The 72,089-nt window shown below is 42.5% G+C and overlaps 1 protein-coding gene across 2 annotated transcripts; it reads right to left on the bottom strand.

Annotated features, from left to right (window-relative positions):
- Window positions 1-41,170: 41,170 nt before the first annotated feature.
- On the bottom strand, window positions 41,171-68,514 carry LOC121957233 (platelet-derived growth factor subunit A). Of its 2 annotated transcripts, XM_088069137.1 has the most exons (7): window positions 67,857-68,514; window positions 66,550-66,646; window positions 59,765-59,899; window positions 58,369-58,559; window positions 45,721-45,847; window positions 45,035-45,159; window positions 41,171-43,589 (listed from the first exon to the last, which is right to left on the bottom strand). In XM_088069137.1, the coding sequence occupies exons 1-6, from the start codon at window positions 67,917-67,919 to the stop codon at window positions 45,086-45,088; spliced, it is 687 nt and encodes a 228-aa protein (XP_087925263.1). In that variant the 5' UTR covers window positions 67,920-68,514; the 3' UTR covers window positions 41,171-43,589; window positions 45,035-45,085. The 2 variants fall into 2 exon arrangements, with proteins under 2 accessions (XP_087925263.1, XP_042361705.1); XM_042505771.2 differs by lacking the exon at window positions 45,035-45,159.
- Between the last annotated feature and the right edge of the window lie 3,575 nt (window positions 68,515-72,089).

Raw genomic sequence — 72,089 nt, 5'->3', positions numbered from 1 at the left:
TCAGCCCAACTTATGACACGTTTCAGCTTTGTCAATAGACTTCCAGTTCAACATATTTTGAGTTAGGTGTCCTTCTGCATCTGTTGTTTATGCACTGGGATGCCACTACTGTGACATCAAATGCACTTGGTGGGATGACGTGGTTTTGTTTAAGCAACAACAGCACGGATGGTTACATACAAATAGGAATCAAATATCTGACCTCTGCATCAAAATCCAGGACTCATCCAACTACCCTCTCACTCACCCTATAGACGCCCTCACAGTGCTTATATTACAATGTTAGCATAGTGTTACAACCTGACAGCATCCTGATGTGTCTTGCGCACATGGCAGATTGCGTATATTACGCAGCACATGCCAATTACAACACTGCGACTTGTTCCGTCTGTCCGCTTTCTCACCCGACACTGTCCAGTGGCATTCCATGCACATGCAAAAAGTGCCTTTTGGCGTTGCACCCTTACAGCAAAAGCGCTGACAGAGCGGCGCTGTTTTACGAAATGAATGAGAATGGGCTGGCCTTGCTTATCACCTGCTGATGAAGTGATGGGGGTTAGCACCAAAGTCAGCAAACTAAGTTAGCCTCCTAGACTCCCTAAAGGTAGACTGTTAAGATGGATCAGCTGTTCCCCTTGTAGTGACAGTCTCAGCCACTCCCAAACAGATAAAATGTGACATGTGTCTGGCTGCTGATTCTCTCCTATATTAGTGAGGCAATTACAGACCCATATCATAATTTATTTGTTTTTTTAGTAGTCCAGTGACTGTTATTTCATGTTAAATCATTATTCATAAGGTGAATTTGTTAATAATGCTTTGTAAATGGTACCCAACCTTAAGTGCATGTTTAGAGAACATGTGAGCCTCTTTGTTCAGTGACAAAAACCATCCTTCACTCCAGAGGTAACTCACTGACAGACTGCTCAGATGCAAGAAGAGAGATGGATGAAGACACTTTGTACCTTGAAGAGAGAGGGAGGGGAAATGGACTGATAGGACCAAGAGATAGCAGATAGCAGAAGAGGATATGTTGTTATCAGTAAAGCGGTAGAAAGACAGAGATAAGGGACAGCATCAGAGAAGATGGAGGACAGCAGAAAAGAAAACCCAACATAAATTTGCTCGGTTTAGGCCGGAGCAATAGGAGCTGCATCATCCTGAGACACAGCGGCATCGCGGGCAAGATTACTGTCTCCACTGTCTCTCAGCTGGACCTCCCTGACAACCAATCCCCATCCAGGAAGCTTTGTAACCCAGGCCATGAGAGGGTGGGGCAGGGTCAGGGGTTGGGAGTTTTAGGGCTGACAGACAAGAGAGATTGATGCCCGTTGACAAAACTTGAGCCCTATTCGGTCTCAGCAGCAGCCCTGCCTGCTCCCCAGGGGCCAGTGGGTGGTGGGGGGGGGGTCAGAGATACAGATACAATCCCCCATCCCCGTCTCATCCCCAGGGACACACACTTTGACTGCCCCCAACTCACACACTTAAATGCAATCCCACTTTCCTGTCCTGTCTTGTTTGATCATGTCTTAAACTGTAAGAGGAAGCAGCGAAAGGCCTCAGTAAAAGGAGAGCTCTGACATATATTTTGTTTCATCCAGCCGTGAATTCCTGCGAGGGTGCGCGCGGCATTACTGTATGTGTGTCCATTGGCTAGAATAGAGCATGGTGTTACTGGGAGACGGTGAGATCAGTGGTTTCCAAGTAGTCCAGCCACAGGATCAAGATTTGTCCTTAGTCAGTAGTTCAAGGTCCTCACATAAGATAAATTACCATATATTCAATTTTATTTTCACAAAATGTAAACAACACATGAGCTTAGAATACAATGAAAGAAAACATATTGCAAGATTCAAGTGCAGTAACTTAAAACTCAGTGGATATACAGCACTGCAACCAAAAAGAATGCATATTATTGCCTCAAGATCAGTGACATAAAAATGCTGCAACGGCACTGCATGTTAATGTGCCAAATAATACCATAAAAATGTTTCTGTACAAAAAACCCAAAAAAACCTCTCACTTTACAGCAGAAACTTCAAAATTAAAGCTCTGTGCTGGAAATTCACTGTATTTCATATTAAAGTGTGTTTTCTTTATAAACTTGATATGTTTGTGAGTTACTTGTGGTCCATTCAGAATGAGCCCATAACCCACTTTTGGACCACAACCCACCAGTTGGGAACCACTTGCAAAGATGGAGTGAGTCTCATGGGTGGAGGTGCTGTAGAGGTAAAGTAATGCAGCATTAACTGTCACAGATAGAGTTACATGGGGGACTGATTCCTTAGACCAAGCAGGTTGTTAAACTCACAACAGCCTTTCACAGATACTGTTACACACAGCCAACCAGCTCAGTGAGGGAAAAGGTGTTGGTGAAAACAAAAGGTTATACTTTGTTGTTTGTTGTGACGTTAGATTGCCGTAGCACTTCCTCTCATAAAAGAGAACGAGCAAGAAGAGCCGAACATGCAACACGGACCCCGGCTGTGAGTGCAGGTCATTGACTCTGCTTCTCGCTCATCTCTCATTTCATGAAGTCATTCATGAGGAACGTAACAGTGCTGCACGGCCCTCCGCTCTCTGCAGAGAGAATGTGAGATGCTACATGCATACTGTTTGCAGATATGTGCAAAGTAGAGGACTTGAGGAATACAGAAAACCATGTCATGCAAACTTCTCAGGAAGGGGGATAAATAATGCTCTAAAGTTAGGCTAAATTTTGGTGATGGAAAAATGGCATGGTCATTTCACAGGGGTTCCTTGACCTCGAGATATCCGAATGAAAATGGGTTCTGTGGGTACCCATGAGTCTTTCCTTTACAGATATACCCACCTTATACTAGTGCCATGCATTTAGTTTCTTTTCAAGACAAAAAAATGCTTTAAGTCGTCAAAATGGACTTCAAAACTGTTTTGTAATGCAAAAATAATGGATGTGTAATAATGTGATTGAATCTAGAGTTCATGACGTCTTTAAAAATCAGTCGTTTGACAGCTCTAGATGTGTTAAATGGTTATAACCATTAGTATGAAAGTTTGCATTTAAAAGGGCTCCTTATCTTAGCTGTCTGTGAGGGCTTCTCATGAAAAATCCTTATTGTACAAAACATTTATACTGAACAAATATAAAAAATGATATCTGATTTCTATAATACATTTATATTGATAATGAGCACATTTATTTTATTCAGCTGACAGATGATTTGGTAATTTAGAGAGTAAAACTTAGTGAGATAAAGGATACATTTTGTAGCGCTGTCAGGTTTTAACAAGCTGACCTCACTCCATCTCTGACTGCGCTCACCCCATCAGAAGAACAAGGTGAAGATTAGGTGTAAACACAGAATCGCTGGCCGTTTGAAGCCAACCGGGAGGTCATGTTCACGGCCCCGTCTACTTCCACCCTGTTTCCTCCATTGATTGGGAATGTTTATCACATCAGGGAGAGGTCAAGGGGGGGGTCAAGTCAAAGAGGGGCTAGCCGGCTTCCACCCAACAGTCTGGCTTATGATACTGTCCAGAGCCTGACCACAGACACAAAAACGTGTTGAGCAGGATTTAGAGGATTTCAAAGGGATGGAGGGAGAACATGTTTGTGTTCATTGACGCTGAAGAAAGATGGAAGGTTTGGACCAACAAGCAGATGAAGAAAAGCAAAAAGAAGTTCCTTGAATTTTCAAGTTATCCAAGGTTGTCTGTCTGCTAAACACCTATGTGCAGCTTCTTGTTAACATCTCAGGTCCACTGTTAATCTATTCACCTCCTCCTCTGTAATTTGCATCATCAGCCTGGTCTCAGACCAGCAGGACACTCATGAAGCTTTCATCTCCAGACAGAGGCCTAGTTCAGGGCCTTTCCTTGTGACTTGAGTGTTTCCTTGGCTTAGCCCGGGGCACAAAGACATCCCTCTCATGAATGACAGGGCTGGGACCTCTCCTGCCTCCCCATTTGACCCCCTTGTTGGCCTAATTGTGTGTAATGCCAGGGCCATGCCCCACCCAACCCCAGCAGGGCTTCCCGCCGCCGCAACGAGCCCCACGGGCTACAGAGGCCAATTATTTCTGTATTGTTGACACAGACAACCTGACAGTCTCCCTCCTACATAACTGCTTTCCTCCCATGTTCTCCTGTGTCTCTCTGTCTCCCTCTCTTCCCATCTTTTTCAGGACCACCTAAGTGTTTGCAGGGCCTAATGTGCACAAGGGCCTGATTTTTTTTTCATGCTGTGTGTGTAGGATCCTCTCAGTTCTGCTCACGCTCTCTGCATACCAGCAGAGAGAGCCATTAACAATGCCGCCTCAAGGCACGACCATGGCGGGAGGGTGTGAGGGGGTTAAAGGTCACCTGCTGTAGAGCCAAAGTCATTTGTTTACTTCTTGACCCAAAAGTGTTTCACCAAAAAGACTGTTATTATTATTATTATTATTATTATTATTATTATTTGATCTTAAATGAATCAAATCAAATCATCAACCACAAAGAAGCCCTAAACATCCACAAAGGGATGCAAAGCAGTTATAAATAATGTGTGTATGTCCAGCTATTAATTGATAATATTAGAATATCTAATGTTGTTTGTATGGCATTATTTATTTCTCTGAAATGTCTAACTATTATTTAAGTAGAAAATCTTATTGCCAAGAACCAGGACTTAAGATCTGAGTTTTGTACATTTTTACACATTCAGTGTAAAAACAAGTACTGCAAAGACCAAACATCACAGAGTGTTATATAAACTGTGCAGTCAAGGACAGCAAACTGTAAATTGGGGACCCTTTTCATCTTGAGCCCTGCACGGATGCCTGCCAAAGTGTGGGGAGAAGACAATGACAAGACTGTGAGTGATTGTATTCGTGTGTGTGAGTTATGATCTGCACCTTTCTGCAAGTTGTCAGGTATGGCACTGGCGGAGGGACAAAAATGAAAGAGAACATCATGATCGCACTTTGATGAGAATGAGGGGGCTTGCTTAGCACTGAAGAGCGCAGAGGGAGTGTTTGAATGTGTGTTTGTGTGAGTGTGTACACAGAATGTGTAAATGTGTGTGCACAGCTCTTTGACTACATGCAGTATATACCTGCTGTAAACTTCCCTCCCAGGTAAGCAACAGCAAGGACTCATCTGTTTTGCAGACATGGATGTTGATTTAAAGTACAACTTGACTTGTGTGCGGAGGCATACAAGCACGTGGCAATAATTCTAGTTCTAAACCTAATTGTTTCTTTTTTCTTTTTTTTGCCTTAACCTAACCAGACCATTTCACCTCATTAACCACGTCTTACAATGTGTTTCAGTTGTGCATCACAAAGATACGCGAAAGGTTGCCCTGTGCGTTGCTTTGAGACACCAAGGGGTGTGTAAAAGCGTTTGTGCTTGACGACCTGGGAATTAGAATTGCCATTCCACAGTTCTCTCCCTCTTTGCTGTGTCGTCTCTCTCCTGTAAGGTTTTGTGGCCGGGCTGGATGGTATTTGGAGCACAGTGCGTCTTAACAAAGCTGCCTTTATGTGGACCCACTCACTGTGGTTTTGACCCGTAACTACCTCTGCTGTCAGACCAAGATGGAGTGTGTGTGTGTGTGTGTGTGTGTATTTGGCATATGGTGTGGTATATCTAATTCGATGTCCTTCTGTTCTCCAGCCTAAAATGTTCACTCCACTTCACAGTGTCCACACAATATCCAGTATGTGACAGTTATTGTTCTACTGGGATACAAGTCCCACCAGGTGTGTATGATGTGTGTGACAGACTGATGATTTAGCACCACAGGTCTGTGCTTTTTAACGAGTTAGAGGAGCCTGTGCAGACGGATGGATAAGTTGGACCCATGGGAGCCATTAAGGCTCCTATAGAGAGGACCCCCGGCTGCCTGACTCCACCCCAGAGACAGTGCTGCAACAAGGGTGTTGGGCCAGGCTGGTGTGAGCTGGGACCGGTCTGTGGTGTGACGAATGGGACACCTGAGCCAAACTGTAACACCACCAGCGTGGTGGGTCCCCCTAATCACTCTGGCTGCCCAACTTCCAGCATCGGGTTTCAGATTCCGGGGGTTGTGATGGTGGAGCTCTGATTCAGTGGAGCTGAGGTGTCTGGTTTGCTTTAACAACAAACATTTACTGACTCTCCTACACATACCACTCAGTACCCTTCAATGCTCAAACCCAAAAACACACAGATGAGCAAATTAGCACATGCTTTGGCACACGCAGACATCACATGCACCTCACACCCAAGGCTCCTGAGCCTTGTAACTGTGACTGCGATGGAGTTACAGGGCCACTCACAGCCAACCTGGGTCTCAGATTGGATCAAGCTTACAATTTACAAGACTGAGTCTCATCCAGCATATGGTAGACAACTGGAAATTTGTGAAATATGATAACTTATATGTTAGATGATGACCCCCTAATAAAGTGAAATATATGGAGAGAATATACCAGCTGTTCCTCTCTACTCAAATCTCTTGCCAGGCCACTTTAAAGCCCCCCTGCAATAACAAGTTTTAGGAAGTAGTATTATTAGTCTCTTACATATACACAGTGTTCTCATGATCAAATAAACCTTGGCAGAAAATGAAATGGCCAATGAATAAACACTTCTCTAAATTTGTCATTGACAGTTAAAGTCGGCCTATTTTGTGGTTTAAAGGGGGGTTTCGGATACAGGGGGGCAGAAGTGGATGCTTGGTGACACAGCGCTCTGTTGACATGGCAAACTATCAGTTTACCATGTTAATTGAACATCTAATAGCTTGCACGGAGCAGATGGCCTGAGGTGAAACATGTCCTCCTGCCCCCTCTCTTTGGGTTTTATTTCTGGATCAGCTGGAAGAGGTGGGCTGCGAAGGAGCCAGAGGACGGTCTCTGTGCCCAGGACTAAAGCCTCCCTGTTCGGGCAAATGAGACCCACTCCTCCCCTCATCTTTTCTTACATCCACCACGTCCAAATTTAGGTAAGGGGAAAACTATGCAGGGAGATATTTCAGTAAACTGTGTGTCAATAGTGATGTGTGCCAAAGCAAACTTCATTTGCACTTGTTTCTCTCCTTAATCGCTCATCTAAACAAGCTTGAGGGTTGGTGGGAAAAGGAGGAAGAAGGGCAAGGGGGTGGGGAGGTGGAAAGGTGAGGAGGCAAGAAAAGGGGGAGTGGACGCGGGTTTGCCAAAATAAATGCATGAATGCCGTCTTTGACTGACTGGCATCTTTGAAGTGAGCTATAATTGCAGGCCTCTTGTCCAGCAGTGGAGCCTGTGGCAAGCCGGGCCCTGGCCAAGCTGAGATGTCTGGCTGCAGCACTGAGGAAACGTCATGGCTTAACAATAAACAAAGTCAAGAGGCCTCAATTCAGCGTGATACATCGTCATGCTTTGGTGGCAGCAGAGTGGAACCACACAAAAGAAAAGCATCTATTGCTTCATTCATTTGAAATTCTCAGAAATTCAGCTGTTTATGACCGCTGCAGTAACACTGCACTGATAGGAAACCAGCATAGTTCCACAGTGGGTGCACCACTCACAAAAATCCCCCGACTAAGAGATGACGGCATGTATAACGAGGTAAGTACCAAAGCACTATGAGGGCTGAAGAGGATCCTCACAAAGCTCCTTTCACAGCAGCACATATCCAGCCATTAGGTAACACTTGAGTCCCCAGCCCTCTCAGAACAGCGCTACCTGTGTGTACTGTACTCCACTGCTCTCTGAAAACGCGCTAAACGTGTGAGCATGTGTTTATGTGTACATGCATGTGTGTGGACATGGGTACATGATTCAGAGAGGGGGCTGGTGAGGGGGTCCTGAGACATGAGAGCCGGATGTGGTGGGGTAAAACTCTTTCTGACCACGGTGATGTTTTTTTCCACTCGGAGTAGGGGGGTGTGTGACAGAGTTACATGGGCTGTGATTAATACACGGCTCCTTGATGTCTTATTTAGAAAATAAACCCACCCAACCCCGTGATTATTAGACTGAACTCCCTGAAGAATACCTTTACACAATGCACCTTTCAGTTACTCTTAAACAGATTTTTTTTTTTTTTTGCCAAGGGTGTGTTGTCCGGGTTTTTTTTCTTAAATGTTCCACTGGAGCACTTGTGAAAAGGGGAAAACCCAGCTTGCTATTGCCTTACAATACCCCTCGGTGTATGCATATGTAACTTTGTACTGCTTTTTTAAAACTGGAAAAGTAAACGGAGGAGGGATCACATAGGTGTTGCATGGAGCAGAGCTGTACTTGTCGGGGCAGGGCTTAAAATGGCTGCTAGGGACTTCTTGTCCTTTGTTTCGCTTTCTAATGATGAGGATCCTCGGCAGCTCAGCTAGTGTGATGAGAAGATGGAGAGGCTGATCACCTTGAAGAAGCTATTTGATGTTTTCCTCAATTTCGGCGTCATGCCAAACTCACATTCCAGGACCCTGCAGATGAAGTGTCTCTTTAACTAGCTGGTCTTTTCACGGCCGTGAGAAACTATTTCTGTCAAACTTGGTTTGAGGAGTTTATAGTATCAACATTTTCAGTTGTATATTGTCATATTTTCTCCATAAAAAACAAGTCCCTGATTTATGAAGCATATCCTCAACAGCACAGTTTGTGCTCAACTTAAAGAAGAACACCACCTAAATTAAGAATTCCATTTCCATGGCCTAGGAGCGTTCGGTCAATATTTGTGAACATGAGCGACTCTCTCGCAAAATCTGGACCCAGAGAAGTAAGTCTGAAACTTGTGATGTCATATGGTATAAAGTCAGTTGCTGCTAGAGACGACTAGTGGCACAATTTGGGGAAGAAGGCACACTGTAAGGTGTAGAAAAAAATGACAAAACATTAACACCGGAAGAAAACGCCAGACTCCTGCAGTGTTTCAACCAAATACCATCCTGCTGGGTTTCATGCGTGTGAGGTTCCATCTGGTCATGTTCTCTAGTGATGCTGCAGGCAGATGTGGCAGGTGCCGTCTGCTGGCATGTAATAACACCATGACCAGTTCTGTCTGGCCATGTTCTTAACTGAAGCAATCCAGCAGCGTTGCATGTTCACACGAAAGTTGCCTTGTGGCATTGAGCACTTATGGCAAAAGCACTGGTAAATATGGAGAAGCTGATCATTTTAGTGCAGGGATATCTAGATCTTTACATATGCCCCACAGCCAATATTTCTCTCATTCTTAATACCACTTTTCTTGCAGTAATTTCAGTGTTAGAAACCAATGCCAAAAGCCACGTTTCTCTGCAGCATGACATGCGGACAGGCGGTCAGTTTAGAATGCAACCAAATGAAACCTGTCAAGTACGCATGATATACTGTTGGACAACATCTGGTAATGTTAGGAGTACAAAGGTTCCTATAGGGCAGGTGGAAGGGGCAGTGGATAGGTCTTACAAACCCCAGACTTTCGTGCAGGAGTTTTTCTTTCTTTCTTTCTCCCTGCCTTAGTTGCCTATTAATGTCCAAGCACTGGTTGCCATGTGTATTTGTTCCCTAAATATAATCACATGCTTTTGTAGCAAAATCCCACCATGTGCTTTGTTGACATCCAGGCAGAAGGATACTTAGAGCTTAATATGTAGACTTGGAAGTCCACTGACAAAGCAGCAATATTTGAGGATTTGGGATGAGAATGTGTTGATATTTCAGGCCTAATATACAAAAAAGCAATGCCTGGGAGAAGATCAGCTCTGCACTCAGGGTTTCAGGTGAATAGGCTATCATAACAGTCATGATTATAGTCGCTTAGCAACCTCAGATGCAACCTGACTCGAGGCTTTTGAAAATTGTAGGCACAAGAGAAGCACCCAGTGTTTTTTTATGCAGTTAAAGATGCGGCTTGTGTCCCGGTCCTTTTTCTATTGAAGTGTTCTCAGTTGTGAAATAGAAAATGTACCTTTACCTACTCAGAACACTCTCCTGTGTGCTCTCAGTGTCAGCTAGAACATCTTTCACCATGATGTCTATAGAGCAGCTTCAGATTTTAGATCCTATGACATGTATGAATTATTTTTTGAAAATGCTATTATTTTTGATGGTTATTCAATCAGTCCTGGCCATTCATGGAAGTGTCCTTGTAGTCTATTCTGTAACACTCTCTGCAGATTCCCTCTTTGCATGCAAACCCTGGTGCTGACAGGAGGAATCCAGGCCCTGGGTGGGGGCTTGGCGGGTGAACCTGGCAACTATCCAAAGGCCTACCCTCCCACCACCAGTCACACACACAGCCCCCCTTTCGTCAGAGTACACACACCTGTGCCTCAGTCTGGGCCTCTCTCGGCTGCTGGTCTGAACCCCAGGAACCCCAGCGTTGTCGTGCTGTTTGATCCAACAAAATCTGAGGTTGTCTCTAACATTCAGGTGCTGCACACAAAACATGCGCCAGCACTAAATGCAGTCATGCAGATATGTGAATACACTGTACACTAATGTAGGGGAGTCACTTACACCACAGATGGCGACTTGAATCTACAAGCTGCACTAAAGCTGCCTAAGCACTGATGTTGATCTTGATTTTGCCTCTGTAATCGACCAAATGTCAGGGATGGATGGCATTAGACGTGTCAAGTTGACACGTCTAATGCCAGTGTCAACCTGAAGTAGAATACTGATAATAGATGAAGTTGATGTTTTGTTGGTTGTAAACTGTGTTGTTAAGAAACCAAAAGCCAGTGTCTTCAACATGACTCATGTGAACATCATCTTGAAGTAGAATAACGGCATTTAGTCACAAGGTATGGAGAACAAAACCCAACAAAAGCAAAATACCTTGATATTAATATTTATATTAAGTAATTAATATTATATTATGAATATATATTAATTAATATTAATGTCCATGCAACATGAAATTTCAATGTTATAAGACATTTAAAACATTGTCAATTCGGATTTCACTCTAGTCAAAAATTAATACATCAGAAGTGTTTGACAAATCTGGTGGTTAACACTCCTGCCTTAGTTTTTTGTTGTGCTTGTGTACCCATACACATTTGTCATTGCTATCAGTCAGAAAGCCTACTTATGTCTCTAGAACTGCATGGTAAGTTGTCCCGATGCTGGTGTAACGGCCCTTGACCCTGTCTGTGCTTGCCTTGATGTCTTGTGTTGTCCTCTTTGCAGATTGCCTGCAGGCAGAGATGGGTGGAGCAATCAAGTTGATAACTTTCACCTGGGCACGCAGTGCAGTGATTTAAGCTGGCACCTCATTGTGTTTCTCTCTTTCTCACCAGCAACATCCAGCCTTTTGGTTTGGTTTTCTTATATGTTTTGCACAGCACCACAAATGCACTCCACATTACAAACACCACTGATTGAGAGCCTAAAGATTTATTTATCATCTTTTGTATACATTGGAAATAAAAGAATTGTTTAAATTACTTTAATCTTGTCTGATCTCCCTCTTTAGCTCACTGAGCATGAAGGGTGAGACTGGTCATCTGACCAAAACACCTTTTGTATATAGAATATATTGATTGTTTTTGCATTTTAAAGGTCCAGTGTGTAGGATTTAGTGGCATTCAGCAGTGAGATGCAACATTGCAACTAACTGAAGCTTCTCCCAGTTGTCCGGTGTAGGAGGACTACAGTGAATGAGGTGAAAAAAACCCTGTTGAGAGCCAGTGTTTGGTTTGTTCTGGCAAACTTTGTGGAAGAGAAGTAATTCTTTATGTAGATATAAACAGTTCATTCTAGGGTGACAAGAACACATCAAACAACACAGAAGAAAATGAAGAATGCTGGATTACTGGTTGACACGTTATTAAAGTCTGAATTAGGACATAAAACGAGACTTGCATACACACATGAACATTCACGCCAGTGCTGCATGCAGAGACAAAAACATGGACCCCCACACACTGTAGACATAAATATACTTGATGTGCTTTGCACACTCAGCACCCATTTTTCACGCCTTCTTCAATGCAAACCATGTTATGGGGTGTTGGCAGGGTGGGGTGAAATCAAGAATTAGAGAGGTGGTCTGTGGGCAGAACAAAAAGGAGTGAATGCCCCTTCTCACCTCTATCCCTCCCCTTATCACAGAACCAGGCTCACCTTCCCACTCCCGCCGGCTGACTCTGATGGAAAGGCTGAAATTTCAGCAGTGCAGGATTCAAATCTCCCTTCATTCTCCACACATGCCAGACAGAGGGGAGGAAAGAATAACAGGCTTCACTGCCTCTAGCTTGCCATTCTCTATGCTCTATGGCTCAGCCCCACCAACAGATTATCGTTACAATTCAAAAAGAGATGGAGGAAAGGAGGAAAAGGGAGTAAGAAAAAGACAAGGGGGGGTACTGCACTGAGTTGAAGGCAGGAGGACAGAAACAAGGAACTGGAGGGCAAAAAAATCAAATAATAAATAAAACCAAAAGGCGTTAAAACATTTATGGGGAAATTAGAAGAAATTAACCCATAAAAAAAGTTGTAATGGAAATGCAGCTGGATAAAAAGAATGAAGAACACCCACAACTGATTATAATCTTAAAAAGTGGGAGGTAGAGAAGGATGAAGAGAGACAGATGCAGATAGGAGCAAAAGAGGAGCCAATAAAAGTAAGATATGAGCAACAGCAGCAGAGATATGGAATAGAAATACAGGCTGTCTAACATATCAAACACAGGGAAAAAGCAGAAAATGATGACAGAAGACCTGGATCATTTCCAAGTCAAATGAAAAACATACTCTTTTAAGGCTGCATGCTGATCCCACACACCTAGTGTGTCTCTTTGGGTCTCTTTCATCTGCAGCTCTGAAGAAAGAGGCAGCACACATGAAAATTGTTCAGGTAATAAAAGTGTGGAGGGGTAGTTCCCCAAGTCATCCTCAGCTCGCAGACAGCGTGCAGACAGATATAGAGTCTGCGTGTACGGAGCAAAGATGTCATACCTGGATGTAAAGCAAGTGGAGGCAGGATGAGGGGATAATGAAAAAAAAAAGTGAAATATAGGACCCATGACAGCAGAACATATTGGGTTAGGAAAGCCTTGGGTTTGTTCAAGATTGATGAGCACACCACTCTGTCCTGATGTACAAGAAAAACAGGGTTTACTGTTTATTCTTTTTATTTTATTTATTTTTTCTTATGTGTTTATATGTCCTATGTAAAGTGTTTTTGAGGACTTTGAAAGGCACTTTCTAAGTCTACTTAGAAAGTCTTAGAACTACTAGTACTGTTAATAGGAGGCTATAACCTAAATAATAACTCCTATTAATTCAGAATATAACTCATGATAATGCATATAAACATTTAACCATGATTCCCCTCAAATTCTGACATGCCATGCTATGCCTCATCTTTTTTTTTAAGTCTTGGTAAAACAATTTAGTTTCACACTTTAGAGATGAGACATTCATATAATTCAATCAGAATATAGTTATAGTATATAGTTAAAATATAATAAAAAGTTGAATTAAAAAAAAACAAAAATAAAATAACAAATAAAATAAAAGTACAGTCATTTTAAAAAATGCAATAAAAATGTACTTGAAGTATCTGCAGTACTCATAATGACAAAAAATACCTCTGTAAGTGTGTTATACTATTAACTATACTATTGGGTTATTGCATTAGTGTGTATTTATCATTTTAGTATTTGGTTGAGGTGGAGCTAATTTTGTGCCTTTTATGTACTTTTGGGTGGTTCAATCTATAGCAGTGCATTTTATTTTATGAGTTTTTCATATATTTTTCAACATGAAGTCATTATTTATAAGTAACTTGTAACTCAAGTAAATGTAGAAAAGTATAAAGTAATTTTGGCTGTAGTGGAGTAGAATTAAAAAAGTAACATGAAGAGGAAATATTCAAGTATAAGTGCCCCAAATATGTACCAAGGTATAATACTTGAGTATATGTACTTAGTCACATTGCACCACTGGAAAATCCTGATAATTTGTCAAAACTTTTGCATCCACACTGACCACGACAATGAGTCTTTTAGGCCCTCTCTGTGTGCTGTCATCACCAAACAACATCAATCTCATTTTTGAAGTATGATGCACTACCTGCAGTCATCTACAAAAGGCTTATGTAATGTCTACAGCAGCACTTTTATAATTGTGTGATGACAGAGAGAGAAGAAGAGGGAGAGAGACAGTAACTGTGAGTGGAGAGGTGGCTGAAGGCTGTAGCGTGAGTCCAGAGATTTGTTTTTCTGATGTTATCTGTACAGCTGTAAACAATTCTAACTCAGAACACACTGGCAGAGACACTGGGACATGTTGATTGTACAACTCTGAAAGAATCTGGCAAACGCACATACGCTCTATCTGTCTTTCATATTTGCATTTATTTTGTTGATTTTCTCACTATTTCTCTTTTTTATTCCGCATCTCTTCTCTCACCCTCTTGCCTTCTTAGTCATCGTCATCTCTTTTTCTCAATTTGTTACACGCTGACTGTATGGATCTTGTCTCTGCTGTGGATGTTATCACACCTATCACATTCCCTTTTCTACTTCTTGTCTTTCTCCTTTTTTCAGCTTGTTCTTTCTGTGTTGGTCACAGTTCACTGCCACTCCATCACACGCACTCCCATCATAGCCCTGTCCCTGATGTCTTTTTGGAAATAAGAAATACAAGCTTTTGCCCCTTCTCATTCATTCTGAAAATGTCAGCAAGAAACTTTGATACTGAAACAAGACCACAGCCACAACATACACAACATGCAGTCATTGAATAGCATTTAACAGTCCTTCCAGGATTTTATAGGCTATTTTTGTGATTGTTGAGGCCTGAAATGTCTGATTTCAATGTAGCTTTTCCAGAGAATTGCATTGAAAGTTGTGCTTTTTTGGCATTCATTGCAATGAAATTGAGAGGACAAGTAAAAATCGCGAAATTAGTTCTGTATTAGTCTCTTTCTGCTCTCTCTGCATTGTCAGTACTAATATATTTCTGCTAAAGTTCAGCACAAGCAGCAACTGCCGGGGCAGAAAAATGAAAAAATGTAGCATAATTCATGGGGCACTAAACACTACTTTGTATAATATCATACGAGCTGTTGTCCTTGCATTTTTATAGGATATCATATGAATCACACCCTCACGCTCCTTACATTACATTGTTACAGGCATTCTCACGTGACGCTGCCCATTAAGTCCGGGCCCAGTTCTGTCTGGCTGCGTTCTCACCTGATGCTGTCCAGCGGTGTTTCATACAGACGCAAAAGGTGCCTTTTAGCATCACGCTCTTTTGCCAAAAGTACCATCAGCGCCAAATGTAGTGGTATTTTACAAGTTTGGAATGAGCACATACTGACTGTTCTATGAGAATACGTTGTTGGGACTCGGAACTCAACTTGGCATTTGACATGGGACTTGAGTGCAAAGACATGAGACTTACCTTTGACTTACAAAAAAAACTTGGTCCCACCTCTGCTTATCACGCTTATCACATACTGTAGTACATCTACAGCAGTCTCCTCTGTCAAAACTATCTATTCACCAGACTCCAAAGTTTGGTCTGTGAGCCTTTTGCTTCTTGATGGACTTCTGTTTCCAAAACCCCCTTTTCTACTTATTACTTATCGTCTATGATGATCCTTAAAATGTTTTAAGATGATCTTGCAAACACACACACATAAGGGATAAACACGTTTCTTCTATTAGCTGAGCCCTTGGCATGCAGTTCCCACTGTTTATGTCTGTTAGCAGACGGCTTAACCAACAACACGTCTGCACAGGTCTGCCATCTGAATTCAATCAGTGATTCAGACACAATTTATACTTCCTGCCCAGACGTTTCTAATGAGTAATTTATGGAAATGTCCTCTTCAACTCTGTATGTTTGTCAGACCCATCTGTACAGTATCTGTGCACTAACGATTGATAGGTGTTGACTAATATTTTGGAGTGTAGATACGTTAGCAGGTTTCTGCACAGTAATGACATTCCTCGGTGTATCTGTTTTCCTCCTGTGTCTTATAGCTTTGTTCAGATCAGGTCAGCATGTTTGCCTCGCTGTAGGCCTCAGCTTTTTCCACTTCCTTTTAAACTGTAACGATGAGCTACAAAAATAAACGCGGACAGGAGAGATTCTCAAATACTGAGTGCATTTGTCATTCAGAAAAGAAGGAAGAAAACACTCATATTTTGAAAACAATGACTGCAGTGTAGTGGATATATTATATTCATCAGAGTTCATGTTGAATCAACATTAGCTTTTGTTACAGAGCCTGACTGGGACCATTTTCAATAATCACAACACATGGAAATTAATGGAGAAAGGCTGAAGGCAGCATAAGGCAAAGCAACAAAGAACAAGTGAGGGAGGGAGAGAATATCATGTAATGTGACTGGTAAAGCGATAAAAGGAGGGAGTGTGGGAGGAAGCAGGGGCATGAGAAGAGAAGAGGGTGTGTGTATGGTTGTTCTGCTTGCGGATGTTGTAGACGGTAATGTTATACCTCCTCTGTGTTTTGACATTTGAAGACTAATGGAACAGTTTCATACCAACAAAAAGCCAGACGATTATTAGGCCTCTTTTCTAGACGTAAATAAAGGGCGAAGAGGCATCACTTTCCCATGATGACACTGCTGCCTTTGTACCTGATATCCCCCTACTATTTATTCACATTAATACCACAAATATTTTTATAATTGGTTCACTTCTGTTTTTTGTATCCTCATGTGGTATGAAGGTAAAAAAAAAAGAAAAAAGAAACAATTCCACTGTGCAGCGTGACAGTGATATCTTACGTATTTGGTCCAAATAAGAGACAGACAGATAGACATAAAGCCATTCCTCAGAGGAAATGCTGTCTGCATAATTTGGATGCGTAGACTGCAGAGAGAGAGAGACAGAGATGGAAGTTTGTGGGATGGGAATGAGAAAAACATATCCAACTATCCACATCATCGACAATGTGTTCTTGCTCTGAGTGTGACCCTTAGTGACCCTGAGGTGGCTCAGGTAATACCCTAATTGTTAAAACAGTTATAACTTTGGCAGAAAATTTGTGTTCATGAGGAACATTAAGGAGAAAAGTAACACCTACCCACTTTCTCCATGCCATTAAAGTTTGATCAAGACATCTTACTTGAATTGATTTTGGCCTGATCCAAGTAGCACCAAATGTCCCAATTATTTAGCACCAATTTCAAAAGTATTTGCATCTTTCTACTGCATAGACATCCTAGTATTATCAAAACGCCATCTTTCCAGCAGAGAATTATTTCTTTCATTTGGAGGACTTTGGAAAAGAGTAATTGTTGACAGTCGTTAGGAATCGGGATGAGAAGCAGCAGACGTCACAAAGATCTTCATCAGGTTAACGTAAAAATACGTTGTACTGTGATTTTTCTATTGAGGACACTCAAGTTTTCTGGCATTTTGTTGATCGAGGTTTGAATCATAATACAGCTTTCCTAAGAATTTTGTTTCATATCCTGTTTCATTTGTGGTATTCGTCTTTTCATAATGTTTTTTAGGGTTATTTGAGGTTAAGTATGAAGGTATTATTGGGGCAAAACAACTGAGCACCTGTGATGGTGGAATTTGTAGCTGTAGAGAAAAGTCACGCATGTGTATCCGTAAATTTGAAGTTACAGAGGAGAAATGTTTTAGGAGGTGTATACTTTTTTTTCTTTCCACAATCACAACTCAACAATTACAGCTTTTCAAATTCTTCGCTAAATGCAATGAATATGGTGCATAACAAACTTACAAAGCTGTATCAAAAAATCTGAAGTTTTAGTTCACTGACACATCTCCTAATTGGCATTATAATTCATGCAATGAGCTTATTACACCTGAACATTTTTTTTTCTGGGATATTTTCTAGCACAAACATAAGTCAATAACTATAACTCTTTGAATCTCCTGCTACGAGTATCAAATGCTGTTTTTTTGCTCACAAATGACAAGTTCTCTCATTGTCTGTCTCTCATCCTCAAAGCTGTCGGTACTGAATAGTCAGTCTCTCATTTTGTAGCACACAAAGATCCCTTTTATGCTCTTCCTTAAATGGGCTTTAACACCTTTACACTATCCACAAACTAGGCAGCTACAAACTCTCTGTCAAGCGTGATATCATTCATCTGGAGCTGATAATGTCTTGGAGTCCAGTGCCATCTCTCAGATATGTTTGCCGTGGTCGTTGCCTGACGACGTCTCTGTTGCAGTCATGTTTGGGAGATAAACCAGGTAGTATCTTGTTTGTATAGTCTTTAGCATAGGTGATAGAGTGTGACTTCATGGTTGAGTCGTCTTGTTATTTCGGGGTCCCGTTACAACTCACTCAGCTATTACATGGCTACTTTCTGAGCTCAGCTGCCTCTGCGTAAGGGTAATGTCAAGAATGGTTTAGCTTCATGAAATTTCATTTAACACTTTGTTTGCTTTATTCAGGTCCCAATCCTATCACCATAGTAGCGTCTACTCTTCCTGGGATCATGGGCTGAACTTTAAATGCCAGAATAGAAAGGTCTTTCCTCAGATTTACCTCTCAATTAACCTCAACACTTTCCAACCTCTTTTTCCCCTCTTTTCGTGTGACCTTCTCACCCCTCGCTCTGTTTTCGTATCCCTGCCCCCCTCTTCCAAACACAGGAAACCTGTGCTGGAAAACCCAGCTTGTGTGTCACTCCACTTTAAAGTGAGAGTATCAAGCAGGAAAATAAATACGGGATGGAGAAAGTAGCAGCAGAACAAAGTAAAACAAAATTGGCCTGGCTGCATAGCCGGGTTCTGGCTGATGTCCATGCTGATAGAGAGGCTTAGGCTGAGGCTGGCGTTTAAAAAAAAACCCGCCTCTGATGCTATCACATGCTATCTGAGTGCTATTAGACTGCCAGGGTTATGATTGTTGCTTTGATTACGCTGCACAGGGTGTTAGGCAGCACTCCTGAATTTCCTATTCCTAACTGAGTAATTGTTTGGAAAGCCCTAAAAAGACTGGACCTCATTCAAATTTCTTCTTAGAACCCACCTACGCAGTTTTTACAAAGATTCTTACATTGAGACGTTTACCAATGTTTTCTTATCTGGGTTTTGTTCTTAAGTAAAAACAGAATGCAAGTGCAAGTCTATTAAAAGAAAAAAAGTCTGCTCACTTACTCCATGCTACAAAAATTTAATCCGAACGTTTCCATCTTTTGGAAGATTTTGGGTGGTTGATAAATGCAATTTTTTTTTACACCCCATGTATCTTTTTGTGCTTTGTCATCTCCACTCATAGCACTACAAAATGTGATAGTTCGTTTAGCATTCACTTTTTGCAGAAGAACTTCAACTTTAGAACAGAAGTTTTTTTTTTTATGTTTGGAGTCTGGCTCAGACTTTCGGTTGGACGTTTTCTCACAATTTCTTTGTCTTCAGTCTCTGTCTGTGCACATGGCCCTGCAGTCTCATACAGAGATCTGCTGGGCATTTAACTACGCTAATAAGGATCTGGCACACACTTAAACTGACGAGGACAGTGGGATTCATCATTACAAGAAAACAGGTGCGAACAATTCTGCTATGTCATGAATCAAAGGCAGACTTTTTTGAAGATCTGACACAAGAACAAATTTAAGAAAAAACTTGGAAAGATATTAATGAATGAGGCCCATTGTGCCTGCCAAGGCGACAATTGTATGTTTGCCTCACTTTTCTGCCCATGTCCATTTTCCATGCTCTTTGATTTGCCTCCAAGCAACCGAGACATCCCTCTGTGTACACTGATCTCTCACCTGACTAATCCTGCAAAGCTGACAGAATAATTTGTCTGACAGAGACATGCTTATCCACAGAGCTCTCTCACTGTGTCTCCTCGTTGCCAGCCTACAAGGATAGCACCAACAGATGATCAAAAAGCACAGGCAGAATATTAATAATGTTTTAAAATCTTCTCTCACAAGTGGTGCATTGTGGGATGTTGGCTGTCTAATGTTGTACTGATTACATAAAGGTGTACATCACTCTTTTAATCACACATCAAAGACTCATCTTCGTCATGGCGACAGGCTGGCCCGTCCCATCTTGTACACTTCAAAGAGGTGGAAAAACCTTGCACACTGTCACACAAATACCTCTCACTTTGTCTCTTCACATAAAACGACACACACAGACAATGTAAGTGGCTCATATCAACAGTCCTTCAGCTGGTAAACTGATATCACTATGAACAACTTACAGCACCATACTTAGGTGGGCAAGTGTCTAGATGAAAGTGGGAGATTTCCCAACAAGTCTTCATGGCTTTGTTCTAGAAAGATCCTGAGTGAAGATTTGTCTGGAGGAATGTGTGGAGAAATAGCAGCCTGCATATTAAGCAGACTGGCAAGGGGAAAATACGATACAGAGGACAGATATGTTTAGGTGGTGGGGGGCGTTGAACATTCCTATAAAGTTGCTGTGGGGACAGGCAAGGCTGTGTTCCACGACCGTGTCCACATGTTGACAGCTTTACGCCTGTGGTCCTGTACTTTAACTGCTGCCTTGGATAAACCCAAAAGCCGTCAATGCTCACCGCTCACTGTATAAACTGAGAGAAAACCTGGCATGGACTGAAGCTCAGTTATGAAAGCTTTAGAATACTGTAGATGAGAACGGGAAGATTCAGTTTTGTTTGAACAATGATAATAAATGTCTCCATGTCTCCACCCTCAACAGGTGCTCCGTCTAAAATCAAAACAACCTCAGAGAGCAGACTTCAGATGGTCACGCTGCTTGAGTTCGGCGACCTATGAACCTCCCCTCTAACCCCTGTTAAAAAAGCACACGGCTTGTCTTTCCTCAGACCACCTCTCTCTGCCTCTTAATCATAAAAGAGGAAACATTGTTGGTTTGGGGTTCACAGAAAAATGTGTTGTGGAGTTTATAAGGTTAAAAAGTCAATTCATCCAAATGACAATAAATTTTCTCGCTTACCTCCACTGATATGAAGCCATGCAGTTACCGAGATATTGCTTTCTAAGTATATTTAATGGAACAACTCTTGATCAAACACTACTAATGAAAACAGTTAACAGTGTGCTCTTAGTAACAGGGCACTGTCGTTCCAAATTCATCAAATATTGCTGCTTTTGTAGTGCTTTGGGCGTAAGATCCCAACACCCAAAGCTAACTTTTGCATCTGCATGATATCCCACTAGACGGTGTCAGGTGAGAATGCAGCCGGACATCACCTGCCACGGCACCATGATATGCGTACAATCGTCACATAATACACTGCTGGACGGCTTCAGAGTGAAACGCCGCTGGTAACAATGTAATATAAGTGGTAAGATGGTTGGGTGGAAGGGGCGATGGATGGATCAAACAAACCTTGAAACTAGTCAACAGTTTCCAAGGTTGTTGGGTAAAAATGCACGCCTGAAAGAAAAACTCACAATTCTGGTCACAGGCAGAAACAGACTTTTTAACATTATGCAAGACACGGGTATCGACAGATTTGTGGTGGTTGGAGGAATGAAAGAGAGACGCTGTGTTTGCATGGTTAAACAAGTTGCCACCAATAGGAAAACCCTGAAAATAAACTCATTTTGATGCAGAGAAACAAAATGGCACAAGCAGCTCCAGGTGTTTAACTTTTCCACATTTGGATGTGATAAACAACATGTTTATTGAGGTATGCACAGCCGCATATAAACAGGATTAATAGTGGAATATTTATTTTCATTAGCCATGAGAACAGCCGAGTAATAATATTGTCTTTTTTACAATAAGGGCAAAAAGCAGAATATTTTGTTTATGTAAACATAGTCACTGTTATGTCCGAATCAAACTGGACGTGAAAGCAGATTTTTCACAGAATGCTACACACTTCTTGTCAGTACCCATGCTGGGCAATTAGACTGTTCACACAGGATGCTCCACAGCCGAGACCGACTGAGAATTGCAGCGAGAATTTTTATGTACATAAGTGCATATTAAACATGATATACATGACCTGATTATGATACATGATAAAATATGCATCCCATACGTCCATACGTTTTGTGTCTTAACAAAGAGCGAGAGACACATCTAGAGAGACACACAGAGGCACACAAGCAAACAGAGACAGAGCTCTAAATATGATTACAAAACAGCAAAGGTGCAGAACTGCTTGCTGACTGGTGCTGAGAAATTTACTTCTGGTGTGAACTGCCAGGCAGCAGCGCGTGAATTAACGTACAAGGGTGCTTCTGCGTCGAGTGTGAACCTGCCGTCTCTCTCTCCCAATGTTTCCTATCGTTAACTGGAGACAAAAATGCTAGAAAATATACTGTTTACAGTACTGTGTCTTTACAATCATCGTGTTGCAGCGACAAAAGTCCATTTTGCATGCTAGATACAACCATTGAGGATGTTTGTAGTAGTTTATTATGGCATATACTGCAGGTGTAAATACACTGTGGACAGATGGGCACGGAGGGCTGGCCATTAAAACACATTTGCTTCCAGGAGCTGTTTAGGGGGGCTGTTTCCCAACATGCGCTGAGCTTTCTGGTCCACACAGTCCTCAACCAACCTCTCCACACCACTCCCTCTGTCCATTACCACCTCTCATCCCACTCACACAGCGTCATAGTGAGACCATCCAGCCCCAGCAGCGGCTTTGATGACATTATTAAGTGTTTCTAAGTGTAGCTCTCATGAGTGTAGCTCCCTGTTTGCCTTGATCCTGTTGATATGCAGCAATAGTGGTGGCATTCTGCACCCCACAGGTGTTAATTTTATACATGTGAAGTCGTCGCCTTTAAACCCGATCATGGTCATGAGGTATGGATTGAAAAGCAAGCATGCACAAACCAAAGACAAATATACAAGTGCACTGAGTCTATGTTTTTCCAAGGGCCAGCTGATGAACTAATATACATTTGGTGTATATGAGCAGGCTACTTTTAGGCTGAGGAAAAAAACATTCTCAAGGTCCTCCTATATGGTGTGAATGATATTTAGTGGACTACTAACACTGTAGTTTTTTGATGAGGCTGAAGTGCTCACTTCATATAAGATGTGCCGGAATTAGCTCAAACCAGGCAAACAAATTGTCTTTCAGTCAGTTTCGACACAGTGTCTTCTCTCCCTCCCTCTCCCCCTCCGATCTTTTGACCGGAGCTTCTCCAAGCAGGAGAGCTGCACAGTGAGTGGATTTCAAAAGCGTCGGTCTGATGGGGCTCTTTATATGAAAGAAATAGCTCCAGTGTTCCCTTAAAGGATTTTTTTTCAATGAGCACTTCTCAGAATACCCTCCCTTGACTTTCCTCTCCACTTTGTGATAATGGTACATTCTGTCCTTATTACCCAGAAGTGGTTCACTCCTCTTCTGTAGGATGAATGTAATGGTGATAAAATGGCAAGTTTACAAAAGGAAGATAAGGAAAATTCTTCAAGAATCCTTGTGCTGTTATCTGAGCAAACTTTTATTTAAGAATAACAAATATTAACATTGTACCACAAATGCTTTGTGTTCTTATGCAACAAAGTGCAGAGTTTTTATCATTCTTGAGTTCCTGTAATGCTATCATGTGTAGAGATGAGTGTGTTTCCTTTTATTTTCACATAGAATAATGGTCTGGTTGCATGCTGTGCTGGTATCAGTGCAGAGCTCAGATATTTGAGTATAAATAGCGTGAAATGATGAGTTGTGCCAGACAGGAATGTCCTCCTCAAGGGCATCTGTTGCACGATGCCCAGCATGCCATGATGGGTGTTAAAATTTGCTGGAGAGCAGCCAAAAGCAAGAGGGAAAAAGGGGGGACTAAAAGAGAGAAAAGGAGTGAGAGAAATTCCTTCAAGGCGACTTTCTCTTGTTTCTTCTCCATGCTCTATTTACGAGCAAAAGAAAACAAGACAAAGAGAAGATTAAAGACTGACAGATGTATGAGGCAACAGGTTGATACAGAAATAATGGACATTGAAATTCAGAAAGAAAAAAAAAGAAGAAAATATTGTGAGTCTATAGAGTGCCCCAGGAATAAGCCCTAAAACCCGGAAATGAGTTTCAGAATTATTGTCCCAAAGTCATGGGTTGTTTTTTTTTAAATGGGTTTTTGGTTAGATGCCTGCGAGAAGGTCTGTGGTTAACACAAGTTTAAAGGCCCAGACACACCAAACCAACATCAAAGAACTAGTGGCAATGAAGCCCACTGATGCCGCCTCACATGACCTATGTCTAGGCCCAAAGAGTTGCACATTGACACACTGGAAAGGCTACAGCCGATGGCCAACCAGCACGTACCTTCTGCGCCTGCTTGTAATAATAACCCTCCATACCAGCAGACAGTGGTCATCTGTAATCAACATTCAAAAAGGGAAACACAGAAACTTTGCACATTAACAACACAATCCAGTGTTGACGGAACAAAGCAAATTTACCGTGCACCATTGAACAACAACACAATGCATCAGCAGTTTGTTTCGATCTCAACGGGCTCCGCCATCTCCAGCACCGATTCAACATGCTGAATTGGCTGAAAAATAGCCAATGAGAACCAATGGTGCTGGGCACACTGCAGCAACAAGGGTGATGACCCAACATTGACTGACAGCTTGGTGTGTTAAGACCTTAAGAGACTTTCATGTTTTGTTTTACAACAAAAAAATAAGTCAGTGATTACCCCACTTGTGAATTTTGAGTTTGTAAAGGCCTTTGCTAACAAGTGGCTAAATGATACGACGTTTAATACTTCTTTACAGCCTCGTTGTAGTTGGGATGTTAAGTTATGCAATCGTGGTGTAGTTGCTTATAGCCTAATGTTAGCTTGTCATTTCCGGTGACAAACTTTTTGGCTTGAAACATCATAATAGTTGGTGTTCATTTGGAAAGAGTTTCTTGCTGAACAAAACGCCTATGTATCATGGACTTTTCTGCAATAATCCAAGACACAGTGAAAAAATTTTGTAGGTATTTTTTGACAAGGGAACCAGGGCAACATTAACTTCCCCACTGGCCTGCAGTAACACATCAGCGTTAAGGGAGAGAGGACATCTGTTTTGTTAGAGGCAAAGAAGCAGAAGGGTACAGAAGAGGTGAGAGAAACAGAAGATGGGGAAGTTATTTCACACTTCTTGCCATCATGATACTCCTTCTTTGTGTGACCCGCCAGTTCTCTGTGAGATTTACTGACGATGATTATATGAAACAGAATGCACAAATCTGCACTCACTTCCCTTTTCTCTTTCATGACCTCATCCTGAATGTTCCCTTGCTTCATTCTCTTTTAGATTATAAACAGAAAGTTTTGTTTGACACAATGAAACAGTGGGGCAACTGGCAGCTATTCTGAGCGGCCATCACCTGGATATCGGAGACATAAATACGCCGCTCAGGAATGGAATGACCTTATAAAATAACATGCCAGAGGAGCTTTCAACAGCTCCTTGTCACTTCTCAAAGAGGAACCCTGCTATGTCACAGCAGAGCATAAAGCGATTAAGCAGGTATGTCAGGTATTATGGAGTGATTTTGTATATGTGTGTGTCAGTGAGGAAGCTATGTGTGCCAGCATAGCTGTGCACCTACAGTATATGAATCTTAGCGAGCTGTATGCAGCCACAGTCGCCATGTCGCCTTGTTTGCAGCACCAGGAGCTGCTGTCAGTCGCACAGTGACCCCACTATTTTGCAGGGGTCGGGGGTGAGAGGTCAATGAGGTGACGCTGGGATTGTTGGGAGATGTGGAGTGGAGTGCTCCCCATCACAGCCCTGACATGAAAACAAAAGGCTGTGACCTCGTCCCCTGGGAAGTTTTCAGATGCAAGTAAAGTTGCTGATTTGGATATTTAAATCAATAGTAAGAAAACACTTGAGCTATAACTCATTAAACTCCTGGGGAGCTGAGAGAGACTCTGGAGACATGCGGTCATTTTGCCACCTCGGTGAAAATCAGACCACAAAGTAGAGTCATCGGTGAATTCCAGCGCGACGGGATGTGAATCACAATGCTGACACTGTAGAGACACCCTGAAACTCCTGGTAATGATATCACAATGAAGAACAGGGAAGTTAATGAGCGCAAATGTGGAAATTTCAGGTTTGTGATTATGACAGACACCAGAGAGGTCACTGGCTGGTCGATGGTGGCGGTGCCGTCCCTGGCGCTTGAAATTTCACAGCAGCAGTGAATTCCTGGGCTCTGGCTTGTCACAGTGAGATTTGTTTCATATGGCAACACAAAGGCAGCGCTGGCTGCACACGGGCCCCGGCACCAAACAGCCAGTCTTGCTGGAAGGGCCACGCTCTCATACAATGGCACCTCTGTAACTCCAGCGCAGCCTGCAGAAGTTTGCTTTTGATTTCTCATCATGCAAAGTCACACTCTAGAAGAGAAATAATAATAACAAAAAAATCTTATATCTTCCTCGGACTATCTGGCGTCTGCTTCCTCAGTTGCTGTTTTTGATCTTGTTGTCAAGAGCTTTTTCAGAGGGGGGAAGCTTCAATTTCGATCTCCAGCCTCTGAATGCATCACTTGATCTGACGAAGAAAATGAGTAAAACTGGACTACTGTAAGAAAAAAAAGGACAGACAGAGAGAAAAAGATCTTTGTTGTCTTCCCATGCGATTAGTGATAGAGCAGGTCTACAAAGTGGCATTCAACAGTGTTGTGACCTACAACACAAACAGGTGTTCAACAACATTACTTTGACTCTCTGTCTCTGCCTCCAAAATTGTCGACCTTCTCTCCTTCAAGCCCCCATCTGTTACCTCCTTAATCCTCCAGGCTCTTTTAACTGTCGTGATTATCCCTCTTTAGATGCACATGAATCTTCATGAGAAGATTTCTAGAAAACTGATGTCTAACACAGCCACACTGACATACATGAAGTATGCATGAAATAATGTTTAAGCCAACACTTCTGATATTGGACTTATGAGATGTCCATTTCAGTTAATTGCCTGTCAACCATTAACCAGTAATTAGCCAACACGTTTAAAAAAGGAAAAAAAAAAAAAAAAAAAAAAAAAAAAAAAAAGCAAAATGGCATGAAATAGCAATGTGAAATATCAGCTTTTCAAATATTACCAAAATTTGGAAATATTTTTTGTGGATGTCCAAGTCTACATATGACACAGGTATCCTACTGTGTCTGTTGCTACACAATGTCAGTTTATGCTTGTTACATGCATTGTGTCAAAATACACAATAGCCTGTGCAAATGTACAGCTTTTGGTCAATAGATGCATATATTCTTTGTCAAAATAAACTTACAGCAATAAAACACCTTGTATTTACATTTATTTCCTTGTGCAACAAAAGCAAGTGGTTTACGTTTTTTTAAGAATATCATGGTTTTTGGCTCAACATTAACAGGAATAACAACACAGGAAGCAAACAACAGGCTCCCGAGTAAAAGTCTGGGACTTGTTGGACCCATCCACCCCGATGGCTTACCCGCCTCATCAAGACCCATCAGCTCATTATATTACGTTGTTACCGGTGGCAGTTTGCATTTCATAATGCTGCTAAAGGCCTTTGACTGTTTTAAAAATCTTCTAAAAACCCACCTTTAAAGGCAAGCCTTCCTTTAGAAATTTAATGTGTTACTGTAACTCAATTAATTAATTATTTCACTCATTTATCTTAAGAGTGTGTAGATGCGTTTGTGAATGACTTTGTAACTGCATTTTTTAAAAAGTGCTATATGAATAAAGTTTTACTTACTTAATTACTTGGCAGGATGGTTGTTTTGGAAACATTGTGGCCTTCACCCCATGTAGCCCCAGTGAGTCAGTGGTTTTATTTTGAGACACAAAACCCCTTTAGTGCTGTTAACTATGTTAGCACCACTATCCATGCAACACTGCTTACAGTGCTAAAAGAGTCGTTGACAATGTTAAAGGGGGTTTGCAGCTCAAAATTAGGTCAATTAATCAACAGGGTGACCCTAGGAGAGAATAGGGGATGGGCACCAGTAACAGATTAACACTTAATTGTTGACATCCTAATTCGGACTGAGTATTATAAGGATTTTTGCAGCTAAAACCCTAAAAAAAAAAAAAAAGTAATACAGTAAATGTATTTTTGGGGGGGTCACAAATGTATGTGACCATAAATGTCATGTAACCACTGTATTTTGCAATGGATTTTTTTTCATTCTCACAAATTCTCCCATATACCAGCATGAAATAATCAGTGCAGCGACTCCATTGTGTAGAAGCTCTGAGGTTAACCATAAGATGTGCGTGACTCATCCACACATTAGACCATGCGATGCCACCTTGTAGCACCAACCGCAGTGTACCACACTGTTCAGAAAAAGCATGCCACCCATACTTACGCCTGGCACCCACAACCAGGCGCTTGTGCCTGACCAGAGCCTGATGAGACCATTTGTTCTCAGTCCAGGAAGAAGAGATGAAAAGAGACAGAAGAACAGAAAGAAAGAACAGAATGTTGCCACCGCTGCCAGTAATTCAGGGATTTGATTTCTCATCTTTGTGTGTTATCACATGGCAGAGATCGACATGGAGAGGGAGAAAAAAGAGAGAGAGCAGTGTGGACATGTTTGCTTGTCTATCTCTCTTCTCCATCAACTCTGCAGTAACTCACCCAAGAACAGGAGGACAGCTTTCCACTGAACCAAGGCTGCTGCAAAATCTTCAAACACACACAGACATCATACATCTCACAGCACATCACTTTCTTCCCAGCTGTTTTTTTTTTAGCTTGCCTGTTTACAACAAAATTTGGGTAAAATCCTGCAGAAGCAAATTACCTCCTGCAGCTCCCCACTTTTAAGCGCATTTTCATTCTGAAGTCTTAAGGGCAGGTGGGTCGGTTCAACAAACCAAGGACTTTCATGCAAGAGTCCGGTGTTTGCTGCTAGTTTTTTTTTTCTTACCTTCTTCCCTTAATACTAACCATCCGTGCCAGCATGTGCATTTGTTGATATCCCGGCATTAGTTACCATGTGCTGCTGTTGCATAATCCCACCATGTACTTGTGTTGACATCACAGAAGTGGCATACTGGAACGTAAATAGCAGACAGAGGATACCTTAAGTGTAATATGTAGACACAGAAGTCCAATTCATAGTGACAATATGTGACGACTTGGAATGAGTACGTGTTGCCCCTTTCTGTCCTTACAACAGCCACAGATGCCAGATTTTTGTCCCCCTATTTTTGGAGAGCATTTCTTTTATTGATTGCTATAGGGATGTACAATAAATTTCAATAAATATAACAAAAAATGCTTTTAAAATACGTTGCCTACCCCAGCTTTAAATTGCATACCAGAAATACAGTAAATGCCAGCTACCAGTATCTCTACACCAGATCTCATTTTCCCTCCTGCTGCCCTCCTTTCTTTATTGACTTCTTTACCCTCTCTTTAGTTTCCTCTCCTCCACTTTCTCGCTCTCACGCTCTCTCATTTAACCTGTACCTTATTCTGCTCTCTTCTCTTCTTACATATCGTCACACATTTACATAAGAGGCTCAGTGACAAGCGCTGTCTTTTTTCTTTTTCCTTTTTTTTTTTTAAAAAAAAGGCCATTGTCCTTATTTGCTTTAAGACAAATGTCTCAAGCCTGTAATATCATCAAATTATCAGACACATTAACATTTTCCTGTTGTGGTATTGGTTTCTCCAGTGCAAACATACTATCAATGTCATCCTCTAACTTTCACGTACACACGAGCCTCTCAGCATTCAATGTCTCGGATGAACTTAGAGCTGAAATGCACACTTGCGCCACTGGCATAAGAGCAACAAAGGTCCACACAGGCCCTGTTGTCCTGGGACAGTAAGGTAGTTATCTGTGCCACAGTGGGAACATAAAGCAGTCAAACAGATGAATGCTATCTTTATATCTACTGCACCAGAGGTGATTTGAAACACTGCCACTGGACGTCATAGAGCCCCTCTCTGAAACACAGCCTTTGAAGCACTGACAGCGCCGACAGAATCAGGCCAGCTCTTTGATACGGGTGGTGGGGAAAGGAAAACTTGAGCATTAAAAGGGAGCATTATTTAGTTACAGCTCCATTTAAAACATTGAACTTTGAGAATGATAGTAAGAATAAAAAATATTGAAGTTGGACAGAAAAGTGGACAGACCCACCTGTATATGAAAATCACTTTTTAAGTAAGTAAACATGCAGTATATTATTATTTTGATTCTCTTTCATATTCTACATTTACATTTTGAACATAAAGTGGTTAAATCTTTTGAAGTGTGTAAAATAGTGAATCGCAAATTACAACCAGCTAAAACTTCTCCTAGCTAGAATTCCCAAATGACGCAGTCATTTCAAAACTTCATGTATTTTTGACGCAGTTTGGCATATGGCGCTTGCAGCTAGCTCAACACATGCTAATGTGTGCCCATCCCTTTACTCCAATAACAGAAGCTCCTGGCAATTTTCACTGGAAGCCAAATTTTCCATAAACAAACAGACCAGGTGATTTAAATCATTAGAAACACTGAATAAATCCATTTCACGTTACAAATCTGTGCAACTCTGATGCTGCTCATTGCAGTTGGGCTTCTATCTACGGTGGGTGACGTGAAAACACAAATAGCCTTATCTGTAGCCAGTGTTTGTCCGTCCTGGGCTACTGTGGAAACATGGCAGTGCAACATGGCAATCTCCACAAACTAGGACCTACTCTCTATGTAGATATAAAAGGCTCCCTCTAAGGTAATGAAAACACAAAGATTCTGATTTTCAGGTGATTATACACTCTTATACTACTATTATATTTAATTTCTGCCAGTAAATCCACCTAAATCCTACACACTGGTCCTTAAAATAAACACAATTACTGTATACAAGCACATCTTTAAAGTAATCCTAATTTGGTAACTTTGTGGTGTTATTCTTTGTTTAATCAGACAGTCTCAGCTACAATAACGTCCCTTGTTGGACTTGTTTGGCCTTGAGGGACGTTAGATATCTACCTAAAATTCTGTTTATTTTACTCCAACTTCCTTTTTTCCTATCACACATCATCTAAATGCTCTTTCTCACTTCCTGCCTGCGGGACTGCAGGTAAACCAAAACATTACGTCAGTGAGGAACTCATGTCTCGCCACTTTTGGCCCAGAGGGGTTTTTTTTCTAAGGAGAACGATAAACACAATGGCTGGCAGTGGGAGAGAGAGTTAATTACTAAAGCCGATCCACTCGCTAATGACTGTTTCACTTCTGTGGGGTGTTTTTAATGGGATTCAGGAGTCAGGCTGAGCAACAGCACAATCTGTTTTTAATGGGACTTTGAGCGGGTAAAGTTGACGCTGTTGCGCACACAGACAAAGCCGTTGCTTTAACATGTGGTGCAGAGTGATCTCATTAGAGGCATGCTAATAAAAGAATGCTGGAGTGATTAGATCAGGAGGAATAAAGAAGAAAAAAACTGAACGACATTATCAACGGTCTCACACCATGGCACACCCCGAGGCATTTCTTTCACCACAATCACACTTAATCCCTGTTGTTGTTGTGCTATTCCAACATAAACTTTCATTGCAGGTCTAATTCAGTCTTACGAAATGGAGCAAAAGAAAATATTTTGCTCGAGTTTGCAGGTACAGTAGGAGGCATTAATAAGGATGCTAACTTCCTAAAGGTTGTATTTGCTGGTATACATGGGCAGTAGCCTAAATATGAGCATGAGGTTGTGGCCAGTGAAGTGGTGATTTGGTCCAGGTGAAAGGTTTCCATTAACCCTAAAATCTGTAATAGAAACCTGCCTAGTGTGCATTTCATAAACTCTTTGAACTCTTTGCCACAGTATCCAGACGCCCTCAGACTTTTTGTGAGGACTAGGCTGAATTGTATCTTTAAAAAAGACCATCTGGTATGATAATCAATTAAGTTGTCTATATCAGTTAGCCTGTCTTTGCTTTCACTTTATTTTTCAAAGGTATTTGTGTGAAGATCTTTTAAGTGTTATTGTCATTTTGAAATTATACAAAAAATACCTCTGGTCTCTGTCACCTAAGTTTGTATGCATATTCCTAGACAGTCTGATGTCTGTCATTAAAATGGTTGTGTATTTTGTTTTCTGGGGGATTGTTTTTGCTATTTTTTCCTCCTGATTTTCTTTGCCAAGTTTTTCCCCTTTACCCATCTACATGCCTGCTCTGAATCAGCCTCGTTAGTCCCTGCCTGCTCCCACAGTTTCCCCTGCTTGTTCTCCTCTCTAATCACCTCACTCCCCAAACCTGAGCTTCTCTGCTCATCTCTCCACCTGCACCTCATCCCCTCGTCAGATCAGATTGTATTTTAACCCTGCTTTTCATCTCACTCTGATTTGCATCACTGGTTTTGTTCTGTTATGTTCAGTTTTGCCTTCCCTGCATACACTTTGAATTAAAAAGCTTTTTGTTCCTATTGCCTGCAGTCTCCTGCAGTTGGGTCCACCTGCTCCACTATTCATGATGCTTTAACTCCCAGAAAACACATTTTTTCAGATAGTACTTCACCTCCTCATTACTGTGAAATGGAGGCTCCCTTAAAAAAAAAGCAAAGGTGATTAGCAGTGTAACAATAGAGAATGATGACAAAGCATTGTGTGTTGCACTGTGTTAGTGTCCACTGCTACAATGAGACAATAAAGAGAAAAGGAGGCTCGAGTCACAGGGGTCTCACCCTGGAGTTATCGCCCCAGCCCCCTGCTGCACAGCCAGGGATTACCAAGCTCTTTATAGAGACCACTTCCCTCCATGGCCCTGCAGACCCCCTGTCATTTAGCTCTTGTTCACAGCACATGCTCTGCTAATACACACATAACCACAACCAGACAGATATATATATGTATTTAACCCAATGACATGACAACTTGTTAAAGTTGAAGAATAAATACGTTTTCCCTTTTAACCCTTTGAAACCTGAGCAAATGGCACTTCTTTTAACTTAAAAAATGCAATAAGTGTGCCAAACAGCTGGGATGAAAGTGCTTATGGATAAACAAAACAATTATACAATCCAAAGTGTAGACATGAAGCTCTGGGTTAGCTGCAGAGCAGCACCCTGGAAGAGGCGGATGTCACATAAAAAATAATGTAAAACCGAAAGCTATGAATGCAAAGGTTGGAGAGAGAGAAATGTTAATGTTTGTTTTTTGGGGGGTTTTTTTCATACTTTTACATGTTGCAATTTGAACTGATGAGTTTTCAGTTTGTGCTGACAATCTGTTTGCTGGCATGTTGGCATTACAATTTAGCTCAAAGCACTGCCATGTAGCCTCACAGAGCTGCAAGCATGGCTCTAGACTCAACCTTGTTAAGAAACACCCCCACACACACACATATACACACTAACGGCAGTACACACTCTGCATCACAACCCTGAGCAGCTACTGAACAGTCTACAAATAGTTTGATAACTGTGTGTCTGCTGTTGTGTAGATCTTAAATAAGGAAGGGGGAGTGAAAGATGAATTCCTGGACGCTGAGCACATGTTGTGTTCTCCCTCCTCTCTCCTTTTAGAGGGTCGTAGTTGTCAGTCATTTATGTTCAAATGTACGTGCACTGCTGCCTCGCGCATTGGCCCACGATGATTTACACCTCCAGCTCTGCACGACAATGAGTGTCATTTGAAATAGCAGGTGTTCACATGCTGCTTAGCTCATGGAAAGCGAGTTAAAGAGAGAACGAGGGAAAGACAGAGGGGTGTGTGTGTGTGTGTGTGTGTGTGAGGGGAAGGAGACAGGGGTACGCCTGAACCTGAATTAAACTCATAAATGGTGCAGTCAAACTGGCATGCAGGTCACTGAGTTTCCCGACCACTGCCGGGCCTGTTTCTCATCCTGGGACAATAATTTTGCCAGGCAACTTCCAGCAGCACTGGTAGCAGTTATCCTGCTGCTGTTATTAGCTATGGTGAAAGTCATGTCAGAGATATTCAGGTCAGTCTAAAACCACTGAATATAAAGCATTGGGGTTAGTGGGGAACTGTGCATGCATGTGTGCCTGCACACTCTGCAATGACATCATCTAACCGAGGAAAGAGAAATGTGAAACTGTGCGCAGATGAAAACAAACTTTGAAGATGTCAAAATACTAGAAAAGCAGCACAGAAAGGAGCAGGAGATGAGAACAAGAGTTAAACTCTTTGAGATCTGAGCAAACTGACTTGATGTAAAAAAAGTAAAAAGTACAACAAATTTACCTAAATATTAGAGGAAGTAAACAGAAGAATAAATCAAATGAAAAAAACAGGGAATTACCTGGAAAAGGTGCTTTAAAAATAATTCAGTAAAATAGTTAAAAATATATAATTAAGATAACTAGAAATGTAGGGTTTTTTATGTGTTTTCCTGGCTTCTTTACTTACTCTACTTATGTCTTGCAATTTGTAGAACAGTTTTGCCAAGTTGCTTGTTGCCCTTTTCCCCATGTTTTAAAAGAAAAAGAACCAGTTTGCACAGATTTTGAAGATTTAAATACCTGTAAAGATGTCTGAATGCAGCACGAGAAAAGTGATCTAAGTTTCAAAGGGTTTAAACAGAGATGCAGTGCAACAAAAGAGCATCATGAAGTACATAGAGAGACCCTCATGTTGCATAAAAAGAGAGATTAAAGGAAAAAAGCAAAGAGGAGAGGGTTTATAGAGAAACTTTTGTGAGAAGAGACAAAGAGAACAAACGGGGTGCTGTGAAGTCTGAGATGTTAACGGGCTGTCAGAGATCCCGTCTTTCCTCTCCCCCGCCGTCCTTCCATCTCTCACTCCCTCCTCCAGTGCTGTCGTGACCTTCCCTCAGAAGCCAGTCCGTCAAACTGGCTTACACTCCTGCCTCTCAGCCTCACCTCGCATCAAAGACGGTCGTGGGGGGGGTTCGTCAGTAAATGCCTCATCAGAAACACACACAGTCTTAAGTGCATAAAACAGGAAGTCTGCAGCAAGCAGCCAAGAGTTCAGGGAGGGTTTTCACGCCAAAGTACAGATGCTGAGGTTGTCAGGAGGTTAACTCACTGATACAGTAGCTCTGTCATCTTCCTGAACCAGTGGGTTCGAAAGTCTTAGTAAAAGTACAATTACTCCCATAAGAAATTACCTGTTAGAGTGAAAATTGAGAAACCTACTCAAGTTAAAGTACAAAAAAAGCACTTGCTTACTAAATTACTCAAAGTACAAGCTACTTTCCATGCAGGCCACTGCAAAATTAACAGCACTTGTTTATAAAACTTTTTTTAAATTGAAATAGACTGTGTAGGCTAATTTGAAAGTCATCAAAAAGCACTCTGTTGGTGCTTTTGGTGTAGGTGTGCAACACTTAAAAGGCACCTTTTGCATGCACACGGGATGCAGCCTGAAAGAACCAGTCACGTGCGCATGAAACATGTTAGGATGGTGTCAGGTTGTAATGCTGCCGATAATAATGTAATATAAGGAGCACGAGGGTGCTGGGCAGGTGGTAAGGGAGGTGGATGAGTTCCACAAACCTGACTTGGATGTAGGAGTCTTACCATGCGTGACTATGTCGCCTTAACCTAACCATTCATGGTGCTGTTGCCTAAATACAACCACGTGCCACGTTATCCCACCATGAGCATTTGTTGACATTGCGGCATTCTGGAGCTTAAACAACAGGCGCACAAGGACACCCATTATGTAATATGTAGACATGGAGCTCTGCTAACTAAGTGGAAACGTGATGAGTTGGGATGAGAACGTTTTGCCTAATCAGAAAATTAAGGAAAGTCCATACTACAACTGATAAATGAACAATCTCCTCTCTCTCTGCCTGTCTTTTCCTTAACAAAACATGAAAGATTAACAATACACATGAATTAACAGGGCTAGTAAACTACATTTTTACCTCACTTCCATAAGAAGCCTTATATTCACATGACGTTAATTTGAAAGGGTTGGAGGAAGTTAGGGGCAGTTTTGCAGAAAAAGTCCAAATATTATCTATCATTTTCATCTTAATTTAAAATACAAATTGAATGCATATTTTAATTGTTTTTAAAAAAAAGCATTCGCATTTTTCTCAAAAACATTAAGATTTTCTGGCAGTGCATTGATTTAATAACACAGAACCTTAATTAATGTTATTAGTCGCACCTACAAGTGAAAAGGCCTTCAGCACTAGCTTAACAATAGCTACCACATGCACACATTATGAAGCTTTTCCGTGTGTGTGTGTGTGTGTGTGTGTGTGTGTGTGTGTGGCTGCACTTCAGTGCCAGGTGCGTCTGCCACCTGCCAGCCAGTGTGAACAGTGGGAGGCCTGTTCTGTGATGCTCTCATCATACCCCTATCAGACATGTAGATGTGTGGCTGCTTCCTCAGTCTTTCCCACACTCTGAATATAAACTGCATGAACACACACACACACACACACACACACACACACACACACACACACACACACACACACACCAAAGTCCATAGTCCTACATAATTCCGAAAAACCTACAGACATTTTTCAGTTTTTTCCTTTCAGTGAACACAAGAGATTCTTTATGTGTGTGTCTGTCCTGTCTAATGACAATAGTGTTGCTTTAAAGAAAAAGAGAGCAGTGTGTGTGTGTGTGTGTGTGTGTGTGTGTTCTCAGAAGTGCTACAGTGAGGCTGTACAACTAGGTGGTCTTATCACACTGTTGAATTATGGGACATAGGAGAGCACTGAGCCCTCTGAGTTCAACAGCTTTCATCCAAAGAATCAAGGATGATGACGGTCCTTGTCGGATGAACGTACACACACACACACGCACACACACACATCACTTAGTCAGCATCTTAATGAAGCCTCCTTTGAGCTTGTCAGTCGTTCTTGTGTTGAAAATAATGAGGTAAAGAACATCCTGAACATCATCATGATAAAGAGAGGACTCGCTGAGAGGGAAAAAGAGAAAAAGGCAGGGTTCAGCTGAGTCCATTACTCCTCTGATGGTGGTTGGATCAAAGTAAACACTGATAATGGTTCCACCACAGTTAATAATACTGCTGCCCAAGAATGTTGGCTGGGCCGGCTACTCCCGACCTCACACGTATAATCACGCACACACGCACGCACGCACGCACGCACACACACGCACATGCACACACTCATTCCTCAATAGCAGTGACACATTCCAAGCTTTCTTCCTCTCTTCCCACAAACCAAACACTGCTCACTCCTTCTTTCTAATTGTAGACTTTTGATTTATTTGATGTGCAAAGGGAAACTGGCTTCCCTAGATGCGCTCCCATCGGAAAACATGCATGCTCACACACTCTACCTCTCTAACACACATACAGCGGACGCAGTGACTCCCCGCATCTCCCTTTGTAATTACAACACATGCAAACACCAGCTCCCATTAGAACCTGACTTATCTCGCTCCAGAGACCTCTACACTCTCAGTAGTTCCCCTGCCACGCCCTCCTTCACTCACAGCTTCTCTTGCTTCTTCCCATTTAAGAAGACCTGACTGAGGCCCGGCCAGGCTCACTTCAGTCACATAGTCCAATCTGAGTTCTTACGGATCAGTCAGTGAGGATTTGATTTCTTTCAACATCCCCAGACGCTGGCACAGTCAATTAAAAGATGGATTTAAGTAAGAGGAAGTGAAAATTAATTCCCACCAGTAAACCCTGTATGCTCTGGGTTGAATGGATTAGTGCTGTTTGCTGTGTTTTTGCCAACTTTGAAGAATAAGCACAGAACTCAGAACTATCTCCTGAAAAAAAAAAAACTTCTTTGTTAATTTTGGAATAATTTTCTCTCGTTTTCTCTTATTATTTTAGTTACCTCCGTCAACTTATTTCTTGCAGTGTTTTTCAGTGTTTTCAAAATGAAGCAGACACATTTGCTGGGGTTTCAAAGGGTTAAACTCTTGTAAAAGGCATCAGAACAATACAAGAAAATTGATGTTGATCCAGGGTTTAAAGAGTCTTACTACATGTAGTTAACTTCTCCCCAACAATGAAAGTTTTTAAATTGACCTTGGAAAGGTCAGGTCAGAAGCAGGTATTACACCTTAGTTTTCTAAGGAGGAAATAACATCATGAAAAGGATTATTTAGTATTTATGTGCTGTATTTATCTCTCCTGTGTTGCTAATAAACATTACCTGTGTGAGGTGAGATGAGTGTGCACACAAGAGAAAGTTTCTGAGGGACTGCCACCCAGGGGTGAAACCAAAGACCAGAACTCCGAAGCACTGGCGACCCGCTTACCTACCCCTGTGCCAAACCCCACCACCACCGCCAACTCCTCCCACCCCTCTCCTCAATCAACCCTCGCTGCCCTAATCCAGTGTTTACATAAAACGCTGGGCAGTAATGATAGCCATGAGACCATGGACCACCCCACGTCCCTGTACACCCTCCTCTCCATAACCGCCCCCACCAACCTTCCACCACTAACCCAAAGCTGTTTTCACAGGAGCCAAATACCTTAAATACATAATTAGCGGGGTCATTTGTGCAATGGGGGCCCTGGCGAGGGCACGAGCGTGTCCGTGTGAGTTTGTGGGGGGCAGAGGGAGGATGAGGAGTTTAGCTGGGGCAGGATATGAAGACGTGAGAGAGAAGCGGACAAAGACGTGCATTCATGGCTGTGGCCCCGGACAAACTTGGCTGTCGCCATCTTCAAAGGAGTCCTCTGCCTTTCCTCAAAACCCAGAGGCCACAGGTTAGGGCAGAGAGGAGAAACATAACAGGGCGACATGGAGGGAGAGAGGAAAGGGGAGGACAGGAGAGGGAAGAGAGGGGTGCAAGTAATGAAGCAAAGGTTACAAGATCTGTAATCTGGGAAGGAAGTAGTTTATTCAGAAGGGGGTTGAGGCTATAAGCGGCTTCTGTCAATTAGATCAAGTCCTATATCCAATTATGTAAAAATGTTGAACGTGAAAATGTATTGGACTTTATACTGACCTTCTGAAACAGTCAATTGAGAAACTTATCCAGAATTGTGCAGCTAGACTTTTAACCAAAACAAGGAGGAGGGAGCATATTACCCTGATTTTCACTACACTCCACTAGCTGTTTTAAGCACTTAATGTTTTGGTTCTGCCCTACTTTGCAGAATCTCTGCAACTGCTGAAAACTTATTTATTTAATCTGGCTTTTTTTAAAGATCATTTTTGGGGCTTTTTGGCTTTGATAGGACAGCTTCAGCATGAATTTAGAAGAGAGAGGGGATGACATGAAGTAAAGGGCGTCGAACCTGCAGCCGCTGCAACAAGGACATAGCCTTTGTACACAGGGCGCCCGCTCTACCAGGCGAGCTAATGGGCACCCTATAATCTTATTCTTCTAATTATTATGGTTTACTATTTCTCTCATTTTTACTATTCTGCCTGGTCTCTGCATATTTTATCTTCACTTTTATATTTTGTTTATTACTGAATGTATTTTGTCTAATCTTGTCTTTTTGCTTTTCTGTTGCATTTTTTAAAATCATAAAGCAATTTGATCTGCATCCCTTGTATGAAAAGTGCAGCGCAGCTTTTGTTAACTATGCTCCAAAATTATGGAATACTCTTCCCACAGCTATAAGAGAAGCAGGCTCAGTAAACATTTTTAATTGACAGCTGAAAATGTAGTTATTTAGTCTGGCTTTTAATTTATGTAATTTCTCTAATTATTATTTTATATCAATTCTTATTCTTACTGTTATACTGGTTTTTGTACTTTTTACCTTCACTTTTATATTTTGTTTATCACCGACTTTCCTTTGTATAATTTTGTTGTCTTTGTGCATTTGTGTTGCATGTTTTATTGTGATGCACTTTGAGCTGCAGCCCTTTAATATAAAGTGTTATAAAGTTTATTGCTATTATTTACAGTAAACGGATGAATGGAGGAATATGATCAAACCTTTACAATCCATCACTTTGCACCACCAGCGACATCCCCCATACAACCCCTGATCCCTGAACTCTGACCCTGTGCATTGTGGGTAGTCAAATCACAGTTTGCCCTCTGCAAGAGCCCAGAATTCCAGTGGTCCATGTTTCACACTGGGAGACCTTCTTTGTATTGTTCAACCGCACACACAGAGCCCATTCAGCAGCCCTCTTCACACCTTGTCTGCCCCCTCGGCCCCCTCTGGCATTGTTTATGAAAGCATGTCCACTTAGTGCTGCCCTGTCTGCCCCCTCTGGCTGCGGTGCCGATTACCCACATCCTGAGTCAACTTCATCCCCTATTTTCTTCAGTTTTTCCCCCTCTCTATACATCTTCTTGCACTCTCACTCCTTAGGGTATTCTCAACCCCCCACCGCCCGTGACATACTGCTCTCTCTTTTCCTGAACACGCTATACTGACTCCTCAATCCACGCTTCAGCCCTCCCTCCATCCTCATGAATGAAGCTGTGAACGTCAGATAAAAACAATAAAATCAATCAAGCCTTCGCTCTTCCTTTTATCTTTACTTTATTCACTTTATCCCCTGTTCCACCGGCTCGCGGAGCTGCTGTCTCTCTGATCCTTTCTCTCTTTCATGTTTCGCCTTTCTTCAGAGGAGGGAGACTTTCATGTCCCTTAGCCCTGGGATTAGGGTGAGCTGCTCGGGAAAAAGTAATAAAGCCCCCCCAGCACCTACCGTCTGCTGCTGGTGGATCCTGGAGTAAAGCCCGGCTCCTGCTCAGCCTGCAAGCCTGGAAAAGCTCACATTTCCTGTATTCACCACCCTCACATCCAGCTTCTGTCCTGCCTCCTGCGGCAGCACCAACACATGTGGACTCCACTTTTTTAACACAATCCTTTTTTTTTTGTACAATGTTTGCGCATTACTCAGATGTTTTGATAAAAAAAAAATGTGCAAGTCTGTCACTAATTAGGGGGCAAGTACGATTTCTCTAGTGCAACAGTCAATCTATCCTCTAGGTTTCATTTCCTCTTTCCTCTGCTATACTGTTCAGTTTTATAGAGAGTGGGTCCTCGTCTATGGAGTCCACCATGTTACACCGGCATGTTTCTACCACAGCCCATAACTGACAAACCAAACACTGGCTCTGCAGGGCCATTAGCGATTTTGCATTCTTGCATTGGTCACTCTGCGATGGGCAAAACAGCATTGGAACAACATAGATTTCACATGAAACTGCTTTATTTAGGAGACACTAGCAGTTGCTGGGACAGCCGCCTGTCTGCTGCAAGCCAAGCATGTCTATAAAAACACTGATTTGTAAAATGAATTGATTTGTTAAGTGTTTTTACCCAGTGTAATCACCCGATTTGTTTGTTTTGGCGAGAAAGAGACCATCTGTATCTTATTTTTTTCAGACACAAAGGTGAGCACAGATTAGAAGGCACTAGACTAGTCTAGTGGCCTGTCTGCGAGGGACCAAACAGCATTTGAAAAACACAGATTTAATGTGAAATTGCTTTATTTATTTATTGAGTTGTTTGTTTGTTTGTTTGTTTTACTGTTTTAAATCACTGAGTCCATTTGTTTTGGTGAGGAAAAGACCTCTGTGGATAATTCAGCTCCTGGTAAAAACCTCCTGGACAATGAATGCTAAAATAAAGTTTCAGCTGGCTAAAATCTTCACTCACTAAATCCTACACACCAGTGGTGCATCTCTACCTTCTTTACCTACATTTATACTAAAACACCATCCTTGAGACACAATGCGAACAAATTATGAATTCAGTGAACAATTTCATAAGCAGAAATATATTTATTGTTGAAAACATAAATATATAAATTATGATTATTGCTGTCCTTATCCAATGGAAGCCCAGAAGAAAAGTAATAAAGGCTTTGTGAAAGCGTTGGCATTTTCTTTAATCAAAATGTGGTCCCTGGATTACTGAGAGCGCCATCTTAAGTTGGTGTAAGTGTGAACAGTGATGAAATATGAGCCTTATAAATATAGCACCGGTCAACTGATGGTCAATTCACAGGTGTGTGTGTGTGTGTGTGTGTGTATGTGTGTGTTTGTGTTTTGCCATGTTTTAATCTAACTTTTCTCATTTGATTTCACCTGACTCACTTCACAGTGTCACAGTGATTCACTCTTTCGCCTTTGACTTCCTCATTTGAACACAGGCGGCAAGACGGTTGTTGTTTTTGCTCTGCGTTGGCCTGGTTACACATTCATCACTGTGTTACAGGAACTGGTAAGGAAGTAATTGTTTGTTCCATCGGGGGCACGGGTTCAGGCTAGCGCTGTACTGTTTTCAGGCCTCCTCGTAGCACTCATCATCATCTGTCCTGATGGTATGCGGCTGCATAAGGTGTGTGGACCTTCACAGGGGTGGAGTGAACAGAGATTTGTTCTCCTGTCAACAGACGAGTAGAGCCTGGCCAAACAAGGAGCCCATTCATGCACTTGTCGATTTGCTTTGCTCGCTCATTCACTGTTTAAAGTGGACTTTGCTCTTTGCAGGCACAACATGTGTGCTTGTGAGGCAGAGTGGGCAGGCATCTTCCTTATCAATGTTGCAAGTGATATAGTTGAAAAAGCCTCACGTAGGAGAGAAATCACGTTGTGTGTTATTGGCATGAAGACACATTGACGTGCTGTTTGCATGTTTTTGTGAAATGCCACTTGTTAACTGTTGGCAATGCTTGTCATGGCCACAGAATAAACTACACCATAGCAACTCACTTTTCTCTCTGCACCCCCTGCCCACATTTTTGCATCTTTTCCAATGGATTAAATACAGACATTCAACCACAACAACAGAAATAAACATAATTCCTGCTTGGATATAAGTAAGCTTAATATATTTCATAACAAAAATAAAGCATCTTCCTGTACTGACTCTCACAAATCCTCCTTGCACACATATATCCAAACCATATACAAGACTTGACATCATTCAGATATACTGTAATATAATAAGAAACATCAATAACATTGACTAAAAAAAAAAAAAAAATTGAGATTGTGATTCTGATGGTAACAAAGAACCGAACCACACAGAACTCTCGCATGTCTCCAAGATCGTTAGAACATCCTTTTTTGTTGTTTCTTTTGTACTGGAAGAGACAAAAAGCAAACGTCCACACATATAAATAGTTTGTAAGTAGCGGCGCATCTTCCTTTTCAAATCAAACTGTACATAGCAAGTGGGCAAAGTCACAGACCACCAGAGGTCTCAGAGAAGATTTCCTCTTTACTCAGAGCAAACATCCAAAAGCTCAAAATGTTTGATACTCCATAGTCTTTTGACAAAAAAAAAATCATATCTCCATTTGTCTCTCTCTCTCTCTGTCTTTCCATTGCTTTTCCTATATCTCTCTTTCTTCCTGTGTATGCAAGAGTCATTTAAACAGGGCAGGGCACTTTTATGTTGCCCAGCTGGAGGTCGTCCACCGCTGTTTCGGAGTCTAAGCACCAGATTCCCACGAAAGCTTGATCCAGCTGTTTCATAGCTGTTTCTGTTGTGCATCTTGTTCAAACAAAGTCTGTCAAAATGTTCAACACAAATCCCTTTCATCATCTCCCTTCGGCCTCTTTCCGCCCTGCCCGAGCTCTACAGCATCTTATTCCTCTTAATCGGCAGCAGGGTGTAGTTGTCTGGGTGGGTGGCGCACCACAGAGGAAGTCATCATCACTGGTTACTGTTTTGAAAAAAGCACCTTTGGCATCTTATTTATTGTTGTCTGTCTTTTTTTTTTTGTAAGTCTCTCATCTTAAGAGAAAAGTCTTTTTAAAAGAATGAAGGTGGCATGGCAGTGGGGAGGAGGACAGAGCAGGTCTCCTGTTGGTGGCATCCTCTATTTCGGTCCCTCCCACGCTGAAGTCCCTTGTTCTGATTGGTCTCACCTCACGTCCACTGGGGGAGAGGTAAAGAGCTGAGATTAATATCTCAATTTTTACAACACAACAAACAGGTGACATAATGAAAAGAAAGAAAAAATAGATTCTCGCTTTTTTCCCCAATTGCATAAATTTCTCCATGCATTTCAAAAAAGCTGACACAACACACACAAGACCCAAAATGATCTGAATCATGTTTCTCCAGATTTTAAACACAGTAATCAGACCATCACTGTGTCCAGTTTAAATATATGTGTTATTGTGTGCGTAAAAGACAAGGAGCTGGGCATTACAACTTTTGTTGTACATTATTTTACAAGAAAAAAAGGGTTTCTTTTCGATAAGAATAAACATCAGTCCCTCCAGAATTTTGTCGGCTGCTTTGGGGGATTGCTGCAACCCTAAATGCCTGATTCCATGGCAGCTCATTAAAAAAAATGCAATACATTTTGCAATGTTTATAGGTATTTTTTTTCAATTAAATTGCAGAGGCAAAGGAAAAATGCAAAAATAGTTGTTAATACTTGCTGTGTCCGATTTGGAGCGTATTATTACGAGCAATTAGTGTCTCCCACAGAACTGGAATTTATTTGTGATGGTTGTGGGATAGTAACAGCAGATCACCATAGATCTGCCAATGCCTGTGGACACAATGCTGAGGCAACATCCCTGGGAGAGGCTCTTGTCCTGGTCTCTGACATTTATCAGGAGCTAAAGCAGCATAACATGATCGGATCACTACTCGTTATATTTTGCGGCTTGGGAAGAAGCCCCACAACAGCGGTTAACATTGGACACTGAGCAAAATGGCTCGACTCTGTCGCTAGAGCTGTTGAAAACCATTGGGTAACTTCAGCTTTGTGATGCTAACAGTTTGCCCTGTCACTGTGTGTCTTTGACGCTGTCCCAGGCACAGTCATCTTGTGATAAACAGAGACAGAGGGGCAGAGTGAATCAATACACTGCACGAAACTCTACATCAAAATGATGTAGTTAATAAGTTAAATTTGAAGTAGGATTGCGGTGATTGGACAAAATTGCAAGGTTGCACAGAATTCACAGGGGCTGGATGAATTTGCATTAATTGATTTTGATCTCAACATCACAAAATCCTGAATGGACTGAAATATTACAGATGACAAGATAATGAGGTGATTTAAGGGTGCCTTTTGAGCAGTGAAACAAACAGTGACACACAGTGGATGTACCACAACCAAAATAGTGCACACAACCACACACATGCACAGCACTGTGACACAAAGTGGTTATATGTGGTGTGCATGCTCAGCAGGCCACAAAATCAGCATGCAGCATCGGGGCACAGAGCATGGTACTCCTTGGCCCTCCCTCTCCTCACAATGATTGGCTGTGATGTGATTGGTGATGGTGATTGGCAGGCCCTCCTCGTACCCTGATTGCAGTGCCAAAAGGTAAGAGGACGCTGCAGTGCTAAAGTCCTACCTGTTCCCTTCACAGCTCTCCAGTGGACTTTGGGTAATGAATGCAACTTTATTATGTTGCCAATAAATCCTTGCTGCGCCTTAGCTTTTTAGGCTTCCTTTTTTTACCTTTAGCCCTATGGTGGCCTGAAAACACAAAGTTGGGGAGAGGGTGGATAGGGAGGAGGGTTAAAAGCAAGAAGCAGGGTTTATGATATAGAGAGAGGCACAACAGCCCTGGGACAGAAGCAGAGAGTGCAAAGATATGACACACTATAAATACTTGAGATGCTTTATCAGCACACATCACAGCGCTTATCTACTCCTGGGGAGAGAAAGGCTTCAGATCAAGGCAGTGGCGCATTTACCTGCTGTCATGCCAAGCAGCCTTTGGACACCCTCCCTTAACACACATACACTTTCTCACACACACACACACACACACACACACAGACGTCTTCATTCAAGACACAAAGCTTTACAGTTTTGCGATAGCAGGCCACCTCACAGGTGTGTCTGGAAGCACTCATAGAAAAAGGTCATCTAGTTCAAAGCCAAAGAGCCAGACAGACACAGCATGATGATGCAGGATGACGTAGGGATGAGAGTGGGCCGTCAAACTCAGCCTCGGGGTGATTTCTCTGCAAAAAGGCAACGCTGGGACACAACATAACAATGATTTGTAACAACTTTGAGGGTCACATTTACCTGTTTCTGCATCTGATTGCTCCACCACATGATGTTGTGACGTGCACACGCACTCAAGGTGGTCTTCTAACCGCACAAAGACCTCTTTCAGCTTGGGTCTCCTCCTCACGTACTCCACCTTTGCCACCTGAAGAGAGGAAGAGAAAAAATGGTTAGCCAGCTCCAGCGCATCATCACTCTTTGCCATACGCATGTGTCGTCAATGAATGTGCACACTCTATGCCCTAACATCAAGAGGCGTAGCGCTGTGACTGATGACTCTTTCATAAACGACTCGTTTAAAAAAAAAACCGTCAGCCATCGCTTTGCCCCGCCGTGTTTGAAGTGTGACGGCAGCATTCCTCAGAGGCTAAAGCATTGGGTTCCGCTCGCTGTGTGCTCTATGGGCTGTTGATCAGGTGTGTAAATACTGAATGGAGTGTATGACCCTGTCCAAGCAAGCTCAAACAATGGGAGAGGAGAGATGGAAGGTGGGGGGGTATACACCCTAAGGCCCAGGGAAGGTTTACCCTGGCAGGAGAAGAGAGTTTGGAAGATCCCCCCACTGCTCCAGGCCTGTAGCATCCACATCCAGACAGACTCACACCTAAACTCCCTCGCCTTGTTCTGACATGTATGCTGGTTTTAAACCACATTAATACTTCTTCATGAGATCCGGAGAATGTTGCTTAACGTGCATGCAAGAAATACACCGTATATCATTGATACTAAACTTGTGGCCCGTGGGCTAAATCTGGCCCCCAATAGGATGCTGGGTGACCCCCCAACCATTTTCCAATTCACAATAAAAATAAAGTGATTGACACTTGGAATTGTTTTTTCGTACTTCCAGTATACAAAATGTACCAGAGCGCATAAAACAGAATCAAAATAGAGCTTGGTTCCTTAAAAAAAGTGCTAGTGGAGTGCAGGATCCCCTGCACTGCCGACAGAGGTCCTAGCTAAGCCCCTAATGTCCTCAAATCCTACAAACATACTAAATTCTGAAAAAAAATCCTAAATTCTGAGAAATGTCCTAAAATCCGAGAAATGTTCCAAAATCCGAGAAACATCTCAAAATCCGAGAAAAGTCTTCAAATTAGAAAGTGTCTTAAAATCCAAGAAACATGTATGAGGCTGCTAAGACTGGCCCCTAGCCTCCTGTCATTCTACAAAAGTGGCCCCAAAACAAAGCTAGTTGAGTATCTCTGCTTTGCATTGTCCAATCTAAGCAGTAGGACCACAGAAAGAAGCTCTCCCAATCTAACACAAAAGCAATGCAGGAATTCCTATCGTTCAGTCCAGCTAACACCCTCTCAGTTTAACACAACAGCTCTGACCTCCACTTCCCACCCAACAGCTAGTAATGAAAAGGACCAATCCTCGGAGGGTTATGAATAGGCTATGTTGATTAAAGCTTAGATGAAAGCTGAATAGAGAAGGTTGCGTGGAGGTTATGATGATCTTGTTGTGTAACTCAGGGGAGGTGGCCACATGCTTTTCCCTCTCTGATGTGAGTGCCAAGGGCAGGTAACCTTCCCATCCACCACCAAGGGCCCCGGGGCCACATGGAAACAATATCCCCCCGCTTCACCCATCTTCCTGGTCACTGCACGAGAGAGGATATTGGCCGACAATCTCCCAGCGTTCTCTAGTGTTATGAACAACACGCCTTTGCAGTCAGCATGAGGCTCACACACGCACAGAAAAACGATGAGAGGCTTTCTTCCTCTGTCCTGCCGTGGCACAACGCCAAGGCTGGCTCTCGGTGGCGAATTAGTCATGCAGACAAACGAACATACCAATCCATGTCTGATAAAACAAAGCATAATGTTGACATTCGCACAGCTCGTGTCAGTGCTGTAACGATGACTGGAGGGTCGTCTGGGGAGGCTAGAATTGAAATCAGGGGACCGGCGGTTTCACCAGGCGCTCCTTTGTAACAGTTTCTTTCCGTGGATAGATGAGAGAGGGAGTGAAAAGAGGGTAAGCAAGCAGAGGAGGTATGCAGTGAGCAAACAGAAGACAATGGTGTCTGGGTTGTTGTTATCGGAGAGAGAGAGAGGGCCGCAGCGGGGAAGAACTGAGAGCAGGAAGGTGGACCATCACTCTCATTAGGGAACGCAAGGGTGTGTGTGCAAACAGAGGGGAGTTATTTAAGGAAGAGGGAGGAGGGACTGACCGTGATCATGACTAGCATTCGATGACATTCATCTGTTACCTATTAACATTTAGTTTCTGGGTTACTTATTTGGGGAACTATATTACACTCACAGGGTAGGAGAAGTTAGCAAAGGTATATTTTGTTATTCACCAAAAGTGCAGATGGCATCACAGAATGGCCTAAAACTGACACAAAGCCACTGTTCATATTTACAGAGATACTTAATTTTCCACCAGCTTTGTTTCAAAACAGTGTGATTAGTGTGTGTAAATGAACTGTGGTAAACTCCCCTCCTAATCGAGCCAGTGCCCAGATATCCCTCCTAACTTAATTACTTTATTCTATTTATGGATTCCCTCATTCCACTAAACTCCTTGTCATATCTTTATTTTTTTATTTATGTGTCTACACAGTACTGTGTGTGTACAAAGGAAGTTGTTAAAACAAATTGCCCCGGCGGGATTAATCATGTCTGAATCTGAATCTCTTCCCTCTTCAGCGAAACTCTGCAAACTGATGCAAAACAGTACTATCGCTGGCTCTCAGAGTTGTTGCTTGAACTACAGGCTGTACTTCTGCATTTTCTTATTGCCCGCCACCAACCGCAGACTCAAAGACCATAGAGGTGCATCAAGAGACAAACCTCCTATTACTGCACTGCCCAATTCTCATCTAAAATGTTTGGTGCCATGTTTGGCTGTAATAGCAAGAGCTTTGTGAACAGGAAGCGGGCGCCATACTGCTTCCTCTAAAATGGCCAAAACAACCAGAAGCAAACAGCGAGCAGTGCTGATCAAATATAACCCAAGATTTTAATACAGCGTTCTATATTTCTCAACCCTAATGGTATATCAAACATGTTTTAGCTTACTGTTTCACTGTACTAAATTTTCGTGTGGGTTGCCAGCCATTGTTTCAAACAGATGGGGACACATTACGCCACCCACTAGCGGGAGTAATTATTGGTCTGGTGTGGCGCAGTCCATTCTGGTGGTTTTTGGTTCTCTACCTTTTGAGCAAAACCATCATTTTCCTCTGTTTTCTCTGGTCATATAGCACCTATTCCAAAAGTTTTTGCATCTTTCTACTGCATAGACATCCTAGTTTTGCTAAAGGGCCGTCTTTCCAACACTGAAATACTTCTGATTTTATTTTTTTTATTTATATGAAAATGTGGGTGTATGTATGTATATGTACGTATGTATGCGTGTGTTTGTATGAGTATATATATGTATTTATATACACATATCTCATACGCATCTTATAGGTTTTAAATGTTAGTACTCTTGCATGTAAAGCACTTTGAGCTGCATTTTATGTATGAAAGGTACTATACAAATAAAGATTACTATTATTATTATTATTATTACTATTCTTTAATCAAACTATCTGACTGAGAGATGAAACATGCAGCTGTCTCTGTGGACGGTTCTGGTGTCTCCAGTTACGGGAATCTCTGAGCCGAGGGGACTTCAGAAGCCAAAGAGTCAGCAATGTCTTACACTTACTACTGAGGCTGATCCTAATGACAAACACACACACACACACACACACACACACACACACACACACACACACACAAACTCCTCTGGCCAAACAAACAGCTATTGACAGACGGATAAAGCGATGGGCCCCCTTGATGAGAGGCCCAGCAGTAGGCTTGTCTCCCTGCCCCTCACACAGCAGGGTAAAAAACACTCCCTGCAGGATACACACAAAAGCACACTTTCATATTTGTCTGTGAATGTGTATAACTGTGCTATAATACCGCTCTGCCCACTTTGTCAACACTCTCTCTTTCTATCTCGTTTCCTGTTTCTTGTGTTAACCCCACAGGGATGCCGGCCTTTGCTCTTACAATTTTTCCACGTCCATATTTAATTCTCCATTTTTAGCCACTTCTTCGCAGCACAAAGAACACCGGCTTCCTATCCGGCGCAGAGTCAATGACTTCCCACATAAAACATACATCAGAAAGAGACCCCCATGCTATGACGAGGGGCCCCACACTCTCTTTGTATAAATCAAACCACTCTAAACTCCCTAGAAATCCGGGGCCCTGAGAAAGAGTCCCCCCGAGCGGCTGTGTAATGATATCCGATCCAGAGGGTTGGGGTGAGGCAGGGGGCTCTGGGAAGTGCACCCCCTCGGTTTGTCCTCAGTGTCTCTGTGTGGAGCCGATTGTCCCGGTTGGACTAATTGGGAAATCCCTGAGCACGAAGCACTGATGAGAGCATGATGGAGGGGAAAGTTTTACTCTGGCTTTCCAAGGAAAACACAACCAGGGTTGTGGATGTGCACTGCGGGCCGTCGTGTACTGGACCAGTGACAGAATCGAGCAAAAATAAATAAGAATGCATGTGTGTTTGGAGAATGGATGGATGCGAAGAGGCTGAACAGGGTAGCGATTCATCTATCAGGAGGGAGATGCTCAGACAAAAAGCTCTTGTTGAGATGCTACAACTGTGAGCAAGTGGAGGAAAAGTGGGGAGAGTTTGGGGAAGGAGGAAAGAAAGGCAAAATGATCTGCAGACAGAGTGTGAGCAAACCGCAGAAGATGCCTACTGAACACTGGACGGGGGGAGCAGAGACAACCTGCTGCTGCCCTCTGCTTCAACCCCCAACAACACAGGCACACATACACACACACCCACACGGGTTTAACCCTTTGAAACCTGAGCCAATTTGTTTAATTTCTGTCAAAAACACAGGAAGAAGTTACTGATTACAAAAGGGTTAAAAAAATAAATATATATAGAGAGAGATTTAAAAATGTTTATAATATATATATATATATAATTATAATTAATTGTAATAGTTTACTTCACGATTTTATAAAAACGATTAGTAATTTAAAAAAAAAAAATCTGTCTTTCTTAAAACTAATTTTCAGGTCACTATGTCACTTGTCCTAATTTCTTGCAATCTCTTGCCAAGATGCTTTTGGCTTTTTTAGTAATGTTTTAAAATGAAATAAAACCAATTTGCTCAGGTTTCAAAGCTTTAAATGCATGTGAAAGACGTCTGAGTGCAGCACAAGAAAACTGATGTCGTACCATGTTGCAGAGGGTTTTCAGGGGTTATCAAAGGCAGTGTGTGGAGAAGAGGGGAAGCAAGGGGAGCATTTATCACATCACTCACGGGCCTGCAATGCCAAAAAGGCACTTCATTGAACACCGCTCTCTTTCCACTTCTCTTTCTCACACGTTAATGTATCACTGGATGTGAATATCTATCTGCGCCTGACCACATCAAGTGATTCCCTTCCCCTGAGACCAAAAGAGTCATTGTGCAGTGTTAGATATGTCCAAAAGATGTGTAATCTTTCCATTTATTTTTCTGTCTGTTTTTACAGAACAGCTGCAGATGAGAAAGCCATTACACAGTGAATTTCAAAGAGTAAATCAGACTTTAATAATAGAGAGCAAAAATTATACAATAAAAGGGAAAGACTGGCAGAGAGGTAAAATTAGAGAGTGGGAGATGTTGCAGGAACCAGACAGAAAGAGCAACGAGGGAGTGAACAACTATTTCACATAACAGACAATCAGACTCTGAGCAGAGAGGAGAGGTGGAGGGGGAGGATGAAGTCAGAGGGGAAGAGCGAAGGGGAGGACAGGAGAGGAGGAGTATAGGAAAATAACAGAAATGAAGTAAAATATGATTAAAATACGGCTGCTACTTTTCCCGCTAGGGCTGATGCATTCCAGCCGGTGCGGCAGTAGCCAAACTCTGCGGCTTCTGGCTTGGTCGTAACGCTCCCATGGTCTCTGACCCGCCCCGCCAACCCCCGCCGTGCACACACGCATTTATCCACACACACACAAACTCCTTCACCCTTCTTCATCTAGTAGAAGAGCTGAGTGAATCAAAGGGAAAATAATTCACAGCTGCAAAGGACTTCAAACAGGGGGGCCCCTCATTCCCATCGAACCCCCTCCTCACGTAATCCACAGGACCCCTCAGACGATCATAAATCATGCTCACTGTATCACCGTCACACTGTCTTTTATTTATGAAACACCCCGTAAGTCAGGGTCGCACACAACCACAGGGCTACAGCTACTGCTTCCCCCAACACTCGGATCTGACCCACTGTCGCTGAGGTAACTGTCAGTGTGTGTGTGTGCGTGTGTGAGTGTGATGGGGTCGGGGCCAGGGCCAGTGCACAGAGATGTGTGGACCCCCACACTCAGCACTGTGGCTATATCCGCCTGGCCTCTGTCAGCCTCCGCTTTGATCCAGCAGCCGTCAACACTTCATTACTCTGCGGCCCGTCTTCCTCTTGCTGCCGCTTCACACAAATGGCCTTGTCCCTGCGCTGCGGTGGGCGAGTTTACGTAGCATAACATAGAGCACTCTCTCTCACTCACACACACACACACACAAACAATCTCCTCGGGTTTACACAGATGTGTGTCGACGACCCCCTCTGACCTCTGCCAAAATACTTATACAAATGCTTCAAGGAACATCAAAAGTTTCCAGCTACTGAACCAAATCAAATGAGAGAAACTGAGCTTTATAATTTGCAAATTATGCCATTCAGATCAAAGCTCCTTATTCAGTCAATGAAAAGTGTTAGCTCTCATGTTTGGTTTCTATTTTTGTTAATTGGGTTCATTTAGAATATTTGAAAATTGAAATACCATTTACAGCACAAATACTGTAATTTTGCCATTTTTTACTTTGTGGGATTCAAGGGTATAATTAGCAGCTCATTTATGCTTTCTCTCTATTTTTCTTTTCGCTTTCCTTTATGTCAGTCACTTTCTGGGCTGTCCTTGACACAAGAGGAGAATACCATTGATTGTCAACTGTGTATTCATTTGGAGGACAACACAAGAAAACTGGAAATATTTCACTGGATGGTCTTTTCATAAAACTGGGCTGTCTAGAAAGATGCAAACACTTGTGAAATTGGTGCTACATGACCGGAGAAAACAGAGGAAACAAGCTATGGCATTCGCTTTTGCTCAAGATGCAGAAAACCTACAACTACCAGAATGCACTTTGCCGCACCAGAGCAATAAATGCTTCCACTGCTGGGTGATGTAATGCAAGCTTGGCTACTTCTCCATAGGAAATAACATAGCAGCTGGCAGACGATCTCATTTTACAGCTAAACAGCGCACTAAAATATGTTTCCAAAGACATTTTAGCCAAGAAAAGGTCATTACAGTAACAGAATCTTGTATCATGTTTTATCAGTGTTGCTTCATTTTACCATTTGATCTCAGTTTCTTCAGCCCCTGTTTTAACAGTAATGGAAACAGAATGGCGCTCATTTTCTGTTCACAAAGTCTCATATTACAGCCAAACAGTACACAAAATCTCTATGTTTCTAAAGACATTTTAGACAAGAAATAGGCACTGCAGTTACATAATCTTGGTTTATATGTGATCAGCACTGCCTACTTTTAACATTTGATTTAGTCTGAATTTGAGTAAGAGAGAGAGAGAGAGAGTGGCAGTTCTCTCTCTCTCAATCCGTTTCTCGACTCTTTATCTGTGGTAGCATTCATATAAAAATATGGAGGTTAAATCTGTACCTCAAGCACCAGCCTTTGAGGTTGCTAAAATTTCCGTTAGGAGATGAGCCGGGAGATCTGAGTTTTGATAAGAATAGGGAAGTTTACCAAAGTTCATTTACACACACTACCCACATTGTTATGATGCAAAGCTGGTTTGATAGTTGGCAGCGTATCCTATTTATTGGATCTTCTTGATTATCTTACTGGTACACAAATGAAATTACAGATATCACATGAGGTCATTTATGTATCTGCTCATGTGGGTTTGTGAACAAGGAGATGGAAAATAGAGAACTTAGAGACCAAATGCACTGCAGAAGCCTCGGGAGTTAATGAGTGAGAGGATGAGTGACAGCTCCATTCTTCTGCCTGTGTCATGGGCTGTTTATTCAGCCCCATAGGAAGAACAAACAGAGAGGCATTTTGATTCACACACACAGACTCATACACATTCAGATGCACAAAGACTAATGTGCAAAAGAACACACATGCATGTCAAGATTGCTGCCTCTCTATCCCAGACACACCTTGTAAACTAGTCTCTTCAGTTCTGACTGTCCAAAATCACCAGTTGTTTTATGAGCAAGTTCGTCCAGCAAGCCTTGGAGCCAAAAGCATTGAGAAAACCATCAGAAATACTGGACACAGCTGCAGCTGTCGGCAGACAGAGAGGAAGATTTGAGGAGGAATACAAGAGAAGGAGGCAGATGACAAAAGGAGAGAGCATGAGAAATTAACAATCTTGAGAAAATCTGTCTTGTGCCATGAAAACACTGCTGATATACTAATTCTCAGGTGTGGATTCGTGTCACAGGACTTGGACTTGAGTCAGACTCACAAATTGATTACTTTAGACTTGGATGTTACACCAATGACTCATGACATGATATCAGGAAATTCAAATTATCGGTTGGAGATCCCTCAATTGACAAAGATTAACTTAAGTAGAAGTCATTTTTTGTTTCGTTTTGATTTGATTTCTTGCATGTGCTTTTGAGTGTATCCTATGTCTTGGGACGTTTTGGTCCTCATATTTTGATGACTTCTACATTATTCTTTAGTACAGAGAGTGTGGACATGTAAAACATTCTCCGTTTTTGTGAATTTAATATTGGCTACACTTTTTTGAGAGCACATTCTGACTTGTTTCAGACTTGAAACTCAAAGTTTAGGATCTGAGACTCAGATGTGACTTGCAAAACAATTGTTTGGTCCCACCTCTGCTAATTCTGCTGTTTTCTCATGTCAATTCATGTCATATATAAATTGTAATACTAAGACACAAAAAAGGCAAATGGCCAAAATGTTCTGCTTGCTTTCTGTGATAAAACACCAAAATGAAAAGAAAAGAAATGTGGAGGAATCACTTCGATGGAAAAGAAGGGGCAGAGCCAAAATACTGGGATTGGGGGGAGTGAATGTGGTGTCATCGAGAGTGCAAAAGGAGGTGGGATAAGGGTGAAGGAGGAGTTAAAGTAATGCTGGGATGATAGAGTCTGAATACATAAAAACTCATTAAGAATTTGCCTTTCTCCTGTCTGTTTCCTGTCTGTTTTTTCTTCCATCTCTGTTTCTCTCACTAATCCCTTTTATGATCATTGAACCTGCTCTTAATGGCTCTTATCTTTACACTGTTCTCATTTACTGTCTTGTTTCAGTGCCATGGCATGCAGGAAACACAAAAACAATATGAATGTACCGTGTGCATAAAGCTATAGAGATGCTATGACAGTAATGGGCCAAAGTGCAAAAGAAGTTCAAGAGAAAGCAAAAATATAAAACGAGGGGAGACCAAGAGAGAAAGTGACTTTAGGATCTACCCCTTCTCCTCCCTCTGGCTAGTCCTATTTAAAGTTGCATTTTTTATAACCCTGCCACTGAACAGGACAGGCTTGTACAGTACAGGGCCTGCTCAGACTCGTTTTCCTTTTTTTTTTGGGTCCATAGCATGAAAAAGGAAAGACGGAGAGAAACAGAAGAAGGGGAATAAATAAATAAAGGTGCACTGGACAAATGCATAGTGGCATGAGATGGAAAGAAACACAGCGAGTGTGTTCTTTTCCCATCCTTGGCCAGCAGAAGGAAAACAAGTCAGGCACAGGGTAGACGGGCAACATTTTTAGCTTTCTAATAAACGGAGGGAGAAGCATAAACTGAACCCCTATTCAGACGAACTGCTGAGAGGACAGGCAGAAAAAAAAAAAACTTGGCATGAGACAATGTTTCTCACACACAATGTGGTGAATGTCTCCTGACCGGAGCGAGCCCTGACGAATGACCTTTCCAGGGATACGACGCCTTCGGTCCCCCTCGCCTGCGGGTTTAACCACATGGAAAAACGCCCCCCCTCCCCAGTCAAATCCTGCCCACCACGCCTGAAGGTCCATCTCCGCTCTGTGTGCTCATTTTGTCCTCAATGTCATCAGGGGGACACGGACAAAGTTGCATAGACATTCCAGGAATAGATGAATCTAGCCTTATAGTGTCTTGTCCGCCATCGGTGTCTCTCCATCCCGTCCTCGTAGCTGTGATCACAGACAGAGCCCCTATTGAGGCACTGACTGTCTGGAGGACCAGCGAGACAGACAAGCTTGCATGCAGACAGACACACGGGGTTGTGGTGTATATCAGAGCTCTCAAAACACTGTGACTCAGCATCTCTGACCATAAACCCTGTGCCCTGGATGCAGTGCCCTGTGCCCTACAATGGACGTCTTGTCAGTACAGCCTCACTGTCTCTACTCTGCAATTAAAAGCCGTGACACACCAAGATGATATCAGAAAAGCAGCAATTAAAGCCCCATGCTACATCACCCTCACGTCACCGTGTCTCGGCCAAAAAATTGCAAGTGACAGCCAACAAGCATGTCTATTCTGCACCTGCATGAAAGGAGATACCCCATCATATCAGTAGACGTCTGTAATAGTCATTTAAATTAGGAAACCAGTAGACTGCCATGACACCAATTAGCCCATTAGCACATTAACTACACAACACAGTATCGAAAGAACAAAGCAAAAATAATCTCATCTAATATAACAAGTTTGTTTCAACCTCACTCCCTCCTAACTTTAGCTTTTTGTTAACATTCCTCCTTTCCCTTGCTCTTCTCATGTGGCGAGCTGAACGCCTAATCAGAGTGATTTCATTCACTGACTGGCTCCATGGCTGATATGGGAAAGAAGGTAATGAGCAACTTGGTAGGAAATGTTACACAAATTGCAAGACATTAATGTAATTAAAAATTATTTTTTAAAAAGCCAAGGGAAAATGTCTAGGGAAATAAAAAGAAAAAAGCTAGGGAAAAACTATATTCAAAGTTAATTATCATAATTACAAAATTACATTATTAGTTAATTTGTCCTTACAATGTTTAAACTTTTTAAAAGTTGTACTCCACAGTAAAAGTACTTGATGAGGGTCAACAGTACAGGATACACCGTGGCGCCAAGGGCCGCAGGCGATCGATATCGCCCAACGTGAGCAGACAGCCAACCATCAGCTTGGAGTGTCACGGGCTTTAAAGAGGAGAATGCTGAAATCTCCCTGACCTGTGCCAGTGTGCCAAGGGGAAGGAGGCAGGCAGCGCTGGTATTTATTTTATTACTCCTCTGGTCTATTGAGGCAGCATCTTTAAAATCCCTGCATGATGTCTGAGAGCTCATGGCCGGGCAACATCACAATGATTAAAGAGACAACAGAGTCCAAAGAGAAACACAAACACAGTCAGAGTGTTCCAGGCTATCCTGTTTATCCCCCGGTTGTCTCTGACAGAACAGAGCACATAACTCCCATACCTCTGAACGGAGCCATGCACCAGCTAGTGTAAATACAGCAGAAATACGACTCAGCTCCAGCCACGGTGTCTCCTCTGATCCTGAACAGAAGGACATGTTTTCAAGCTGCCGATGCCAAAGAGCCTCTGAGAACAGTGCAACCCCCTTCAATCCCTCTCTCTGCCTCTTTGTCACCTCATCTCCTCCAGGCTTCCAGAAAAGACAAAGGGCCAAACAAACAGAGAGCAGAGGAATGGCTGCGCAGTAGCCGGTGACACTCAGGACATTCTCAAGGCACAGGAAGCTGTTTCTCTCCCTCTCTCTCTCTGTCTGTCTTATATCTGGCAGCAGCATCCCTCCCTGTTCAAGCCTTCAACAGATGTCCTGGCTGAAGGTGCCAACAACCCTCCTTCCCTGTCCTCTGTCTCCTCTCCTTCTCTTCCTCCCTCCCGCTGTCCTGGCACAGCCGCCCTGGCCTCTCGCCAAACATGGGATAGAGTGGTGAGGAGAGAGGGTGGTGATCGGCTGTAATGGAAGGAGAGAAGGTGGGGGGCAGCGGAGGTGAGGTGGCCACTATTTGGGTACAAGCCAAGAAGGCTCAGAGGAGAGGGGAACACTGAAATGAAGCAAGGGCATACGTTTGAATAGAGATGGTAGAGACATGTCCCTACCATTATTTTTACACTGGCAGAATTGTCCCCATCAATATTTGAGCAAACTGTTTGCATTATCTTAAGTTTAACAGTATTTTGCACAAAAATGTGGAACAGATCACATCTCGTATTGCGTCAGTAAGGGACAGCGCATTTTATGTTTCAATACGGGATGATGATGGAGCTCTTTCGTTGTTCTACCTCAAATGCAGAGCAGCACACAGCTGCTTCAACTTCCAAAAAAAAGTCCCAAACGGGGTCATTTGTCTGTTTGTCAAAATGTTATAACTTATAACAAGGTTTGAAAAGAGGGACGAAAGGATTGTGATGAAAGGCAGGTTAACCAAACCCTTCCTCTCGTATGATTTACTTACCTGTTAAGAGGGAAAGTAGCAGAGGTTTGTTAGCGGAAGTGGGCGTGTTAGCGGAAGTGGGCGTGTTTGCGGAGTAAATGAGCTGATTAAGATATCGTGTTTGGAGTGACTGTAAGAAGTGTGACTTTTCTGCGAGGCAACAGTAGGGATGTGTGCATTAGTCTTACCTTAACGGTGCGGTGGTGCTTGCGGGAAGGGTGGCAGCGCATGTTGCTTGTGTTGCAGCAGCCCGTGCAGCGCTTCACCTCCACACAGGGCGGCCATATCAGGAAGTTGGCAGATGTGGGATCCACCTGGCTCCTGGGGATCTCGTAGATCACCGTTCGCGTCTTACACACCGCCGGGACCGCCTCCTCTACTGCAACAAAAAAAAAAAAAAAACAGGAGGGAAGAAGTCCAGTTAATGCGTTTGGTCTGCATGAGTGTTCGGTGACACATTTTCCAAGCGGCGCGTGCTGATGTATTGTAGTAATTCCCTCCCAGCTGCATTCATGCATTCCTTCACTGCTCATTATTTGATGACTCACTTGATGTGGGAGCTGTTCGTCTTACCTCAGATCACACCCAACTTTGTTTAAGGCTGTTAAGAAGACAAGCCATCCAAAAAGCTGATCTCATATCAGCTAAGGAGCTTTGGGATCAAGTCGGTGAGACAGAAAAGAGACTGCTCCTTTGTTCAGAGCCCTCACTGGGGTTAATGCAGCGTGACTAGACCAGAAAACCTTTATGTCCACGGGTGGGAAATCTAATAATGGCCTTTGACCCTGTGTGCTATAGTAAAAAGAGGAAGGCGGTAAGCATTCATTTTAGATTTAATGCTCTGACAGGCACTTTAACCTAAAGATGTGACACAGAGTTTACAGTAAGATACCACAAGGTCGTAAAGAGGATATGTGCTTGCACAGAACGTGAGGGCTTTTTGTGGACAGCTGCCAAAATGATACACTGTATCATACACTTATGATATGCCACACATACGTGGAATACAAGCAGCCATTTCACCCAGCGCTGGTTTAAATGCTGCCGACAGGGATGTGCAGCCAGTCTTAACACACACATCATGCACTACATGGTATTCTCCACGCCTCGATCAGATATCGTACCGCGTGGCATTTTATGAAGAAATCTGACTGAGAGCCCAGGCGAGCTGCAACCTGAGCCCTGAATGCCTGGAATTTCCACGCTCAAGGATATATTTCTCTCCTGACGCGCGTGTCTTAGATCTGCAAGCCTCCGGCCAATTAAAAGGCTTCATGTCAGACGTCCTCGTCAACCTCACACACTAGTCTCGTTTCTCATGATTCCTTGATTGCCATAAATACTGGGTAGACGTCTTCATTAGGGTTCCTTTTATCCACAAAAAAGCCATATAAATGCCACTAACTATTAGCTTTGTTTGAAATTAGTGTAAAGTGATCGGGGGGGGGGGGTTAACATAGAGGTTATTTTTTAGGACATTGTGATGCTGTAGCAAGTTGTGCCAAGTTGTGATGTATATGGTGCCAAATGTAATCATGATGCAACCTCTGAGCTGCACAGTGAAGCACACAGTTTAGGTCTTACCAATGCTCCTCTTGCGTCGGCTGTGGAGCTGGGAGCTCTTCAGGTCATTGTAGTAACCATGATGATGGGAGTAGTTCTTATGGTGGTTGTGGTGCTTGTGGTGTTTGGGCTCCTCGATGACATTGTTTCCCGTACCTCGTCAAAACAGAAGGCAGCCACGTTAATGATGTCACACACAGAGAGGAAACAAACACAAAAAGCTTATTTAACCAATAAGCTATGAGTCTGTTGATTGCGGCTGCAGCTTTAACAGTGTTGACTGCGGCAGGCGGCTTCCTAGACCTAACCAGAAGGTTACTGATGTTTTATATTTCCTCCGTCCACAACTAACAATGTGTTGGTTAGTCACACAACCATAATGAGATGGCAACTTTCTACTGGCTTCTTGTGCTGTATGTAACACATGCCTGAAGGGTTTAGGGTTCCCCTCAATGTGCTGGCTGGCAGGGGCGACTGCAGATGATGTCACAAACTGAGGTAAACAGTCCAGAGTGCACATGGCACAGGCCGCATATCACACAGACCTCTGTGTAATTGCAAGCTTTGTGTGTCACCTCAACTCACTCATTTGGCTTAACTTTCCCAGCAGGAATAAAGTATCTAGACGCAGGTGAGTCAGCACGCTGCTTCGAAAACAACCAGACACACAGCAGGCTAAAGTGGTCATTTGACAGCTGGTACTCTGCCGCCATTATCCCTGTTCCTAATTAGTGGTTTCGTGTCTCTCATTTACCTGAAAATGTTTGCTTTTTCAATCATTTGGCAGCCTGGAAAAGTACATGTTTTGTTATGCTGCAGTGGTAGCTCCTTAAGACTCCCTAACCCCAGTCTAATATAGCTAGCTCAGCTTATTCACAGTCATGGTCATCTGATAAAGCTTGCTTGTTTTGGTCCCCACCCAGAATATGAGCTGGATTACAGAAGAGTGCCAGAGCAGCTATAAAGCGATAAAGCTTGTTCACAGGATACTGCCCTTTCCCAAAGTGCACAGAGTGCTTGCTAAGTGGGTGGGTCTACCTGTGTGTAGGTACAGCATACCCACCCACTTGGCTGACATAGTCCTACACCTGTACACTTAACATAAAGACACACTACACAAACTCCTCTTATTATCCTCCATAACATGCTAAAACCCAATGTACACGAGCACAACAAAGCTTAGCCACGGGCAAACACATTCCACTCATGCAGCTCCTTTGTGCTCTGACCGGAGTCATCTGAAGGGATTTCCTCTACCTATACATGATCTACCTCTGGGGTTGGTTGTTTATTTGCTTTTGGATGCCTTCTTTTTCCAGGTCTGCCCCTCAGTGAGAGTGGAGGGAATTTCCTTCTAGCACGTCTAGCAGTCAGTCAGACAGACAGTGACCCAGAACCAAAGGTTCACGGAAAGTAAGTGTTGACTGCAGCTGAGATCTGGAATTAAAGGAAGACTTCAACCCCCCCACTCAACCCCCAAAATATCCATTTGTATAGCAATAAAAGTAGTAAGTAAAAGTAGGGCTGTACCTACCTACTGTAGTCAGAATTATGTCAGTTGAAACAGATTTGGCAGATCTATATGGATATTCGACAATTTTTTTTTTCATATAAAGTTTTAAACTTTGAATGGGGTTCAGAGGGACGTTCAGTGTGACAGTGGGATTCATGTTATATAGTAAACAAGCTCAGAGAGAAAACAATGTTATCAAAGAGCCATACAATGCAAAGTGTCTCTTCCTCTGTGCAGCAGCATCGTGTACACAACTCTGTGTATCTGACTATCATGAAAGTAAAATGCATTCACTCCACAGCAAAATTTGGGGACCAAAACGTCATTGGAAGCACACTGCACAACACACTGACTGGCAAAAAAACCCCAAAACAACTTCTCAACTCAAAGCAATAGAAGTTGACTGTGGGCTCTCCTACTGATGATTTAAATCTCTAACTTCCTGATCGAGGCAGTTATAGACCAGCAGCTCCCATGTTAAGCACAGTAAAATTACAGTTTTGTTAATGGGACCCCTTTGACTTCAATTCATCAAGAATTTTCTGCGTTTTTGAATTTTTCATTCACTGTGGCAGCATTTGAGAAAAACTTTTCCTTCATGAAAGAAAAACAGAGTGAGTTAGTGATATACAAATGATAGTTTATGGGTGAAATATTGCTTCAAAGGGCTAAACTATCAGTCTGTTAGGCCAGCATACAGACACACATACCGTATGTGTCGCAAACTCTCCATATATGTGCAAACACGCACCTACACTGTCTGCACTGTCAGGTGAACTCATTGTGACAGCTGGTTGGTTTTTTTCTTCCTGACAACCTTTTAACACTGCAGGTCACTAACTGAACTCCCACTGTGCCTCCTCTCGCACCACCACACCTATCCCTCTATTCATCTCCCTCTGTCAGGAGAGGACGGGAGTGAGGGAGGGCATCACACCAGTGACCACCCGGAGACAGTTTGTGTCAGAGCTGACAGGAGAAAGGGAGGGAGGACATAAAGAAGTCCTTTATGGACAGCAGAGTCCTTTTCTAAGCACAATAAAGGGCCTTTCTGTTGGTGTTTTCTTTAGGAGAGAAGGCAATCAGAGTGATCAGGCAGGAGGAGAAATAGGCAAGAGTGAGAGGTTTGCTCGTCTGTTGGTTCCAGGTGACTAAGAAACAATAACACGCCCGGAGCGCCGTCAAACTGAGGCAAGAGAAAATAGGACAGGAGACAGTCTCCCGCCATGAATCAGGCTTTCATGACCCGCAAATTACTCCCTCCATTAGCTGAGGACCTCGGCTCCCTCCTTTTACTCCTCCTCTCTTTTCTTTTTTCTTCTACTTTTAGAATAAACCTTTCAATAAGTGTTTCTTCATTGTCAACAGTGACATGGCTGAGTTGATGAAGTTTTAATTTAGGTCATATTTGCAAAAGGTGCTCCTGCTGGGCGTGACAGGAGGTTACAAGCACAATAACTTTGTTTTTGAGGCACTGTAGGTTCACAGGAAGTGCTGCCAACTGTACCAGAGGTAAACACTCTGCCAACTTGTTGGAAACAAAGTAGATTGCACAACAACTTGCAGCCTTTCTGAGTAAAGTATAGCAAAAATACAACCTCCAGAATCCTCCCGCTCCCTTCTCCACCTCTCCCCCATGCCAAGAGTCAGGTTCCCTTTTCTGTCAAAGTCCTTCACCGAGAGAGATAAGAGCAGGCAGGCCGGGGGGCCGCCTAAGGAGAGAGACGGGGTTAGAGAGGAGGAAAAGCACAGAGAGGAGCACCTCAGGGGCCAGACAGCCATCTGCAGACTCAAGCGGGGTCATCTCATCTGTCAGTCATACCTGAAGACACTAGAGCTGTACCTGACCCAGAATTATGTAAGTCAATTCAGATTTGGCTGTTAAATACGAATATTTGACAGTACGTTTTGTTTTCCATAGTTCAAAGTTTGACCGGGCTTCATCAGTTTGAACGCAGCGTTGATGTAATACAGTAAACAAGCTAACTGTGCTAAAGACGGGTCGTACGTGTGCAACATTTTTTGCAGGCATTAGATATCAAACAAAAGCCAGAGACTGTATTGTATTAAGTTGCTTTGAGCTGTAAATTCACCACTTGTAAGCAGAAGGTGTCTCCTCTCTCCTCCGCTGCGCCACCCCCTGCATGTCTGCAGCTCCCTGTACCAAAGAGTAGTGTGAGAGTCAAGAGCGCTCACTCCACACTAAAATGTGGGCACAAAAACTGCCCCAGAGGTACACGGCATAGAAAAAGAGAAAATGACTGCTCGAAATCTCAGTTGACTGCAGATTCCGACTGATGATTCGAATCTCCGACTTTCAAGGGGCTGCCCTAGAAGCCACCACCCTTGTATTCACATAGACATGCACTAAATGAAACACACAGCCACACGTTAAAGCTCTGCAGGCCTTCCCAGTGATCCTGACGCATTTATGTCCTTAAAGGTTGAATTATAAAGTCACCCTTCAAGTGACAGAGATCTGAGATATCAACAAAATAACTTGTGATTTCCTGGCTGTGACCTTCACAACACAACATGTCAGAACTTTCAGGTGCACCTCGTAAAGGTCTTTCCTTTCTCCTTCTCTGGTCGAGGTGCTATGCTATGTACAGTTCAGCCTATACTGGTAGCTTTACTGTCCTGGCCATCTGCAACAAAAGCTCTGAAAATACCCCTCTGGCTGGCGTCAAAGGTCTTTTAATGGGCTGGCTCGGGCTGCTGAGCTGGCCGTCAGACAGATTTATGTCCTCGTAATAATAATCAGCCTACTACAGTTACCCCACGAAACATTCCTCTGTTTGAAGAAAGACATGTTAATTCAATTATAAACACCTCTTCTCATGCTAGAGGAACTCCAGGGATCTATTCTGGGCTCAGCATAAAGTGGTGCTGTTCTGGAGAGCAGATTGGTTTGATTGTGAATTAATAATTTAAACACACTAATTATGTGAGGCTGTAATGTGTCCTAATTGATATGTCCATCAAAAAAACAATGGCGTGGCTGCACAGAAGAATATTCTCTGCTTCTAATGTTGCCTTGCTGAATTTAAGTTTCGGGGCTACTAATGAGCTATGACCACTGAGGTAGCTGACATTATTTACTGTTAAAGCAAATTCAGTAATTACCTATTTCCATCAACAAATCTTTCGGGGGAGAGCCCTGAATATGATATATGGCCGCAGCCTGTGTAAATAGAGGCTCATGTGAAGGCAAACAGCTTCTTCCAGTGCACCCCTGTAACTCAATCTAAGACGGCCAGAGACAGACTGGACCCCCACCACAGAAGAAGCAGCACCTCCACGAACCTGACGACGCCTGCCTGACCTGTGAGCCGCTGTCTCTGTTTACAGGGTGACATATGTGGCAGTCTAGTTGCTGTAAAGTCAGTTTATTGCAGCAGCTGAAGGAATATTTGCAAAAAAATGCCTGCCAGTGAAAGTCCACCTTTGTCACATGTGTACAGTAGACGTACCTATCAAGGTTTTGTCACACACGCTGGGGCTGCACTTGGCAGATCCCTCCTGTACAATGTTGTAGTCATGTGCATGTCTTTGGAGCTTGATGTCATAACTTCATTGATGTCTAAATGCAGTTATCAGAGTGAGCCAAACTATTCTTCTGTGTAGTAGTAGGAGTATCTGTACTATCTGTACTACTTGAGGTTATATAAATTCTGTCAATTTTCACTTTTACCCCATTACATTTTCTCCTAAGCATTCTAGTTACATACTAAAAAGAGAGGGAAGTTGTAAAAGTATCTTATTTTTCATCAAATGTAATGCAGGCTCCATTTTTAAGGTGGTGTACGTTACACACAAAAACATGTCAAAATTCTCAGAATTATGTGAAGTACTTACTTGTACTTTTACTTTCAACAGGCTACTTAAGTACACTTAACATCATAATACTATTATACATATGCATATTACCTTTGATTACAGTAACTATCAGATACTGATCAGATATTTTGTACAAGACTTTTACTCAAGTAATATTCTGATAGGTGACTTTAACATCTATGAAAGTCATTTTCTGGTCAAATATCTGTACTTGTACTCAAGCGTGGCTTTCAGGTACCTCAGCCACCTGTGCCTGCAGGAAAGGCAAAATCTCTATCTGATTTAATCAAACCCAACTGACATCAGATGACTTATGTCCAAAGATGTAGTTGTCCTTTCAGCATTTAAAGGGGAGGCATTTAGTTGCATCAAACACTTAATTTCCTGCATTATGGTGACATTTTTATGCACTAATTTGTGCCTTGTCTGAGTAATTTATGGTGTAGATGTCTGTAATTTTGTCTTAATAAAAACTTGCTGCTACTTTCATGTTTTTATTTGAAAGGATAAATGCACATGTTTTAAATATGAATATAACAGCTGTTAGCCACAAGCGGATTCATGCATGATGACTGCATATTACCAGTGATTCCTGTGATTACTTGATATGCAGAATTCATCTATTCATCCAGGACCACAAGGGCTTAAAGGGGAACTATGTCTTCTTACAAAGTTCACACATGGTATTCCTATGGTCTAAGACAGACTACAAATATTAGTTCACACGAAAACTCACTCCCAAAAGCTATAACTCAAGTTTCCAATGTCATTGTGTATAAAGTCTGGAGCTACTCCATAGACTATGATTGGGAAAAAGGTTGTAGATGACACAGAGAGCGTCCAGGGTAACTGTTCAGAGTATACAGGTATATTTTCTAACAGAGAAAAATGCAATAAAAATAAAGTTTATCTAGGTATAAAAGAAGAAAGAAAACAAACTCATTTGTTGTCTATGGAGCAGCTGCAGACTTTATACTTGACAACATCACAAGTTTAAGACTCTGCTTTCTGGCTTTGAGGAAGAGTTGCTCATGTTCACAAATACTGATTAAACTGTCTTTGACCATGGAAACAACACAATGGAATTCTTCATTTTGGTGGTGGCCCCTTTAAGGCCTCCCAGACATGATTATTTTAGATTATGACCTTTGTATACATTTATGGCATATTTATTTGGCTTGTTCCTTAAGCCAGCACACACACATACATGGAAAGTCCCCAGGTAAATAAGAAAAATAGGCTGTATTTAAAAGTGATTCCACATTGGAGCAAAATTCTACAGCTAATAAAAGCATACCTACATATTATGTAATTGTGGCAGTTTTTAGGACTACCCTTTACTAAGTGTTGTCACATCAATAATAGCACAATCACGTAAGAACAATGCTTAGGGCATCAGGATTAAAAGTGTAACTCGGGTTTGTGGATAAAAGTATCAAGAGGCAGAATTTACCTACGGAGTCAATGTCCAATAGCCGCTGGAGGTCGCTGATGCTGTGGATTTCACTGTGGGACAGTCTGTCTATCAGCTCCTGGGGAAACTCCACTTCCTTTAGGGGAGGAGGGGGGCAACAAAAACAAACAAGAGATGAAGGTTAGAGATGTGTCGGGTCAGTGGCAAAACGTGTGTGTAATTGTTTGTCTGTATGAGCAAACGTGTTGGGTTTACACAACCACCAGGAAGATCACTTCTAGAACAATTTTGCAACTATGTGCCAACTACAACTAGCAGATTACTCCCCTCACGCAAGGAGAAGGGGGTTGCGCCGAACCTCCTTTAGAAATTATGCAATTTGGGAAGAATATACTTTTGCAAGGAAATCAAGCCAAATGACTGGAATATAATATATAATGTACTTTTCACTAGGATATTCTGGTAAATTCGGCAACCAGATGAGTTAAGACTAAGCACTATTCACTGTAAATTAAACCAAAACCTTTACCTTGCATGCAGGACAGTGATTGTGGGGAATCTTTAAAAAATGAAAATAAGATAATATAGCATCTGCTTTGAGTATTAACTGGATGCCGAATTGATAAATCGACGCCAATGAGCTCCAAAACAGCATCAATAATTGTTGTACCAATCCCGTTCCCGTGCGTAAAGGCGAAACAACAATAAACTGTCTGTTTTCTTAAGGAGTTCGGGGCTTTATTACCATGGATCGGCAGCTCGCCACAGTGTGCACTTGTTGCGGTCTTGCCAGCACCTCAAGTTGAGCAAACCGTGCAGCCTTACAGGAACAGTGGCTATTTATATCGCCCGGAGCGGTTCCCATGAAAGCGCTTAGACCAACCAAAACGTTTGCCCACTTGGCTCAGGCTACAAACAAATTCGGCACAAAAGCCAAAAATAACTGCGTCCAAGTGCAGATGCGATGTTGGTTCTCAAAAGCGCGTATAGTCACTGACCCTCATGGTAACTGGAGCTCATATGTCGTTTGTTCACTCTGGAATATGAATTCATATAATCACACCTCGTATAATACCATCTTAAACTACTCGCTTTATTATGTTAGACAAGGTCAGTTATTGACTGGTTTAAATGACGAATTTATTTCAAATCCGCAAGTTCATAATGTTGTTCTAAAGGCTTTAAATAAAACTTATTGATCTTTTCTTTCTCCGGGCATCAAGTTGTGTTGGAGAACTGCGCGCTCTGTGGGAACTTTGCACCCTCGCAGGAATGAAACCCCGCACCACTGCGTGTGACATGGTACCAGAGGGACACAGATTGTCCGTCCTGCGTGGTAACTTTACCTCAGAGGTGGCCAGCAGCAGGTACGTCGTCCACAGCAGGAAGTAACAAAGTGCGGCTCTCATTTCCCTTTAATTTCGATTTAACCCCGAACAAGAAAAAGGTGCTGTTCTGTAGGAGCCGCAGAATCGCTCCTGGCCCCGCAGGATCCACAACCATCCCCTCGGGGAGAGAAACCGGAGTGTCAGAGCTGCACAGCGGGCTCAGTCAGACTACGTGCTGCACTTGCTTCTCAACTGTGAAAAGCTGAAGAGGCTGTTAGTGGACTTATTCACATCGGACTGCGTCCTCTTGAACAAGATCTGCGTGTCGGCTCGGCATAGCTCCTCAGGCGCAAGTGGGACAATCCCAAGAGACGAGTCTGAAGCGCATTGCACTTGTCCTTCACCCTCTCAACCAACAGGCTTCAAACCTCACCTCAGAAATATATATATATATATATATATAAAGAAGCGCAGCTGTCAGAATTAAACAAAATTACGACTTTTTTGTATGTATATTTAATAGCCCTAGAAGAATATAATCCAAACGTGCAGATCCTCTTGGAAAATCACAGGGGAGAAAGTTGTCCGTGTTGTGCTGATCCAGAGTCTGTCTTACAGCAGTCTGCACAGGTCCTTGACTGTGTGGGACTCTGGAGTGAATGGAGTCAGAGCGCCTCTGAGCCGCTGGATATAGAGAGCCAGCAGCTCCGTGCCCGTTGCGCCTCCCCTCGCGTTTCGGTGATCGTGCATCTATTCAGCGAGGGGAGCTGGTTGGCTGGTTGGATGACTTAAGACTCAAGAGCATGTTCCCATCCCCCTTCAGTGTGTGTGTGTGTGTGTGTGTGTGTGTGTGTGTGTGTGTGTGTGTGTGTGTGTGTGTGTGTGTGTGTGTGTGTGTGTGTGTGTGTGTGTAGCCCCCTCAGCACAGAGCCCATTCAAAGATTTAGGCTGTATAAAATATTAAATATCACTGATTGGAAAGGATGCAAAAAAAGGCCAAACTGAGAGCAAAAAGGATGGGGATGCTGATGAGGATGAGACACTTCTTTGTTATCAATTAGCTTTCATTACCAAACAAATACGGGTCAGCGGAAGTCAATAGTGACATTCACAATAAATCAGGATTGAATTAAATTTGGACAAAGTGAGAGACAATGATGATCATCATCATGGAAGTGATGATGGTGGTGACTCATGATGATGTAAAATAAGCTCTGCTTGTGTCTTTGAGTTAAATCCAGTTCCCTTGTCAAGAAACCTATTGGATTTTTCCCTTGGATTTTGGATCATTGCAGAAAATGCGCTCAGTGGTGAACAAACATTTATTATAATACCTGTCTGTTTTGTCCAGGAATATAATCTCTAAAAATGAACACTTTTAGGATCGTTGAAGCCCAAATGCAAATGGCAGAAAGCTAATTTCAGGTAATAAACCAACCATACTGCGGCCACCAAAATGAGACATTAAAGTCATGTTCGGCACGGCTCAGCATGATTCAGCATGATGACCTTCTGTAGTCTCATTTAGCCACTTGGTAACGACTGCCTTTTTTTAAGACAGAAAAGCTTCACAGTTTATGAGCGGGGTATTTACCGAAGTATTTTATGTCATAGAACAAAACATGAAAGTGTCTTGTGTCACCCACAGACCTTATTTAAGGCTTCTAACCAAAAACCCATTGACTTCAAGATGTGTCATTTCCAAGTTTTGGGACTCATTATTTGGGAACTCTTTAACCCACACTGACAAAATTTCCGGTAAAATTACAGTAAGCTACTGCCAGCATCCTACTGTTATTTACTGTAGTATTCTGCAGTAGAATGAGAGATATTGCAGTGTAATACTGTAGCTAACCTGCGTGTGGTTTCAGTCCCTCAATTTAAGTCTGGTAAAATATAAGAATATTGCATAATGTAATAAAATCATACAGCAGCCTACTTTTTGTGTTGACTGTTGTTTGGCTACAAAAAAGCATCAAGAATTACAATGTTTTACTGTATTCTGGAGAAGTGGAACATTTCAGTTAGAATTTGGTCCTATTTTTACAGAAATGTATCACAGTGCATTTATGTATCATGTCTGGATCTTATAAGCACACACAAATACGTAAACATGTCTGTAAATGCACATGGTGCTGACATAGATGAGGACCATTTAACGCCCGTGTGTGGGCATGATTTTGGAAGACAGGAAGCAACTAGTTAACAGCAGGTTAACAACAGACTGGTCTTAACCTGTTATTGGGAAGCTGGAGGCTGCACTGCGCTGGGAGGTCTGGGAGGAGAGCCCGAGGGCCTGATAAACCAGACATACCAACAGGAGCAGAGACGCAGACAGAGACAGCGTGCACACACATTATCAGCCAGAGGTGACAATCAGCAGGGAGCCATAGGTCAGCCAACCAGGTGGTCTTTCCCTCCACCTTGTCCATTCAACTGGATCACGAAGCCGGCCTGAGGGCGTCGTGGCTGGAAACGCTGAATGGAGAGAGCACTGGAGCAGCTGGTGGAGTAATTAATGTAACTATTTTAATAGGCCTGTGAAGTTCCTTTTAGGATGGTACCAGCGCTGTAAAATGAATGTAATATTTTTTTCTAATAAATGTCCCTCTGCTGAAGCCATTTATGTGACACGTTGCTCCTTTTGAAGTCACTTTTTTTAAATGTAGGGGGAGAGCAGGCTTGGTTATCACACTTTTCACTGTCATTTGAATCCCTCAAAAACTGTTTTTCTTAATAGATTTCCCTTCAATGTGTTATGGAGGCCCAAAATGTCAGGTAGGAATGGAGTGATTGTATTCTCCCTAAGCTATCTAACCAACACATTCTCATCCCGAGTTGTCATATATTGCCACTTTGTCAGTTGACTTCCACGTCCACACATTACACTCTAGGTATCCTTCTGTGTCTGGTGTTGACGGTCCATGATGTCAACAAAAACACATGGTGGGATTACACTGCACGTGTAGAAAAAAAATATCATATTCAGGTTGAAAGTGAACACAGCACTCCCCCATAGAAGTCTGGATTTTGTCTGACCCATCCACAGCCCCTTACGGCAACCCTAGGGACCTTTGTTCTCCTTATACTACGTTGTTACCGGCAGCATTTCTACCTCTGGCGGCGTATGACATGGATGCGACAGGTTCCGCCGGGCCGCGTTCTCAACTGATGCCACCCAGCTGTGAATCATGCTGCCATGGCAGGTACCATCTGGCCATCCAGCAGCATATAATAACACCACAAACAGTTTTATCCGGTTGCGTTCTTTGCTGATGTTGTGCAGAGACATATCATATGGACGCAAAAGGTTTTTTGGCTTTTGGCATTGGGATCTTACACTAAAATCACTGCAAAAGTGGTGGCATTTGACAACTTCAGAATGAGAACGAACTTATCTAACTATGAAGCAAGAAATCTCTGTCCACCTGTCTGTTTGTCCTTTACTTAATATCCTAATAACCATTCAACTGATCTACTTCACACTTTCACAGTAATATTGCTGGGACCAAAAGGAGGAGCAATATCATTTTGGTGCAATTTGGACATGAGAAACTTTATATAATAAACTTTAAATAAGCCAGCAAAAACAGTGCTCTCTGTGCAGCAGCGGGGGCGGAGCTGCAGGGCTCTGAGGAGATTTAAGCACACTTTGCTATGGATTTCACCTGTGCTTCACATACCTGCGGTTAAGTTATTTTTCTTTGCCATACTAATTTAAAACACTAATCACATTACCAGCATCAAAATACCTCTGCTAATTAATCCATGCTCTACTTTATAACTACAGTGGTTATGCCAAAGCAAGTGATAATATGTCTGTTTGGAGATTAATAGATCCTTGGTGTATTTCACTTGTATTTCTGGCCCAGAGTAGTCACAATGGGTGTGTTTTTCAGGGGTGGATTTTGTGATACTGAGTCCCCAGGTAAATGTCATCCAGCTTACTTTTCACCCTTTCTTTAACTTGGATTGTTGGTAAGCTATTCCTTGGGGTGTCATCTCTGTGCTGCTCATTCACATGTCTGTGTGCTCTCTTGCAGGCAGGTGTTCGTTAGGGCAACAGGGAACACCTGAGAGTGCTCAGGTTATTTAAGTCCACGTGCAGCTGGTATCTCAGTCTTCAGCTGAGCTGGATGCTGCTGCATCTCTGCCCCTCTTTCTGTTAAGTTATGTTTCCTTAGCTCTTTGTTTTGCTTTTACGCAAATCTGCACTGATCCCTCAGTTGCATGAGTAACTGTGCATTAAAG

The sequence above is a fragment of the Plectropomus leopardus genome, chromosome 18, assembly GCF_026936395.1.
Source record: "Plectropomus leopardus strain MGB_pleo_1.0 chromosome 18, ASM2693639v1, whole genome shotgun sequence".
Taxonomy (NCBI): domain Eukaryota; kingdom Metazoa; phylum Chordata; class Actinopteri; order Perciformes; family Serranidae; genus Plectropomus; species Plectropomus leopardus.
This window is presented reverse-complemented; position numbering and strand designations above follow the sequence as displayed.

Coding starts and splice junctions, on each gene's coding strand:
- LOC121957233 (XM_088069137.1), bottom strand. CDS start 67,919: ATGAGAGCCGCACTTTGTTACTTCCTGCTGTGGACGACGTACCTGCTG. Junction 66,647..67,856: donor TGCTGCTGGCCACCTCTGAG/GTAAAGTTACCA, acceptor CCTCCCCTAAAG/GAAGTGGAGTTTCCCCAGGA. Junction 58,560..59,764: donor CCGACGCAAGAGGAGCATTG/GTAAGACCTAAA, acceptor TTTTTGTTGCAG/TAGAGGAGGCGGTCCCGGCG.